Source organism: Ursus arctos, unplaced genomic scaffold, assembly GCF_023065955.2.
Source record: "Ursus arctos isolate Adak ecotype North America unplaced genomic scaffold, UrsArc2.0 scaffold_12, whole genome shotgun sequence".
In the NCBI taxonomy this organism is placed as follows: domain Eukaryota; kingdom Metazoa; phylum Chordata; class Mammalia; order Carnivora; family Ursidae; genus Ursus; species Ursus arctos.
In genome coordinates this window covers 41,451,521-41,512,468 of record NW_026622786.1, presented here as the reverse complement: position 1 = coordinate 41,512,468, position 60,948 = coordinate 41,451,521, and the positions used below count along the sequence as shown (strand labels likewise).

Genomic DNA, 60,948 nt, shown 5'->3' with positions numbered 1-60,948 from the left:
GATCTCTTCTACCACCTGCACTCTTGTTTCCTTATCATTAAGGAGCTAAGCCTTTTTTTATTTCCATTCCATCGATGATACAAGCAATTTGTCAAACATGAAGATTCCTGGCTTCCTTAGTGAACCGACAGCTGTTTGCTAAGTGATGTTAGACCCTCCTGCTTCAGTCTGAGTTCTTGAGCTGGTCTGCAAAATGAAAAAGAGTCTCCCGCTCTTTTGAGTCAGGGCACAGTGGGGCCTGACCAGGGGAGGGTATTCAGATGGTGGTGGCATGGTCCTCAACACTTGCTGATCTCCCAAGTCGTATGTATCACCTCGGTGTTCTCCGTCCGGGATCGCTGCTCCTCTGTCATAGCTTGTCAGAAATCTGTGGTTTTTGGCTGAAATCTGCCTTTCCCCCAGCAGCACAGAAAACCATGGACCCCGAGGAGAGTAAGTCGATAGTAGAGAAGAGGATGAATTTCAGGCATGTGTCCTGGAGTTGGAACTGACAGCAATTTTTGGTATTTCAACATACTGAAACGGATTGAATTTTTCTTTAAAGAAGTCACTTAAAAATCTACTGAGCTGTTAAGTTTTCTTCTCTCTGACTTCAAATCTTTGATTCTCCTAGTATTTTTTATTTGACTAGACTGAAAATTTCAGCTGGATCAGTTTCTGTTCCCTCGCAGGAGGAGGCTGGCACTCTGCCAACTGGGCGGGACCGTACTTAGTTTCAGTTTCCTTTCCTCTGAGGCCCTGAACCCCGGAGGCTGCTGAAGAATTTTCTGTGCCGTTTTCTGTGTCTGCTTAGCTGGCCAGACCCAGCAGCTACCCTCAGCTTCGGTCCTTGTACAGGTCCTACAAACAGGTAAATGACTTGCTGCTTTCCACTTTTCCTAGCACTTGCAAATCGTAGTCTTCTTTTTTAATAAAAAAAAAAATCATTTTAGAATGAAAAACTAGTTAATGATATTTCGTGCTATCTGCTCATCCTCTTTTTACTCATCTTATGTGTAATGTAGAGTAAATAAGAGGCACAAATGCAAACTTTGTGCCAGTATGTGTTACCCGTTTTTCAATATTTAATGGAAAATACATTTGATTTTCTGCTAGATTGAGAAGTATGGCAGTGGCAACTCGTTTGACTGGGATGCAAGAAAAGAAGCTGCAAAATTATTTTGGAGGAAAACAGTTTACCCTTCTCTATAAAGCTACTGTCCACGAATTCTCTGGAGATAATTTGCTTCAGAGATGCTGTGACCAAGGGCCTACTGTGACGGTGATTTACGGTGGACATTATGTTTTGGGGGTGTATATAAGAGAGAGTTACAAGAGAGATGACAGAGTTCCCATCGTCCTCTTTGCCGTTCAAGAGAATGAAATTTCAGAATGCGACGTGGGAGCAAGTTCTCCATCTTCATTTCTTTATCAATATAATAGAAGATGGGATGATTCAGGATTCCTCCTAAATCTGGAGCAAAAAAAAGTGAATATGAACTTAGACACATTTAAAAAACTTGGACTACCTCAAAATCAACCTATTTCCTTTGAGGAATGTGAAGTTTTTCGTTGTGAAGGTAGGTTATTCAGATAATCTTCTATAGAGTTCTCTCCTGAATTTTTGGAGGATTTGAGGCAACCCATGTCTTTAAGGAAGAATGTCCTTATCTCTGGGTGACCCGGACTTTGCTGAGACCCAACCATGGCCAAAAGTAGCATGTACAGAGTTTTCTGGAGTGTGTTTGTGTGGGGGATGAGGTAGGGGAGGGGGGAGGAAAGGTAGAAGGAGAAGGGGGGGAGAGAGAGAGAGGCAGCAAACTTAAAGCTTCCAGAAGTGTGAGAAATAAATTTCTGTTGTCCCAGTTCATGGTATTTTGTATGGCAGCCTGAGCAGACTAAGACAATCAGCTTACATGACAATTCCCATGAAGACATGCCTCATAAATCTGTAGAATCTGTATTTGTTTATTCTAAGTAATCCTTAGCCAGGAGCTTCCAGTTAAGGACATTCAAGAGATAAGTGCTTTCCTTGTAGGAAATATCATTAGTCTGTTTACCCGGAGATAAGATTATTAGCATATTTTCAAAGAAATTCGGCTGGGTCACTTTTCTTTTTTTCCCTGAGAGTGTTGCTTGTGAAGTGAGTGAATGTATCTCAGAACAGCTGCTTTGGCTCCCTACCTCCCTACTGATTCATCCATATTATGTGTGTTGGAGTCATTTGTTCCTTTTCATTTTCATATGGTATGCCAGTGTAGTGAGTCCATCATACTTTTTTTTTTTTAAATAGAATTACTGTCGGTGGACATTTGAGTTTTCCAGTTGGGGACTATTACAAATAATACTGCTATAAACCTTCTTGTATACGTGTTTTGGTTCACACATTCGTATTTTTTGAAGAACATAAACGTAAAATTTCTGGGTCATCGGATTTGTGTATGTTCAGTTTCAGTGGATACTGACAAAGCTTTCCAGCATAGTTGCACCAATTTCCACTGCCACAAGCAGTGTATGAGAGTTTCTGTCACTTCTAAATTTTTCCCAACACTCTTTGTTACAATATGTAGCCATTTTGGCCTGTGAACTATGGCATGACATTTTGTGAATTTGGTTTTCTTTGATTAGACTAGTCAGTAATTTATTTATTTTACAGTTTAAACCAATGACTATATTAATTTATCCTTTTTTTCAATTTATAAAATTTGTCTTGTAGTTTTGTTAATTCCTTCTTATATTTCTAAGGTTTGATTCTACAATCTTTTCTGTTCCTATTTTCTATTTTCAAAACTTTCCTTCTTCCTTGTTATTAACAAAGTGTACTTTTATCACAAGGTTGATATAAAGTGTTTATATTATTGTTATTTTCTACATATTTACAATTTTGATTTTTAATCTCCTTTTGGATGTTAAAGTTAGGAAGTGCTTTTGTAAAATTCCAAGAGGTTTCTTTTCTCTTTGTTTGCACTTACTCTTTCCTTGTTTTATTATAGTCATTGTATGTAGTCTTCACTATTTCTACTTTCAGTTTAAATTTAAAGAGGTTTTCTTTCCGTACGTGTAGCCATATTTTTAAATATTTCACACAGTATTCTTTTGTAGTGTAGAGAATTGCCAGCATCACTACCCCTCATCCTTTCAGGGTTTTTTTTAAAGATTTTATTTATCATTTATTTATTTTAGAGAGAGAGATACTGAGTGAGTGAGAGAGGAGAGGGAAAGAGAATCCACGACAGACTGTGCTGAGCACGGAGCCCAACACGGGGCACGGAGCCTGACCCAGGATCAATCCCATTACTGGGAGATCATGACCTGAGCGGAAACCCACTCAACCCACTGAGCCACCCAGGAGCCCTGCAGCTGATCCTTTCAGTTTTAAATCCACCACCAAAGAGTGTCTCTTCACAGGACATAAATAATTCTGGGCCTGAGTCTTGTTGGTTCACACAAGGTCCTCAGCCCTCCCCTGAACCACTCACTGTTCTCTGATTGGGCGAGGGATGAGTCCTTCGTTCTCTTTGGAGCCAAGAAGAAAATCAATTGGCCTGGAAGTTCCAGGAGCCCCAGTCGTAGATAGTAGGTTTCGGAGAAAACTTGGTGCCTGTGGTTTTTTTGTTTGTATGTCTCTGTGCATTATCCCTTTCAGACCTCTCGAATTATGGAGAGGAACTATTTCAAAGTATTACCAAGTCTGTCCCTGGCCAGAGAAGCAGTCAGGCTTGCTTCTCTGATTCAGAAAGGACCCCAGTTCTCATTTCCCGTGTGGGAGCAAGCCACATACTACTGCTGAGTCATTGGGTGAGAAGAGCTCTGCAGACAATCTAGTCTTACAGTGCCGACCTTGCCTCTAGCACTAGATTCTTCAAATGAGATGTTAAGGAGATTAGCCAGAATTTTCTCCACTTGCTTTTGTTATACTGTGCTATCGTCATGGAAGAGCTGTTTCTGCATTTTCCCCTAGTGAATGCATTTCATTCAGTTAGCCAGTCATTCAACAACTTGTACTTTTCATTTTTCTTTATTTCCCTAGATTTATTGGACGAAAGAATCATGAAAGGGATTACTCGGTAAGTCAATGGTTTTAATGTTCTGTTATTCTGTTTGTTATCTTAGACTTACTCTTTTATAGGTTCTGGCAAATTGGTAGCACAAATTATAACTTGTGGATCATCAAGAATAAGCTATAAATATATTTATAATCATGAAACTATTTGACAATACCAGTGTTAAAACAGAAAGAACACCGAGTAAAGGGAAAACATTCCTAATGTGTTTTTTTTTTTTTTTTATATGCTTGACAGCATGTCAACATTTTTGCTTAGACTTCTTAAAGTTACAGTTTCAGTTGCTTTAGAGAATTGCTTTGGAAGGGGTGGCTGGTAGGTAGAGAATACTTATATGAACTTCAAGAACATGTTAGAAATGATCTACTTCCATAAACTTCAAAAGTCGTATGTTATGTTATGCTTTTTGAAGTTTATTATTGATAAGTTATTTTCATACTTAACACAGTTCGTATTTATTACTAGGTTTATATGGTCTGGTTGCTTAAATCTGAAAGGTTTTATGTCTGATTGGCTTTACTTATAAGTGTTATTTTTACTTTTTTTTTCTTTTACAGTAGAATTTGAAGTAGGATAGTCGCTTGTCCTTTTAACAGGAAAGCAAGTTGCTAATCAAAAATAAATAATAATATATAAGAAAAGAAAATGAATTCTAGGAAAATTTATGGTAAGTTCTTGTGATCTACCCTCAGTCGATTGTTAAAATTGTCCTGTCTAAACAGACTCCAAGACAAATTGTTGGTTGACGTGAGAAATTACAGACCACGTAGAGACCTCGTTCACCAAATACGGATTCTGCTCCTGGGTCCAACTGGAGCTGGGAAGTCTAGCTTTTTCAACTCAGTAAAGTCTGTTTTCCGAGGCCATGTAACACACCAGGCTCTGGTGGGCTCTGATACAACTGGGGTATCTGACAAGGTATGTCCATTCAAGATCACTCAGCCTTTGCTGCTTTGTTCAAGTTCATTAGTTTTGAAAAGTCTTTTGCTGATCGACTTCATTCCTTGTAGACTTTATCTCCATTTGCAATTAAAAATATGTTCTCTTAAAATTGCTTTTTTCTCCTCTGTAGTACAGGACATATTCCATTAAGGATCCAAGGGCTGACAGTCCCCTGCCATTTATTCTGTGTGACTCAATGGGGCTGGGTGAGAGGGAAAAAGGGCTGTGCATGGATGATATAGTCTACATCTTAAAAGGCCACATTTCTGACAGATACCAGGTATGATTGGGCTAATCATTGAGAAATTATAACTGATATTTAAAATGTTTATTTTAGCTTACTATTGACAGCAGCAGATGCTAGTCTAATTTAATACATTACCGTTTATTTTCTTGAATGATACTTGTTCAAGATTGTTTGTTCCTTTTTGATATTTTATTTTACAAAGAATTAAGACATCCAAAAGATTCTTCTGTCATAGCTGTCATAACAACTCTGAATGTTGTTATATATTCTATTGCCTCTGGCTATGTGAAACAGAAATCCAATATATCAATTTATTCTCATAGGTAATTTTTCTTATGTAACAGGAAGTCTGAAGGTAGGCAGCTTTGGGTCAGTGCGGAAGCTCTCCGAGGTTATCAATTTTAAGGGTCCATCTCACTTTCTCTTATGAGACCCTCAATATGGGGTACTTTGTGTCCCCCTAAAATTCACATGCTAAAGCCCTAATCCCCAATGTGATGGTATTAGAAGGTGGGGCCTTTAAGAGGTGATTAGGTCATGAGGGTAAATCCCTCATGAATGGGGTTAGTGCCCTTACAAGAGTTAAAAGAGAGGTGATCTTTCTCTCTGCCGTCTGAGGACACAAGAAGAAGGCAGCTGTCTACAGATCAGGAAGAGAGCTCTCCTCAGACACCAAATCTGCTAGCACCTTGATCCTGGACTTTCTAGCCCTCAGAACTGTGAGAGGTAGTTTTTGTTCTTTTTGGCACCAAATATGCTAATTCGTTACACCCGAGCTGGCTAGGATGTGTGGCTTGCATCCTTACGCTCTCCAGATGTTCACACTGAGTCCTGTCCGCGTTCTAGGCAAGAGGAGGGAGCATTAAAGAGAAAGCCACTTATTCTGTCATTTTTTAAAAACTTTCTAGTCCTTTTTATAGACATTTAGATTTTGAATTAATCATTAATTTACCTCGTTCCAAATGAATAGTCAGTTGTGCCAGCATCTTTCATTGAATGTCTTTGCGTCTTTTCCCTATCAAATATAGGGATTGGTTTATTCTCTTGATGTATTTATCAATTCCTTAATGATATTCTTATTATTACCAAATCATTTAATTGTTCTAATTACCATAACAATCAACTGATACCTCCCTGGACAAGTCATATTCATTATTTATTTCTTGCATTTGTTTTTCTTGACTGTTTTCACAATAGACTTTTCCAAGTGAACCTGTTTGTGTTTTGATTGTTTGTGTTTGATTTGTTGGTGCTTTGATTAAAATTACATTAAAATTTTATATCAAAAGTTGATTTACATCTTTACATACCCAGTGTTCTTATCCAGAAACATAACATGTTTCATGTTTCTATTCACGCAAGGGTTTTTCATTCTTCAGTATAGCAGTGTCTTGTAGAGGTAAACTTTATTTTTAAGTATTCTTTTTTTTTAAAAAACAACTTTTTATTTTTATTATAGAGAATTTTAAACCAATGCAAATGTAGACAAAGCAATTTAATGAATTCCCATTTACTCAGCTTCAACAATTTTTGATTCATGGCCCGTCATCAGTGTCTGTCCACTTTTTCCTCTCCTGTATTACTTGGAATTGAATTTAATACATTATAGCATTTGATCCATAAATCATAGCAAGTACACCAAAACTCTGATGACAAATACCGAACCCACCCTTACTAGTCAACTAACACCCAAACCACATGCAATTAGTTTTGGTGTACTGAAATATAGTCAGAAGTCAACTTTACAAAATAAGGCATAGTCAAAGAATCCATTTTCTTCCTCTGCCCCTTCAAATACATTTCTTCCCTTTCCTTAAAAGCAACCATATAAAAATTTATGGTTTACTTTCCTTTTTTACTATATAAGAAAATACTTACAGATTTGTAGTTCTCTTTTTAGAGAAGTCATGAAATACTCTCTGTTATTGATATATTAGAATCTTGCCACTACACATAGTCCTGAAGTTAATAGGCCTGTACATGCATCATTTTGTATTTTTGCCAGTATACCTGTGACAGATTCCCAGCAGAGGGATTGCTAGTTCAAGAGTAAACGCATCTCATTTTGGACCACTTTTGGTCCTTGCGTTCTGTGTGATGATACTGGATTTCTTTCTGAATGCTCTCATCTCCACCTTGGTCACATTGCTTCTATCTAGAACACTTTCGGCCCTATGCTCATTCCCTTTATCAGACTAACTCCTCCTACTTTGAGACTCCCAGATTACGTGTCCCTTTCTTGCAGAAGTTTTACCTGACTGCATGAACAGGCTGCTAGCTACTTGCATAGACCGTCTTCTCTACTGGGTTGTTAGCCTTGTAATATCAGAGACTAGCACACTGCCTGAAACATAGTATGTGCTCATGAGTATCCATGGAATTAAAAGTTGGTTTATGTTTACCTTACAGTTTGATTCCACGAAAGCAATCACACCAGGTCATAGTAACTATATTGACTACCCATTGCTGAAGGACAGAATCCATTGTGCGGCATTTGTGTTCGACATCAATTCTGTTGAATACCTCTCTCGTGACATGATGGCTAAGATAAAAAAAATTCGAAGGGAGTTGATAAAGTGTGGTGAGTCTCATTCTAGTTTGCTATTAAGGGTAATCGATTAGACTATATTGTAGAATGGTTTTAGAACAGGATGAAAAATTTGAGAAATTTCATATGTGAATCTTCCCTGGCCCATCAGTGTGGTTCAAGCAAATCAAGCACTTGATAGCTGTATGACTTTGTGCCGTGACTTAAACTCTCTCTGTCTCAATTTCCTAATGTATAAAGTTAGTATAACAATAGCACCTATCTCAGAGATTTATTATAAGGATTAAACAAATCAATATATTTGAAGAGTTTAGCACAGTCCTCACTACCTTTTACCACTGTATCCTAGCATGGATTCATTTACTAAAAGTTCTAGATTTCCCCTTGGGCCTTAAATGATTAGAAATGGAAAACAGTATTTCAGTAAGAAAACACAGCATGGAAGTAAGATGTTAGGTAGGGCGGGGTAGCACAAAGATTTAGGACAAGGTAAACAGGATCAGGGAGTTAGGGTGCCCCATACGGGCTTTTTTGGCTTTATTATCCATTCTGTCCGGGAGAGAGCCAGTTTATCACAACTTTGATTAAGTTAGAAGCATGGAGTGATTCACTTGCTCCCTGAAATTGGAAACCTTGCCAGGGAGGTTAGTGTAGGGGGTGCTTGCTAGCATTGTGACAGAAGAGCAATGTATTTGTGAGGCTTTGACACATGCTATTTCCTTCTTGAGGATTCTTCTCCCCCATCTTGTTTATGAGATCTCTTTTCTCCAGTCTACATAAAAACAACTGTTTGGACAGGATAGGAGACCAATCAACAATATTGTAGCATCAATTTTAGTTATCTCTTCCAAGAAGTGGTTTCATTTGAAGCCTCATTTTTTACCATGGAAAGCAATGAAGGGAATTTCCTATGTCAGAGGAATTCCGGGTACTAATGAGTAGTTGAGCGGGGTATTTTTAGGGGTTGTGGGCCTTCCCAAATCTCTGAAATTGCTCCCTAGATAGCCTGTTGCATAATTGAAAGCTGATTAACTGAAATATCCTGATGTCTTTAATGATCAAAGTGGCATGTATCTGTGTGGCCTAGGTGTAGCCCACGTGATTTTGCTCACTCATGTGGATAGCATGGATCTGGTTACAAGAGGTGACCTTAGAGACATATACAGCTGTATGCCTGTGAAGCTCAAGGTAATGAATGATGTTCCTCTTTGTAGACACATTTCCTGGGATATGTCACTATAATCACATGATATTACTGTGAATAAAAATAAAAGTGGACACCTACTGAACTTAAGAATTAACACAGTTTCTTGGGTAATTCAGACTTGTGTCTCAAGATTAAAAAATTAAATATATATTCATCTTTACACGGACACAGATCATTCCATTTATTATAATTTAACCCAAATAGGTTCAATTCAACAAATATTTATTGATTGCCTTTCATAATTGAGTCAGTATGATACTCTCTAACCAGTTACACAGATAATGGAAATAATTTCTCTGCACTCAAAAGCTTATAATTTGTCACTGTTTCTATATTGCAGTTAGAGACAGTCCACAGAGAACTTGGATTTGCTCTTTCTGACATCTTGGTGGTTAGTAATTATACCTCAGAGTGGGAATTGGACCCTGTAAAGGACGTTCTGATCCTCTCTGCACTGAGACAGATGCTGTGGGCTGCAGATGACTTCTTAGAGGATTTGCTTCTTGAGGAAACAGGTAGATGCATTTGGTGGTGTAGACACTTGGAGGTGTCAGCTGTATGGCTGCTCCCTGCTTGGTTCTGTTGGGTACCTGGCAGTTCACTGTGTCCCTGTAGGTCGCTGTCTTGTGGGTAGTCCTACCCTTTACCTCACTGGCTGGGTGTGTTTTTTCCCCTCACATTTCCTGATTTCCCACCCTTAGGGCACAGCCTACAGAGTTTGCATGACTTCTCTTTCCCCCGGGTCTAAAGATAGAATCTTTGAAACGATACACTTCTGTCATTGCAACTGTCTGAACACCCCAAGTTGTATCCTTGCCCTCTTTTCTCAAAATGTGCTTCTTTGCTTGGGACCCAGAAATGGATTGGATCAGCATTGTTCCTGATCAGATGTGATCTTTGATAACTTGCCCTTTTCTTGGGACGTATGTTTTTGCCTTTTTTGACTTGACTTTCTTGATGTGTCTCCCACCTCAGAGTTTCTCTTAATGCTATGTGATCAGTGCTGGGAGGACGTATGTGCCTTTCATATTTACAGCCTCAGACTATAACATTATGTGTATTCTCTCTCAGATTCTCTCAAGAATACATGCTGCACTGTTTTAATTAAAGATCAGACAGAAGTTTCAATTTATACTCAAATCTTATTTTAGTTTGCGAGAAATCAAATTAGAATATCATATCCCCTTTATTCTCTCTCACTTGCAAACTACTAAGAAACTCTCATGCTACTACTGACTCCGCCGTCTTGGTTTCTCCATGTCTTCTCTTCTTCATGGAGCATGCACTCCTAAAGTCAGGGCTGGTTGGCTTAGACCCCCCCAGTAGCCCAACGTTCCTTCTCCTTCTGGTTGCTTTTCCCTAAATAATCCAGTAAGAATATTTTGTTTCTCTTTTCCCAGAGATCAAAGAAAAGGAATTATCAAGTGAGTAAAAGAAGGAAAAAAATGTGTGAACCCTTCATATAATAATAATTTTTATCTCATCATAGAAGAATGAAAATTGAGAAATAAGAAAACACAGGAAAAAGAGAAGTAGCTGAAACAGAAGGGGCATGTTTTATTTATGTCTGGGATGAAGCTACGTTTACAAAATGATAATACTGGCAAATAACTAGGAACAGTGGGCTTTAAAGCCATTAATCATGGAAAAAATGATCATAATTTCCTTTGGATTTATGTTCTGTATCTGTGAAAAATGAAAGTTTCTTCTTACAAAACCTGAATTTAACTTAAGTGTGTGTGTGTGATTTTGGAAAAGTTTATTTTAATTTGTCAGTGTCTTCTGGTCTTCACCCATGTCATCTTAATTTTGCCTTTTTTTAATTTCTAAAGTATTTGATCGTCTCTTTGGGTTTCCAGTTAATGTTGTATTCTTTAACTGAAAACCATTTGTTTGTTTGTTTAATATCTGAAACCCTCTTCTAGGATGTAAAAATACTGGTAAGAGTTTGAGAGGATAAAACAGACAAACACTATAGTTTGATTTTTCTGTCAATTATGACTATTTTAGTTACAAGTGAAAAACTCAACCTGAATTACATGATTAAAAAATAATCAAACCATATAAAAGGCTGGAATTGAACAGAACTGCCTCAGAAATGGTTGACTCTAGGGATTCAAAAGCTATTCTCTCTCTCTCTCTCTCTCTCTCTCTCTCACACACACACACACACACACACACACACACACACACACACTCTGGTTCCTTCTTTATGTCTATTGCTGTCATTCTCTCAGGCTAGCATTCTTGATAAATCTTAAACCATCTGAATCCAAGCTTCAAGTTGACATTCATTCAGTCTTGTAATCCAAAAAAGAAGAGGGCTTTTCTTTTCCAGTTTCATTGTGAAATAGTCCAAAAAAGGACTGCAGCTGATCTAGTTCAAATCATATGCCTACTCCAGGAACAATCACTTTATCTGCAGAAGAGAGAGGAATGTGATCTTCCCATCTTAAGTCATACTTGCCCAGGAAGAGTGATTTGTTATTAGAAGAAGGGAGTTAATCATGTTATTAGAAGAAGAGGCTGTTGGATTAACTGAGCTGGAGGGGCACCTCAATTTGTATCTTATAGATTTGGGAAGTTTTGTATCTAGTTTCTCACTTAGATTATAAAAAAGTCTTGTTAATAAGTCTAAAAATCATCAATTACTTTAAAAAAGCTTTTTATGAAAGTAACGTATACACATAAAAAGTGTGCAGTTCATAATTGTATGGCTCAATACATTTTATAGGCTTAACCCATGAAACTGGAACGCAGATAAGAAACAGAACATTCTAGAAGTCCCCTTAGAGCCCCAGTCTAGCTACCTAGGATATCCACTATTCTGATTTCTAATTGCATAGATTAGTCTTGTCCTTTTTTATCCCTTTCATAACATTATGCACTATTTACTCTTTACTGTTTTGGGTCCGACTTCTTTCGTGAGCTAGTGTATTTGTTTGACTCCTATTATTATACATAGGTAAAGATAATTTATTCTCATCTATCCTAGTATTGTGATGTTAATGGGTAGTTCTAATACTTTCCTTACAGATCAACAATACATTCCATGTATGTTACATTAAGCATTTTTCTGATTTATAGCTACATAGAAATAAACCATGTGATTTTGAGTCTTTCCAATTTTGTATAATAATAAAGATTCTATAATGGGAACATACTATATTTCAATTTGTAAGTATAGCTTGAAAACGAGAGTAGCATCATGAATAAGTTGACATTATCTCAAGATTTACAGAGTAGTGTAAAGGGTCAAACATGGCCAAGACATTCTTGAAGAATGAAGTGGGAAAACAGGTATAAAGAGACATATTAAGAAATGTAAGTTGACTGTGGTGCCTTAGTAAGTTTATGGAACAGAATGGAGAGTCCAGAAACAGACTCAAACATGTCTGGATATTTGTTCTATGATAGGGGTAGCATCACAGATGAGTGGAAAAACAACAGACAATTCATAAATGGTCTAGTCAGTTGGTCACCCATATGGGGAAAAACAAAACTGAATCCCTCACATCAGACGCAAAAGTCTACTTTAGGTGGACTAAGTACCTAAATGCTAAAAGGCTTTCAGAAGGTAAAATAGAAGGGTAGTTTCATAATTTGGGGGTAAGGAAATAGTTCTTAAGTCATATTTCTTAAACAAGACACAAAAATCTTAGTCTCAAAAGAGATTGAAAATTCAACTACTTTGAAATCAGTAATTTTTATGTTCAACAAGTCCCATTAACATAGTGAAAAGGCACAGCAAAATGTGGGAGAACATATAACTAGCAAAGAACTAATAAAAGGATGTACAAAGAAATCCTACAGGTCTAGAAGAAAACTAAAATATAAAAGAAAATGAACCAAAGACTTGAGAAGGAGCTCTAAAGAAAAAGGAAATTCAAATATCTAGTAGGGAGAAACATACTCTATATCATTAATAATAAAAAAAGATCCAAACTAAAATAATTTGATTCTTTTTTACATGTATTGAGATTTAATTGACTTATAAAGTATACTATATATTTAAGGTGTAAAATTAAGTGAGTTTTGATATATGAACACTCCTGTGAAATAATCTTGACAATCAAGATAATAAATGTTTCTAGCTCCCCCTGCCAAAAAAAATTACGGAGTGACTTTGTAATCCATTGTCTTTATTCCACCTCTTGTTCTGGTCTGTACTCTGTCACTAAGTTACTTTTCATTTTTTAGAATTTGTATACATGAAATTGTACAGAATATACTCTTTGTGTCTGGCTTCTTTTATTCAGTGTGTTTTGACATTCAGCCATGTTGCTGCATGTAACACTAGTTCTTTCCTTTTATTGCCGAGTAGTATTTCATTGTGTGGATATACTACATTTCTTTATCCATTCACCTATTAACAGACTTTTGGATTGTTTCCAGTAAAGTTCAAGATACGCAGACAGACCTGATGAGCCAGGAATTTGACTCTCAGTTACTTACTTTAAGGATACTTTTTATGTGTACATCAAAACACACGTGTAAGGATTTTTGTAGTAGCATTGTTCATAATAGTCCCGACTGGAAGCAACCTGCATGCCCATCAATAGTAGAAAAGATAATATATCGTGGCATATTATACAGAGTACTTCATTTTATATAGCAAAGAAAATTAAAGAGCTATAACTGTATACATCAGTGTAAATATTGCAAATATAATACTGACCAAAAGAATAAAGACATGAATGAATCTGTGCCTTATGAATAGGTTTGTAAAAATCTCTCAAAAGTTCTAGATAAAAAAGAGCAAATGACTGTAAAAATGAAGATGGTAATTACCTTTCAAGGGTTTGGGGTTGTGAAGAGTCAGGGGCTTACCTTTGTTTTGAACAGCGTGGTGGTGAAATGAATATTTGCTTTTTAATTATTTTTAAGTCGTACATTTATATTTTATGTACTTTCCTGCATGTATTATACATTTCATAACTAAAACGGAAAAAAATGAGAAGTTATATCATCTACAAACGCTAGAATTAGACAAGACTGGGTCTCTGCTACATGATATGTGATCTTTAAGAAGTCTCTCATTTCCCTATCTTAACAGATGGTGATAACACTTTATTATAGATATGTTGTAAGAACTAAATTAGATAATATATACAACTAGATTATCAGTGCAGGCACGTAGAAACAGAAACTCAGGGGCGGGTGGACATTGCTAATCTTGTATAACAACAAACTGATAAGATACTGTGTCTCCTACTGTAAATTTAACTTTATTGTAGCTGAAAACAAAGATAAGACTTGGACTTAGATAGCTCATAAGAAAATGAAAGAGACCGAAAGCCACATTATCGGAGTTTTTGCTTTTGATTGTTTGATATGCGGTTTTTTAAAAGAAATACACTTTTGGCTTCAAGAGCATACTGTATCTCAAATTCAAAATTTCTAATAGCAAATAGAAACATAATAAATGGCTTGGTCACGTCTGCCCCCTACTGGCCAATTTACAAAGTGGAAAGGATGCTGAAGGTTGAACTTGGAAGCTTGAATAAAAACTGCTAAGGTTTCTAAGTCTTGAAAAAGCTATCACAGAAAAATTTTAAATGTGTAATTTTGTTAAAGGTATGCAACCTTTAAATAGAAGATAATTTTCTCCTGCTGTTGAAGATGTGGTAGTACTTGGAAATGCTGTGGTCTGCGTTCTCTAATGTTTCTGGCATTATATTAGACTATTTATGCGTATTTGCATTTTAAGCTAACATTAATGTGTCGTGTTTTAGCTTTTTTGTTAACCTGCAGTATATAAATTTGAATATGTAATACTAAAGGCTTATGGTGATCAATGAACACACAAAATGGGTACTTTTGCCTCTTGCTTTTCATAAATGTGATCCCCAATTATATTGCTTTTGGATAATGAAGTCTTGAACCCACTGATACAGGGGTTAATTTGTATAGACAAATCACAGTTGTGGGGAACAGGAGAAACATTATACTTTGCCATGTTCTCTCGATTTTAATTTCTATTTTATTTAGGATTATTACATATGAACTATGCAAATTAGTTACTATAGCAAATTGCTACAAAAGTATGAAAATATGCCCTGTTTTCCTGCCAATGCTGCCTTCATAGAGATATACGGTGGATTCCTTTCAGCTACATAGTATTGAGTCCAACCCTTTCTAAGGGTTCCTAATCTGGACATATTTGATCTTAAACCCTAAAACAAGAGCTTCACCGAGTGACTTCCTCCTCTTCGCTGTTTAGTGCATCCTCCTCTCTCCATGGCTTTGTTCACACTTTGGGGGCAGTTATTTAATTTCTATTTGCCTTGTCTTCTCATCTGGTAAATGGGGATACTTTACTTACATTGATTATTTTGAGGATTGAATGAGAAAGCATATGTACTTTTTTGAAAAGCGTCTGAAACACAGTAGGCACTAACTAAATGCCTTTAGCCAGTATTCATTTTCCCTAACCTTCTATAGTATTCCTCCCCCATTCCCAACTACCACCTACCAATAAAGAATTGTTTTCTCGGCCATTGGCATTCTGCTGACTCTTTGTAGATACCACTCAAGCGTTATCCCACTCTGTGAATTATCTCGCTACGTGACTGCATACACGGCACAGAGCTTCTTGTGGGCAGGAGTCCAAATAGTATAGTTTCTGCGCAGAGTAGATGTCCAATAATGTTTTGGGAGACTAAATGAAGTGACTGGAAAACATGAAGGTTGATGGGATGTGAACCCAATTCATGTAATGCCAATTGGGAACAATAACAAAAAACTATTTTTAAATGTGGGAAACTAATGCAGGAAAAGGCAAAGAAAGGCGGAGCTGAAGCCATTCCTCCTTTTAATAGTCAGTCTTAATGGCAATCTGCATTCATGAGACTCTGGCAGAAAATAGAAGGAATTCCAGGTCGTTTAAGCAATGTAATTTAATGTAGAAATTTGGCTAAGCAAGTGATGGAAAGCCGAGAAGTCAAATCAAAGAGAAGCAAACCATAGATTAGCCAAGTATGGGAGACGAAGCTTTACCTCTGCCCATCTTAAGTGTTTTTAGCTGGGGCTCTATAACAAAAGTCATATCAGAAAGAGAAAAATGGCTTATTAACACACGCACAGTGCACATCCCGAGGGAGAAGCCTCAGCGAGTAACTCGAAGCTGTGGCATAGAAGAAGATATCTGCACCCCTATGTTCATTGCAGCATAATTTACAATAGCCAAGATATGGCAGCAACCTAAGTGCCCATCAATGGATAAATGGAGAAAAAAATATATACAACAGAATATTATTCAGCCATAAAAACAATGAAATTTTGCTATTTGTGACAATGTGGTTGGACCTAGAGGATATTAGGTTAACTGAAATAAGTCAGACAGAGAAAGACAAATACCATATGATTTCACATACATGTGGAATCTAAAAATAAACAGGAGCCCTTGGGTGGCTCAATTGGTTAAGCGTCCAACTCTTGATTTTGGCTCAAATCATGATCTCAGGGTCCTGGGACTGAGCCCCACGTGGTCAGGCTCCGTGCTCAGCAGGAAGTCTGCTCCAGGATTCCTTCTCTCCCTTTCCTTCTGCCCCTCCCCCACCCCTGAAATAAATAAATTAATCTTAAAAAAAAAAAAAAAAACAAATGATCAAAAAAACCCACAAAACACCAGAAACAGACTCAAATACAGAAAACAAACTGATGGTCAGAGGGGTTGGGGGTGGGGGATGGGCAAATGAGTAAAAGAGATTAAGAGGTACAAATTTACAGTTATAAATAGATTGTGGGGATGAAAAGTACAGCATAGGGAGTATAGTGAATAACACTGTAATAACAGCGTATGGTGACTACACTTGAGGTGAGCATTGTGTAATGTACAGAATTATTGAGTTGTTATGTTATATACCTGAAATGTATAAAACATTGTATGTCAACTGCAAAAACAAAACAAAACACACACACACACACACACCCAAAGTTGTGGCTTACAACTCCAGCTTATGTAGCATCTTCAGTGAAAAACAATAAATTTGTAGGGAAATGACAGGACAAGGAGAGCAGTTTTAGGCTTCCAAGGATGGCAGGCTGTGGAATGGTAAATACATGGGAGGCACTCAGGGAGTAAAGTTTGCAGATTGCTCTGGTGCTGTCTCTGGGCTCATAGGAGTCTGTCTCCAGTAGAGGGAGCATTTAATAGCCTACCTTTAGGCAGAAAGGGGGAGGCTAGGGAGAGCTTTTCTTGCTTACCTGCTTCTTGTCTTTAGCTCAAAATAACTTTTATGTCCAAGAGGTATATTTTGGGGTGATGTATTCTAATTTCCTTCAACTAAAACAGGAAGCGGCTACCCCCTTAGGACGGAAAGAATTATGTGACAAGATAGAGTTCCCTGGACCAAGAGGCCAAAGCTCTTTGGAGGAAGCTAAGCGAAGTAGGAACTTCCTTGTGACAAGTGAAACTGCTCCGGGTGGGGCTCTCCCATGGAAGCTAGAGCCGGGAAGAAGGCGCTTTTGCTGCCAGAGGTCATGCCCAAGAGTAAGCGAGGAGCCCAAGATCTCGCACGTCTGCCCTCCCATGTCTACACTGGCCACACCCCGACATTCCCCGCTGAGGCGGGAGCCTGGAGAAAGCAGCCTGCAGAAGTGCGCTTTTCTTTTATTCTTTTTCTTTTTCTTTTCTTTCTTTCTCCCTTTCTTTCTTTCTTTCTTTCTTTCTTTCTTTCTTTCTTTCTAAGTTTTTAATTTATTTGAAAGAGAGAGAGAGCACAAAGGGAGAGTGAGAGAGAGCATCAGACCCCCTGCTGAGCAGAGAGCCAGATGCTGGACTCCATCCCGGGACCCTGAGATCATGACCTGAGCCGAAGGCAGACGCCTCACAGCCTAAGTCACCCAGGCTCCCAGAAGTGGGCTTTTCTGTGACACTGGGTGGAATCCGGTGCCTGCCTGAGGAAAGATCTGGAGGCAAAGATGCAGCCGACCATCCCATAACCTCTTTTCTTCCCCACGACTTATACTGCAACCTCTAGGCTTCTCTTCATTCCTAAACACAGGATAAATGTTCAGGCCTTCACTACTCCTGCAGCCCGGCGTGCAGTCTCTATGTTTCTTCCTATTGGAATTTAACAAACGTTCAAGGCCCAGTTTGACCGCATATTACAACTTTTCTCATGCTGTCAGTTACATAGAGTATCCCACTGGTACTTCATAGTACTTTAATTATATCTCTTTTGTAGCAATAACTTTTGCTTTACAGTATGGTGACTTATGTATGTATCCTTCTCTCCTAATATTAAAAATATTTTTGGCTAATGCTTGACCAAAAAGTCCCCCTGATTCAACACTTTCTTTGATGCCAAAATGTGTGGCCTGCGAATTGTGTCCATAGGGCATTACCTGAGGTCGTTTGCCTCCATCCACAGCCAGGGACTGTGGCACCAGGGAGAACTTCTATTAGTTCAAGACGACAGAAAAATAACTTTCTTCCTGAGGTATGGGGAGGTTGAAGCTGCAATGGATGTCAAGATTTTGCTCTCTCTTTAGGAGAATCCATTGCTGGCACCTACCTAATGTCGTTAGAAAAAGAAGTATATTGGATTTTTTTAAAGACTATTTTTTTCTTCCAAATACAGAGAAGATCTCTATTTCTTTTTTCAAGACAAGGCTCCAGAGGGTGAGAAAGTTATGGCCCGTATGTTTTTTCTTTACAAATGGTATGGAGGCTGATTTATTAACACCAGGATTGTGGTTGGTTACTACCTGCAGATGTACCTTTAAACTACGTATTTTCCAATGTCTCATACTATAAATTTCTCAGTATTCTGTGAAGAGATACTTCACCTGTTCAGCAACCTTCTCTATTAAGCATCCATGTGCCACGGACCATGCAAATGTTTTAGGACGGTTAGTTCTGCACAAAGCTTGGTTATGGCGATCGCTGGGATGGTGAGGCGGTTCCTTTCAGGGATGTGGACTGGGGCTATCAAGAGCCCAGTCTGGATTAAAATGATACCGTCTAACTGAATCAGAGCAATGCCAAGGGCACGCATTTTAACATACAGGCCTTAGTTATCATTCCAAGATCTCAGTATCTAGAAACTTGCAACTGTTTTGTAATCCCCACAGACTTGAAATATTTTTCAAAGTCTCAGACTATGGACTTTTGAGACTCCCTCCTGTACTGTTCTAATTTTGCTTCTTTTCCAGGCATATTTTGTTTTTAAAACATTTAGCACTCATCTGGGCTACATTTTCTATGCATTCCATATTTCTATGCATGGAAAATATACTTATCCTGAAAATCATGTAAATCGTAAGTTACAGAGAAAACTGATTCCTTCCATCCTTCCAGATTATTATTCATAAGATTCTCTACAGTGCAGAGTATTGTTCCAGATTCTAGAGTCTGAGGCGGGAGCATTAAAATGGGACTTTGGAAGCAAGGATTGAACATTTTACTCTATCGTTAAGTAGTTCTGTGATTTGAGGTTAATTTCTTTACTTCTGTAAGATTAGTTTATTTGTAAACTTAGGAGCTTGGACTTCACAAGGTTAATTCTAAGCTCTTTTCCAGCTCCGAAATTCTATGATATTATGATTTAAATATTTGCATATATGGAGCAGGCAGCTACAACTCTATGAAGTACACACCTCTGACACATGAGGTCCTAAGTGATATAAACTGATTTTGCAAGTATCTTTGATAAGTGAGTAGTGGGAGAAATACAGAAAGACATTGGCAACCTGTAGGCTACAGACCATAATTCTGTGACTTTTACCTTACTTTCCCTAGTTTTCTATTCAAAACAAGTTTTATCACAATTTGCAGCTGAGTAGAATCAAAGTAGGACCTAAAAATCAATCCATGTTTATTCGGTTTCATAGATCATTTAAAATTACCAAATGTTGTGCCAAGGATCTGTAATTGGTCCTGGTGTGTCATTTGTAGGCTCAAATGACGAGACTGTATGTCCAGAGAAGTGAGAATATCATTTCATTACTCCAGGCTGGTGAGTCTGTGTGGACAGGAAGAGACAAGCTTATAATCCACAGTGAGGCCTGGGAAGTGGGAGGGCAGGAGAGTGACAGCCCGAGAGGATAGGAAGGGACAGGCAGATCAGGGGGAGCAAGGACCAAGAGGCTGGGAACACGTCTGCCCTGGGAGCACCAGCAGTGATCATTCATCAGGATGCTGGCTAGGGGGCTCTGTTCAGCTGCTAATTTCATGTTTTCTCTTTTTTGCCATTAGTCACAAAATGAATCAGTTGCATTAAGAGCCAGTATCAGTCGTAAAACGACAACACATTAACTGTTATTTTCCCTGCACAACATTTATTATTGTTGTTTTCCCTTAATGCCAGTTATTATAAATACATTGCAAAAATTTAGAATAATATACAGGTTTATAAGACAAAGACTCACAAGGGCTGATTGTAAACCGTGCACTCTTTTCAATTGTCATTTATTAATTTATATGACACTTCAGAGTGATCAAATCCCCTCACCAAAATCAAAGATGAAGGACAGCCAAACTACGCTTAAAATAGCTAAAGAAATATGTTGTTTACTTCATTCTCCCCAGATGCCTGCCAAAAAGTGTCTGGATATGCAAACAGGTGGAGAATCAGGTAGCACCTTGGTTGTATAAGTCACCAGTGAAAACTGCCTACATCTCAGAGCTCTTCCTAAAAATGACCCATTCCAAGGAGCTCCACCGCGGCTCAAATGGGCGACCTGCTGTTCTAACGCGGTGCTTCCTAGCAGGCGCTGCAGCAACGCACCAGAAAGCGCACTCGCGCTTAAACGTTCAGTGGATTTTCAATCAAAGTTCCAAAGTCATTCAGCAGGAAGAGATGGCCTTTTCAAAAATAGTGCTGGAACAAATAGATAAACAAATGCAGAGGGAAGAAAGAAACTCCAACCCTTACCCCACCCCACATATGAAAGTTAACCCCAAATGAGCCATAAAGTTAAATGTAAGAGCTCAAGTTATTTAAGAAAGCTTAATGAAAATCTTTATGATACCGGATTAGACAAAGATTTCCTAAACAGGACACACACCCGTCATGAAACAAAAATTGAAAAATGGACTAGATCGGGGCGCCTGGGTGGCTCAATTAAGCGTCTGCCTTGGGTTCAGTTCGTGATCCCAGGGTCCTGGGATCAAGTCCCACTTTGGGCTCCTTGCTTAGCTGGGAGCCTGCTCCTTTGTCTCCCTCTGCCACTCACCCCGCTTGTGCTCTCTCTCTCTGGCAAATAAATAAATAAAATCTTTAAAAAAAAGAATAAGAAAAATGGACTAGATCAAATTGAAAATGTTTTCTTTTTGAAATATCTATGTCAACAAAGAGCCGATAGCCAAAAAAATAAGCAAGGAGCTCATCCAGAGCATATAAAGAATGCTTACTCAAAGATAAAAAGATTTTAAATGGGCAAAGGATTTGATGAGGTACCCTACTCAGAGTAGGTAACCCTACTCTGAAGAATCTAAAAGTCCCATTACAGGGGTGCCTGGGTGGCACAGCGGTTAAAGCATCTGCCTTCAGCTCAGGGCGTGATCCCAGCGTTATGGGATCGAGCCCCACATCAGGCTCCTCTGCTCTGAGCCTGCTTCTTCCTCTCCCACTCCCCCTGCTTGTGTTCCCTCTCTCGCTGGCTGTCTCTCTCTCTCTGTCGAATAAATAAATAAAATCTTTAAAAAAAAAAAAAGTCCCATTACATCACAACCCATCACAAAGGATGACCAACACCTGCAGTCATCAGGGAAATGCAGTTGAAAACACGGCACTGCCTAGGACTTACCTTACAGCAAGGCCTGCTTTTAAGAAATTATCATGGCATCGAAGCCTTCTACTTCCATAATTTGGGAAAATAAGCATTCTGTGGTTACTGAGAAGCAGCAAGCAATGGTGAAGAGAGATAGAAGTAATTGGGTTCTGAGTACTTTGTCATAGAGCTCAGTATCTGCATGGAAATGTAATAAAAGGGACAGAAAAGGGTATCCAATGGCATTTCAGACATGCGTAGTCATCACAGCTTCATACTCTCTCAGTGGCATTTCACCTGCCAAAGATCTCCTTGGGACCAAATTCCATTCTCACGTAGGTCATAGTTTGGACTCTTCTGTGTCACATAATTGTATTATCTCTACTATCACAAAGTGAATCCCTTTGACACTCAGTGAAAATAGAATATACTTTATATCGTAAAGACATCCCTCAGGATTTCCAGTCTAAGGTCACTTTTGCTTGGAATGAAGCAGACAGCTTTATCATTTGGCAATCCTAGTAGCAAAAGTCTTGAAACTATTATTTACTTTTAAAAAGAGATTAAAAAAAAAAAAGTGCCACTTCTGGTTTTAAGGGAGTAGCTTGTATCAGAGCAAACTTCCTGCCTGGCAAACTTCCTGCCTGGAAACAAACAATAAACATTGGATACAGTAAAAAAAAAAAAACAACAATAAATAAAAACGGCTATTTAAAAGCACTGGAAAAAAAAGATAAAAGCACTGGAAGGGAACCAAGCAACCAGAAAAAAGAAAGAAAAAAAGAACACCGAGAGGTAAACTCCGCTTCCTTGCAACTTTTGCCCCTTGAGGCACCTGCAGAAGAACAGGTTTGAAGGTCAAAATCTAAATAGAAGAGGCTTGTTGTAATCTCACCTGGCTAGGAGTTCAGAGATACCTAGGGCCTCCTGACTTCACCGGCAAGGTCCTGAAGAAAAGGGAACCACAGAGAAGTGAAGCCGTTTTTCTAGTTGGCTTTTGCCCTCATAATAGCCTGTAGAATGAGTAAGGACCCTACTCTGAAGAATCTCAGCTTGTTTTCTGCGGAAATACCTGGAGCTTCCCAACTCTTTGTTCAGAATTAGCCTCCTGAGACCCTCACGAGGGGAAATTTCCAGTCCAAGCCCTTCTCTTTTACGTGTGTGTAGTTCAAAGTGAACTAACCCATCATGAAAACAACAATAAAAGAAACCCAGGAGTCTTGAGATCAGCGTCTGATGAAGAAAGGATGAAATGTATGAAGATGAAAGAACAATGAATTTTGGGAAGTGAGGGGCTGGCTGCATCGGTTCTCATGGTTTGTTTTTGTTTTTGTTTTTTTTCCTGGAAATGGTTCCTGGGTGTCTCAGGCTGTAGAGACCACCAAAGGTATCATAGCACCTCACCCTCTCACCAGAGTGACTTTAGGGCAGGAGTCAGCAAACTTCTTCTGTCGAGGCTGGTTAGTCAGTATTTTCAGTGTTTTCGGTCATCTCGTCTGTCACAGCTAGTCCGCTCTGCTGTTGTCGCAGGAGCACAGCCAGAGACAAGAAGTAAATAATGAGAATGGCTGTGTTCCAACACAATTTTATCTCCGGACACTGACATTTAAATAAATTTCATCTCATTTTCATGCATCATGAGTTACTATTTTCTTCTGATATCTTTCTTTTCACCGCTTAAAATCTAAAAAAAATGGGTGATGAGGATTAAGGAGAGCACTTGGGTGATGAGCACCGGGTGCTGTATGGACGTGTTGACTCACTAGACTGGACACCTGAAACTGATATTACACCGTATCTTAACTAACTGGAATTTAAATAAAAACTTAAAAAAATAAGCAAAATATTTTAAAAAGTCCCCTTTCTTCCATCACAGGCTGTACGAACACCGGTGGTGGGTGCATTGGACCTATGGCTATTCTGATCTCTCTCTTAGGGTCTCAAGTCCTCCCTGATTTTCAGGATCCCCTGGGGAGACTCAGTACTCTTTCTCTGGAGTGAAGGCATTATGGTCATAGGGAATTCCGGCTAAATACTCCGATGACAATCTGTTCCTGGAATCGACTTCGGCTGCTTAATAGCCACGTCATCAAGGAAGAGAAGATGGCTTGTTAGTTTCGTGGTTATTCGCAGTGTTGGCTCCAGAAATAACTTGCTTGATTTTTCTCCTTCTTCAGAGTAACAGGCATGAAACATGAATGAGGAATCATTCGATGTGATGCGCTGTACCGTGAAGAAGGTAATGTGGAGTGAGACATAATTTTTGTTTTGTCATTATTGAAAATTTACATTTGTCAACGAATGGCTTCTATTTATGCGCAGGTATGAGACCCTAGATTCCTGCACACGTGCACGGGGACCATCAGTATGGAGGCGAGTGACCCGTTGTCTGGCCGAAGCAACATTAAAAATACTGACCTGGATCTTTTCTTCATGAGTTGAGCCAGGGACCAGCCTGATAAAGGCAAAAATGAAAAAAAGAAAGACCTGCAAAATGGCGGTAAGATAATAAGGGCATACAATAGTACACATCCAGCTGTAAGACTGTCGTAGTTCAGAGATTTACACTAAAGTGAAAAAAAAAAAAAAGAAAAAGAAAACCCAACCAGAAATCTATCCCGAAGATTTAGGCAAATCTTTTTAATGCAAATGGAAAAGTGTTAGAAATGAATTTCAGGTGGACATAGGATACCCCATACCAAGGGAAGTTTCCAAACAAAAGAAAATCAAACCTGAGGTGTATGGCAAATTTGAGAAATGGTTTTCTCGCCTCTATCAAAAAAGAGCCCCCTGTTTTTTCCCGAGAGAGTACTTCTAACAAAGGCCTTAAATTGCGGGGTTTCACTGACATAGAGAATGGTTAAGGCGGAACGTACTAAGACAACAGCAAGAGGCCGTTTCAGGGAGGGTATCTTTGGCGGGAAATGTAGTATTTGAGTGAAAAGATCTCAGTATCGGCTCTCAAGGGACTACACAGTTGTCCTCGTCCAGCAGCAAGTGAGAGTTTTGCAAAGGCCATTAATTGAAAGGACCAGTAGATGGCATAAATAAGTCAGGATAGACTCAGAGGCTCAAGGAAAGGAAAAGGACATTCTGGCAGCTCCTTACTTTTTTGTCTAATGCTTCTGTCTGAGCTGGCACGATTTGCCTCTCTGATCCTAGCACTCTGAGCTATTGTTGTGACTTTAGTTCACATTCAAGAATGGTCCCCCGAACATGTCCTGAGGTGCTCAGGACCAAAAACTCAATGAAATGATGAGATCAAGAGAATTATATTTACCAGCATCATTTACCTATGCCCCCATGCTCTTTTTCCCTTCTAACCCCTTCTTTTCCTTCTTCCTCTGTCCCTCCCTCACTCCCTCCCTTCCTTTATGCCTCAGGTGCAAATATGGGAGCCCCTTACAGTCTGCTCACCATCATCACCGATTGTAAAACCCTCTCATTTTAAAACTTTTCCCCTCTCTTCCTGGACTTCTAAACCAGTGTCCCCCATAGGCATTCACGTGCATGTATTTGATATCTACTCTTGAAAGTGTATGTATACGGGTGACATCTGTCGTATTTTGTACGTGTTTATATCTTAATTTTCACAAATGGCATTATTTTGTTGATTTTTTTATTTCTCATTTTTTCACTGAACGCTAGGTTTCTGAGAAACGTTCAAGCTGCCGTTACTTCTAATGTCTGTCTGTGGTCATTCCATGGTATGAGCCTGCTACATTTTAATGGGCTTTTCCTTTAGTGATGGACAAAGCTAGGCCTCGATTGTTTAGGGGTTATCTTTTATCTGTATCTTTCCTTTACCTAGCGCATAGTCAGACTTTAGGCAAAAACTACATTTTGTCAAATGGCTTCTAAAAATGTGATAAATAGTGAATAAGAGTGCGAAAGCAAGCTGTGTGGTTTAGAAAAGCATCCTGAGTCCAGCATAGATCTGCTCTGCTCCTTCAGGGCTACTACTAGAAGGACTTTCTGATTCTCATTATTCCTAATTTTCACATTTTCCACTAAGCATAAGAAGGAAAATCAAGGAGATATTTATGCTCATGCCATTCTTAAATTTGTTTTCTCTTGTTTTAACAGTGGAATTTGAAGAGAGAAACAAAAGCGAGAATGTTATAAAATTAAAATAACTGGTTAGTGATTTAGAACCAACATCACGGCTATTTCTCACCTGACTCCTCTCTACATACATAATACTTTTTATGGAAAATGGGCATGTGCTCTGCAACATTAAACACCAGTGAAGTATTTATGTCAGAGAGATGGGCAATATAGTAGAGTGGAAAGAAGATATTTTTTGGTAGAGACCAGGAGTGTCAAACTTTTTCTATAAAGGCTGCTGTGGATGAATTGGGTGTCCTCAAAATTTGTGTTGAAACCCTAACTCCCCATGTGACTATATTAAAGATGGGGTATTTAAGAAGGTTATTAGAGTTAAATGAGGCCATAAGTATAGAGCCCTGATTCACCAGAATTGGTGGCGAAGAGAAGGAGACTCTAGAACTCTCTCTCAGCCATGTGATGACACGGCAGGAAGGCAGCCTCTGCAAGCCAGGTGTAGGCTGTCCCTGGAACCTGACCTACTACCACCTTGATCTCAGCCTTCCAGCCTCCAGAACTGTGAGAAAAGAAGTTTCTGTTGTTTAAACCACCCACTCTATGGTACTTTGTTATGGCAGCCCGAGTTGACTAATGCAAAGGCCCAGATAATAAATATGTTAGCCTTGTGCACCAGGACCAGCATTACAAAGCTTATTCTGGAATGCCTTTCTAAGAAGGTGACAGTAGGCTGAGAAATCAATCATGAGAGGGATCCAATTATGCAAAACTCAAGGTGTTCCCGGCAGAGCAAACAGTAAGTTCTCAAGGTGCTGGAGGTGATATCCAGCTGGGGTGGGGGGTAGGGTGTGCTCAGGACCACAATGGACCCAGTGTGTCTGGTTTGCAGTGCGAAATTATGAGGCATGTGGAAAAAAGAAAAAGAATGAGGAGAGTAAAATCATGGCGAGAAGATAGAAAGAAATTTGGATTTTCTCATTAGGGTTGTGGGAAGATTTTAAGCGTGTGCCTGTGTGTTCTGTGTTTAATATTGTATTTCTTTTGGACGCTTTAAAGCTTGGAAGTAACTTGATGTATTTTTTTTTAAATCACTTTGGATATTAAATGGACTAGAATGTGGGTGCCCAGTTGGGAGTCATTTGTAACCCTGTAACATCAGTGCTGGAAAGAGTGGGTAGAGATTTCAGGTCTTATTTCCACGTGGAATCGTCAGGATTTGTGGATGGGTTACAAACAGAAAACAAGAGAAAGATAGGATGAAGCACCGTGTTTTGGTTTCAACAACTCTAAGAAGGATTGTGCAAGAGTCTTTTCCTAAGGAGAGGGAGGCAAGAGTTTATTTTGGGAATGTTGCCTCTAGGATGTTGTTAGAAATGCATGGAGTCATCAAGTAGGTAGTTATATGTATCCACAGCTCAGTTGAGAAGGTGGGTTGGCGTGTGGCCTCAGATAGTGATGGAAGAAAAGCCATGGGATTAAATGAAATCACCCAGGGCAGCAGTGAGCAGGGAAAAGAAAAAAGAAAAGAGGGGGGCTCAGGACTGAGCCTTGGGATCTCTAGAGGCTGAGCAGAATAGGAGGAGCCATCAAAGGGCACCAAGAAGCAGCTTCCGGGAAAGTAGGAAGAGCATCTGCCTCATGAGAGCAGTTACTGTAGAAATGAAGATCAGAGAGGATTTCAAGAAGGAAAGAGAGGTTAGTTGTTTGGGATTCTGGTGAGACGTTACGAAGGATGGAGACTGAGCAATGACTATGGGGTCTGTCAGGGGTGGTTGTCCGTGGAACTGACAGGACAGGTTTCTCTAACAGGAGGGGAGAAAGCTTAGTGGACAGTGTTGAGAAGAGAATAAAGGTATGGGTTTGGAGGTTAAGAAGGAAAATAGCACAAGCACTGAACTTGCCTCATGAGACCTGAGACAGAAGCTGTCACTTACAAATTGAACCATCGGGGAACAATCATTTAATTTCTTTGAATCTCATTGTGTTTCTCTGTAAATTGAGTGTAAAGTAACACACACAGGTTTGTCATCAGGGTTAAATGAAACAATGCAGGAAAGTACATAATGTACTCGATAGAACCTTTACAAGTACCATTGACTTTTCCCTCGCACATTCTCTTCATTCGATCTACCCTCTTCTTCAGGAAATGAAGGTCTCCGATGTAGGTAGTCAGAGCTGGCTTTTCCAAGTGCCAGGGAACTCTGGCATTGTGGATACAAAAACTAAAAAAAGATTTTGCTGCTGTGGTTTCCTCACCTGTGCCTGATGTGCACTAAGCACACAGCCGTCCTTTGTTCCGGGACCCCCACCTGGGAGAGCAAGAGGATGCTTGCACCAGATCCTGAAAACGCTCCTTGGGACCTGCCAACTGTTTCTGATCTGAGGTCCATCCACATCTAAGGTGGACATACCTATGGACTGAGGGAAGATAGAACATTTGTAAGCCAAAGATGATGCACTTTTTCCCAGAAAAGCAAGGCTTGGTGCTGAGAGGTTCTAGGAGCCCCGTTGTGTGTTCCCATTTAATTGCATTGCACCTGCGCTTATGGCCATAATAGAAAAATGGACTGAAGGAGCCGGTGAATGGCTCCTCTCAGTCTTCAACAGTATTTCTTCCCTCAGGAGATTCAGTTTCATAGCAGACCACACCGGTACCCACAATCAAAGGAAAGCGAGCTATTCCAACTGAGAGGCTTGCCACATTCAATTTACCTTCTTTTAAGCGTGTGTCCTTATTTCTGTCTACTTCCCCACCCCTGCACCTGTCACTAGAAAAAAAATAGTCTCCTTAAGCTTCATAATTAAAAAATGCTTTACTGATTAAAATATTTGTTTATGTAATAACAATAATAATAACTAATTACATCCAGCTTGATGAGTTTTATATCACGTTTCAGCCAAGTAGGGCTCAAAACAGCTGAGCTATTAAATCCTGATAAGTGATAATGGAAAAGACTGCTCAGCCTTAACCATAGTGATGCTACCAGCAGCGCTATCATTATAATTTCCTCTTTCGTTAAGGGCCATAATTTGCCATTGATTTTTATGTAAAACCCCATCGACTTCAATGGGAATTCCTTACGTATAGCAAAGGGAAAATATGGCTTTTGTTATTTCCTTGAATGTTTCTAAAACATTTAAACTCAATTTCTTTACAGTGTGATGGGGTCATCCTATTCTTTCTATTTTATTTCCTGTAAAAAGTGTACATAAAGCTACTACAATTCTTCTTAGAATGTTTATTGCTTTTGGAAAAATTTGGCATAGAATCATACTTCAAGAGAACTATAACACAAGTTGTGTCTGTTTGAGGTTTGATATATGTTCAAGAGAACAATCTTCATAGAATTTACAGAATCCCTTTACCCATACTTCGTCCACATTTCACCCTGTTTTATTGTTGTTTTTGTTTATTTGTGTGTGTGTGTGTGTGTGTGTTGACAGTGTCTGAAGTCTATGAACTTCCTGAGATATGTTCACATGGGTTATGAGATATACTAAGGAGGTGAATTCCCTTTGCCTCCCAAATATCCACTCACCATTCCAGTCACCTCATCTCCCACACTGTCCACCTCCTTCTTCACTTATGGACACAGTCTTTTGCACCTAGATGCCTTCTATTACATGGCACAACCAGATTTATTGTCAGGCCAGCATTTCGCTTGCCATTAAAGCAGTAGAGCTGGAAAATGGTAACTTACCAGATCTCTTGTCAGTATCCTTCATGTCATCTTCCCTCCCCTTCCCTCCCTCTCTCCCTCCTTCCTCCTTCCCCTTCCTTCCTTCTTTCCTTCCTTCCCTCCTTCCTTCCTTTTTTTCCTTTTCTTTTCCTCTGCTAAGGGCTTGATGCTCCCTAATGAGAAGTTTGAACACCCGTATCTTGTTAGTTAAAGCAAAAGCATGAGTAATTTTCACTGTGGGAGGGAGCACTTTTCTCTAGCGCTTACAGGGCATCCTGTAAGAAATCCTGGGGATGATGGTTGGCTGTGGATTAGGAGTGGAGCTAATTCCAGGCCCGTGGACAGTGTTGGGGGGAGGGCATGAATCATGGTTCTCCTTTGCTTATGATTTTCTAAAACAAAGTATTGTGCATAGGGAGTTCAGCTCTGCCACCATTCCACTAGGTGAATGGGAACAAGTTACCTAACCACTCTGGGCAAAGTTGCTATTATAAGCTGAAGGTTAAGAATCAAATGACATGGGGTGCCTGGGTGGCTCAGTCATTAAGTGTCTGCCTTGGGCTCAGGTCATGATCCGAGGGTCCTGGGATTGAGCCCCGCATCGGGCTCCCAGCTCCACTGGAAGCCTGTTTCTTCCTCTCCCACTCCCCCTGCTTGTGATCCCTCTCTCGCTGGCTGTCTCTCTCTCTCTGTCAAATAAATAAATAAAATCTTTAAAAAAAAAGAATCAAATGACACTAGGTCCTGTATCATCAGTTATTGCTGCTTAACAAACCAATCCAAAATTCAGATATTAACTGATTATTTACTCCCGTCTATGTGCCCATGTGGGTCATGGGGGGGGTAAATAGATCTAGGGTGAGTGCAACTGGTGGTTCTGCTTCAAACAGCAGATCCAGCTGACATTGCTTTGAAGGCCAAGCTCAGATCTGCTCTACCTGTGTTTATTCTGGGCCCGGCCTGAGGGGGCAGCAGCTAATCTGGGGAAGCTCTTAGAGTGATATCAAAGGCAAGAAATTAGAAAGTTTTGATTCTTAGGTCCCATTAATATGACTGTATTCTATATGTATAATGTCCCAACCCACTTTGTGCTTCTAAAATTGCCCAAGAAAATAGAGTGAGGTCAGCAACTATGATTATTTATTCAGTCAGGATCTTTTAAGGTGACTTTCAGGAGAGATAGGATATACATTATAAGTGCCATTCATTATGTACAGTCATTTAAGTGTTTGGATTTTTGCGTAATTGAGATAAATGCTACTTAGTTTTAATTTGTGTAACTATAAGAATAATACAAATAATACATAAATTATGTTGTTAGATCACTAACTAAAATTCACTTACTTTTTGTTACTTAAATACTGGATGACCTTGGTAAAGTTATTTAACTTTTTGTGCTTAAATTTGATCATATAAAAATAAAGAGATTGACATAGATGGTCTCGAAGGCCCAGTTAATCCTGGAAATCGCCTATGTTTTATTTTATTGTATGTTTTGAGTTATATTTTCCACATTTTATTTATTTCATATTTATTTTCATAATAAATCATGTATGGCTTAAGTCTACTAAATATTTTTCTTAAATTCTCTTGGAAAAATGCGTTTTTTTGGAGGTCTTAACACACTTTGATAATATAGAGCTTTACATTTGTCAATGGATTAGACCATTTGGTTTCAATAGTGCTGGTAAATTTAAGGGTTGCTCTTTTAAGCCTAAAGAGCACAGTCTGCTCAGGGATAGATGAGGCAGTGTGGCTTGGAAATGACGCCTCTACACAAAGAAAACATGTCCCGCTGACCTCAGAGTCTCACAAGAACCTCAGAGGCCCCGCTGGGCCTCATCTTCTAGTCTCAGTGTAAACACCAAAGAGTGTCATGGAGAAACCACAGCTTTGGTCAGCCAAAGTTCAACTTCCTTCTGCGCTTTACCCCATCTTCTCTTCTTTAACCAGGCGTATTGTGCTTGCGTTTTTAGGCAGGTCCCTTGAAAGCACCACTTACGGCTTACAAAGTAGCATTTTTGGTCCACCATCCATCATCGTCCATGAAAGCCTGACAAACTTGGTGAAGGTTTTAGTTGAGATCCTGCTCAGATTTGCACGTGACCTGGAAGTATGTCACGTCTTCCAGGTGGACCTCTGACCGTTTGTCAGGTGCAGACGGGGCTCTCTGTAGTCTTTCCAGGTATTCGTTATGCCACAGAGTTTGTTACATGAAATTCCTGTTTACATTTCGTTTGAGCTTTCAACTGGTTCTGAAAATACAAATTGAGTAATGTTTTCCTCAGGGGGTGGTGTTTCCAAGAGTGATCCTCTGGGTTTGGAGAACTGTACTGCAGCGTTTTAGAATCTGTCATTTATAAAGAGTATAAATCCTTCCACTCATTTTGGAAAAGTGGCTTTACAAATGAGTCCGGTGTTTGAGACTGAGTGCGGCTATGAAAATGACACTTTAGCTTCGTTCTGGCTGGCTGGGATTAGTCTAAACATGCATATTTTTCTCAAACATGTCCCATATCTGACAAGAAAGGTGAACAGCTATGATTGCTATCATAACAGGATGTTTTATGGTCTGTGAAATGGAAGTAGTCGTAAGTTAGCTGATATTATAAAACCCTTGTTTGATGCAAAGAGCATGGTTAGATTCTGTCCCACAAGAAAGAATATCCATTTTACCATCCTTGTTGCTGAACATATTGTATGGTTTTTCTGTCACCGAACTTGCTGTCTAGTCATGTTAGAGCGACCTACAAACCCATTTTCCACTGCACTGGTATGCGCCCCTGTCTAGGTTTCTCAATGTTCTTCCACTTCCTCTGGATTTTCTCATCTCCATAGTTGGCTCACATCACTTCCTCCTTCTGGAATGTCTGTGTCTGCCATCACTGCTCTGACATCTTGCCCATGGTTCAGGTTCTGTTGACCTGCCACCTCCATGAAGCGTGTGCAGTGTCTAGCCGGTCCCCTACAAGTTGTGGTTACTGAACACGTGCTCATTCTTTCCATCCTTTTTCTTTTCTTTTTTTTTTTTAATTTTTATTTTGTTATATTAGTCACCATACAGTACAACCCCAGTTGTTGATGCAATGTTCCATGATTCATTATTTGCATATAACACCCAGTGCACCATGCGATATGTGCCCTCCTTAATACCCATCACGGCCTATCCCAATCCCCCACCCCCTCCCCTCTGAAGCCCTCAGTTTGTTTCCCAGAGTCCACAGTCTCTCATGGTTCATTCCCCCTTCTGTTTCCATCCTTTTTCATCTCTTTTTTTTCCAGTGTATCCTCCCAGTCCGAAGTACATTTTTCCTTTTCAAGCATCTCGTGTTTTGTGGCAGCAGAACAGCTATTCTCCCAAGTTTAATTTTGTAGGTGTTTTCCTTCTTCTCGCCTAGAACACACTTGCCGAAAGGAACCATACTTTGTTCATGGTCTCTCAGGGGGCCTGATGCTGAAGTCTTTGCTCCTCTTCCTGTACACAAACTTTCCTCCTTTGACAGCAGATTCCTCCTGTTTGTTTGGTCACCTGTTTGTATCTGGGTTATCCTGTAGGGCAAGGCTCTTCTTCTATTAGATGGTAGGTTCCTGGAGAGCATGGTTCACGTCTGAGTCATCTTTTTATCCTCGGAAGTACAAGGACAGCGCCACGTACGTGGTTGGTGCTCACCAAATCCTTACAGAGTGAGAGACACAGCCTGTTCAGCCAGTGCACAGGACCCTACCATATTCCACAATTCTATAGAAAATGACATTTACTGTCTACTTTTTAGAAGTTTTTATCTTTATTTTTTATTTTTTTAGTAATCCCTACTCCCAACATGGGGCTTGAACTCACGACCTCAAGATCAAGAGTCACATGCTCCTCTGACTGAGCCAGCCAGGTGCCTCTACTGTCCACTTTTTAGAAGAGGAATATATCCAATTAGGTTAGAAACAAGAGAGAATGAGGGGGGGGGGTCATGAAACTTAGATCACATTCTAAACCTGGCTGGGAGGAGGCTGGTGATGTTGATGAGGTAGGGGAAAAAGTGATAATCCTGTTACCGTTGGTTTAAACTCTGTTTCTGAGTTGCATGCCAGTCGTGTTTATAATATTTCTCCAGTCACTGAGGCTTTTCCTGTTTCCATTTTAGCGTGTCACAAAATTAGGGCTCCTTAAAAGATCAAGAAGTGGGAATACCATGGGATAAACAGAAAATTGGCTTCACTTATAATTTTTTTTTAAGTTTTTATTTATTTGAGAGAGAGTGAGAGAGAGAGAGCATGAGTGGGGGGAGGGGCAGAGGGAGAGGGAGAAGCAGACTGCCCGCTGAGCAGGGAGCCCCACATGGGGCTCAATCCCAGAACCCCAAGATCATGACCGGAGCAGAAGGCAGGCACTTAACCAACTGAGCCACCCGGGCGCTCCCACTTGTAATTTTTCATTTCGTGTTTTAAACTTCAAAAAATTTTTAGTCAATTTATTTAAATTAAAAAATAATTACCCATTTCTTCACCTCCCCACCTCTAGCCTCTTGCAACCACCAAGCTGTTCTCTATATTTATGAGATTAGTTTTTTTTTTTTCCTGATTCCACATTTGAGAGAGACATTTGGTATTTGTCTTTGTTTGACTTATTTCACTTAGCATAATGCCCTCGAGGCCCATCCATGTTGCCACAAATGGCAAGATTTCATTCTTTTTTATGGCTGAACAATATTCCATTATATATATACCACAGTTTATCCATTCATGCGTCAATGGACACTGAGGTTTTTTCCATATCTTGGCCTATTGTAAGTAATGCTGCAGTGGACATGGGGATGCATTTATCTTTTTGAATTAGTGTTTTTCTTTTCTTCACATAAGTATCCAGAAGTAGAACTGCTGGATTATATGGTAGTTCTATTTTTAATATTTTGAGGAAATTCCATACTGTTTTTCATAGTAGTTGCAGCAATTTACATTCCTGCCAACAGTGCACAAGGGTTTTCTTTTCTCCACAGTCTTGCTAACACTAGTTATTTCTAGTCTTTTTGATAATAACCATTCTGACAGGCGTGAGATGATAGCTCATTGTGGGTTGAGTTGCATTTCCCTGATGATTAATGATATCACGCATCTTTTCATGTACCAGTTGGCCATCGGTATGTCTTCTTTGGAAAGATGCTTATTATTCTTCTGCCCATTTTTAATTGGATTTTTTTTCTTTTTGCTTTTGAGTTGTATGAGTTTTTTATATATTTTGAATATTAATCTCTTGTCAGTTATTTGGTTTGCAAATATTTTCTTCCAGTCAGTAGGTCGCCTTTTTATTTTGTTGATGGTTCTCTGCTATGCAGAAGCTTTTGGTTTGGTGTGGTCCCATTTGTTTACTTTTGCTTTTCTTGCTTTTACTTTTGGTGTCAGATTCAAAAAATCATTGCCAAGACCTATGTCAAGGAGCTTATCACCTATCTTCCAGGAGTTTTAGAGTTTTAGGTCTTACATTCAAGTCTTTAATCCATTTAAAATTAGTTTTTGTGTATGGTATAAGATAGTGGTGCATTTCATTCCTTTGTATTTCACTGTCTATTTCCCCAACACCATTTATTGAAGAGACTGTCCTTTTCATATTGTATATTCCTGCTCCTTTGTCATAAATTAATTGACTGTATATGCATGGGTTGATTTCTGAGCTTTTTATTCAGTTTCATTGATACTTGTGTCTGCTTTTATGCCAGTACCATGCTGTTTTAATTATTATAGCTTTGTAATATTGTTTGAAATCAAGGAGTGTGAGGTCTCCACCTTCTTTCTCAAGATTGCTTTGGCTGTTTGGGGTCTTTTGGGGTTCCATATACATTTAATCTTAGGATTGTTTGTTCTATTTCTGTGAAAAACGCTGTTGGAATTTTGATAGGGATTGCATCTAATCTATAGATAGCTTTAAGCAGTATAGACATTTTAATAATATGAATTCTTCCAAACCATGACCACAGAATATCTTTCCTTTTATTTGTGTCTTCTTCAATTCCTTGCATTAATGTCTTATAGTTTTCAGTATATAGGTCTTTCACCTCCTTGGTTAACTTTATTACTAGGTATTTTATTCTTTTTGATGCAACTATAAATAGGATTGTTTTCTTAATTCCTCATTCTCATAGTTTGTTGTTAGTGTAAAGAAACACAACAGATTTTTTGTGTATTGATTTTGTATGTTGCAACTTTATTGAATGTGTTTATCAACTCAATAGTAAAGATGGAGTTGTTAGGGTGGGTGCTTATATATAATATCCTGTCATCTGCAAATATTGACAGTTATACTTCTTTCTTTCCAATTTGGATCTCTTTTGTATCTTTTTCTTGCCTAATTTCTCTACATAGGACTTCCAATTCTAAGTTGAATGAAAGTGGCAAGAGTGGACATTTTTATGTCCCTGATCTTAGATGAAAGCTTTCAGCTTTTCCCCAAAGAATATGATGTTAGCTTGGACTTATCATATATGGCCTTTATTATGTGAAGCTACATTCCTTCTATACCCACTTAGTTGAGATTTATTATCGTAAATGGTTGTTGAATTTTGCCAAATGCTTTTTCTACATGTATTGAGATGACCATATGATTTTTATTCTTCATTTTGTTAATGTGGTATATCATATTGACTGATCTGTGGATATTAAACCATCCTTGCATACCTGAAATAAGTCCCACTTGATAATGGTATACGATCTTTTAATATTGTGGAATTTAGTTTCCTAATATTTTGCTGAAGACTATGCTTGTGTTCATCAGGGATATTGGCCTGTAAGTTTCCTTTTTGTGGTATCCTTGTCTGGTTTTGGTATCAGGATAACGCTGGCCTCATAAAATGAGTTCGTAAGAGTTCTCCCCCCTTTTTGGAAGAGTTTGGGAAGAATTTGAATTAATTCTTCCTTAAATGATTTGTAGAATTCATCAGTAAAGCTGTCTGGTCCTGGACTTTTTGCTGTTGTTGCTGGGAGGTTTTTGATTGCTGATTTCAGTCTCCTTGTTAGTAATTGGTCTGTTCAGATTTTCTATTCCATCATAGTTCAGTCGTGGTACTTCTACGTTTCTAGGAATTCATCATTTCATCTAGGTTGTCCAAACTTGCTATATAATTATTTATAGTAGTCTCTTACAATCTTTTGTATTTCTGATGTATCAGTTGTCATATCTTCTCTTTCATTTCTGATGTTATTTAGTTGGGTCATTTCTTTTTTTCATGGTGAATCTAGGCAAACTCTTATCAATTTTGTTTATCTTTGCAAAGAACTAGCTCTTATATCATTGATTTTATTTACTGTCTTTTTAGTCTCTTTTTCATTTATTTCTGCTCTAATCTTTGTTATTTCCTTTCTTCTAACTTTGAGTTTTGTTCTTTTACTAGTTTCTTGAGGTATGAAGTTAGGTTGTTTATTTGAAACTTTTTTTTTGTTTCTGAGGTAGGCATATAGTGCTACAAACTTTCTTCTTAGAACTACTTTTGCTACTTCCCATGAATTTTGGTATATTATGTTTCCATTTTTGTTTGTCTCAAGGTATTTTTTTAATTTCTTTTTTGAGAAATATATTTATATAGTGATTTTTTCTTTAGAAATAGCAACGCCACGAGGCAGGTAAGGCCTGTGGCTCAGTAAGGTTGACTGATTCATGCATGTCACCTAGTGAGTAAGTTGTAGGCTCTGAGGTAAAGGAAGGTCTTAGGACCACAGGACTGGTGGCTCCCTATTCCAGGGCGACCTCCTCTGTGAATACCCTAAGAATGGGAAATATACACGTGGAGCTCATTAGAGGTGGAAAAAGGCATTTATTTAAAAAATCAAAAGGAGCTCTAGAATAGTCACTCACTCTATAGCAGCATTTTGCTTCATTTTCCACAGGATTGGAACTACTAATATTGTTTTATTGTTGATAAGATTGTTTCCATGCTTTCCTTTATTTTGAAAAAATAATTATTCATTTAACTACATTTTTGGCAGCTTGTGACCAAGATAAAGATACCATATGACTAATCTTTTTGGAATGGGAAATCGAAGACCAGATAGAATTAAATGCCTTTGACACTATCACCCAAGAGACCAGTGCTTCACTACTGATGAGATGGTAAATCTCTGAGTTTACTGCTGTGTACATTCTTAACCCACTGCTAATGCCCATCTACTGAGCATGCTTCTTGTCTGGCCTCGGTACCCTAGTTGCAAAGCAATACATGGCTAACTGCATTCTCTTTTACTTCCCCTGAAGGTCATGCAGGCAATAGTGGTGCATTCCTATGACTGGGAAGACAAAGACGTAGCTGTATTTTCACATGTCCATGGTCACGGCCATCATTTTTCACCAAAGCAAATGAAGATTTAAATTCTGAGGCTTGTGGGGTTGCACTTGTCTTTCATTATGGCTGGTGTGCTGTGCACCCGTGCAATCTGTCTTTCTTTTAAAGACGTGCAGTCCATCACAAAGCAATGGTGCTAATGAGCCTTCTAAAAAACCAGGATCACACTTTTTAATAAGGATTCGAAAATGAGAACTACCATGTCTTGCCTGTCAGAGAGAAAAAGGAATGTGAGAGATGTACAAGGTCCTGCCTCATGTAAATGGGTATTTGCCTTTCCAAATGACATGTTTGCTGGTAAAGTACACAAAGATGGCTTAGCAGGTATTGGAGAGAGCCTTGGGGTCTGCTGGTGTGCAGCAAGTCATCGAAAACAATCTGAACTTGGGGTGGGGCGAAGTGACGGTGGGAGGAAATAAAAGCTGTTGCACATTGTTTTGTCTTTCTAAAGATTCTTTTATTCTCATAATGATAAACCATAACACTGACCGCAGGAACACTACCAACATTTCAGAGATTCTATAGAATCTGCCTAACTATATACTAGAATGAACCTTAGCTGACTTAACCTGATAAATAATTGTTTACCAATAGAAAGGGGCTTTAAAAATACAGAGAGATGAGGGCACCCAACAGTTAAGGGGGCATTTGTCCGGATGAAAAATAGTAGATAAGCGGGGCTACATCGCCAGCACCCAATTTAATCCTCATTCTGAAGACCATCTTGATCTTAGCTTAAGAAATGCTTTGGGCAAATTCTGTTGGAGAAATGTGACTTGGATGCCAAACATCTCATAAAGTGGATGTGGGTTGTTCAATCTGACAAATGAAGAAGAATATTAAAAGAAACACAGAGTCAAATTCCTTTAGAAAACAGGAACTGTCATTTATGTCCATTTACTAATAATCAAAAAATGGTCTTTGTAGCACAGAAAGTCCCTGAAAGCTTCAGGGTAATACTAACCAGTCTCAATTACTGACTTGTATTATACTTTAAGATTAGTTCCTTGGTTAGGAGTAAAAAAGCTGCAATTTTTTTTCTCTTCTATGCTGGGAAACATGAAAGACAAAAAAACACATGCGGTATTTTTAGTAGGCTAAATATGAAATACTTTATACAATGAAATAGTAAAGGTACCCATTTCTTGTTTCTTTTCATCTGAGCATGATTTAAAAAGGGGATAATGTGATTATATTTTTGAATGGGAGGGAGCAGAATTTCTCGATAATCTTAATGCTCAGCTTGATTGCTTTATTGATAAGAAAGGAGGACGTGTGAATGTATATTTTATGAGTAATGCATTTATTAAGCACAGACGGTACATAATGCATTAGGCTTTATGTGAATTGCGTTGGATTTATCTTTCTTTTAGAGCATAGTTTAAAAATGTTTTACTGCATCTATTATAACCCCTTTATAGCTAGGTTGTTACTCCATGGTAATAGTGGTTTAGCATTTTAGAGCAACTTGTAAGATGCTGTTCAAGGGAAAAAAAGGTCATTCAGGCATGCATCATCAATAATCAACGTCTCTCGTCTCCCCATTTTCCCTTTTCCTTGAACCATGCTTCTTTTTGTTTTGTAATCTTCTAGTCAGTCAAGTTTACTGACAAATCTGTGAAGAAAGTGGAATGATTATAAATTAAGAGTAGGAGAAATAAGCAGATCTAAAAATAGTTTGTAGAAGTAGAGCCAAAATGTCTCCGTCCGACAGAAGTAGCATAAAGCTTGAGAGGGTGTCATATTCTCTGACAAAGTGAAGCCTGCTCCTGATTGCTCTTTGTTGAGAACAGACGACCTCCTGCAGGCAACTGGAGTTGGCTCCCACAGCCGGCCTCAGAAAGGGGACCGTTGTGGAAATTATGCACCAGCCACCTGTTTTCCCTTAATCACTGCCTGCATATTAGCTAATATATTAGCTCTAAATTTATCTTAAGTTCATTCATAAGGATAAAACCTTTGGAGATTTTTCAGAGTTTTATAAACTTCTAATTAAAATTTTCCATATATTCTCAAATCTGGCGTAGCATTTGTCAGTTTTAACATTAACCTGACCACATGGCTTTATCATCTGCAGCATGAATAAGCCATATCCTTTAATGCTGAAATAATCTAAATGGAATAATATGATTCATCCTCCCAATAAAAATTTTCAGCTGTTTGGAGGTTTATCATGGTATAGAGATGGGTATTAGAGCCTCCATTTGGATTGTTTGCATAACTAGAATGTGCAAACTTCCCTCATTTTTTTCTTGGCTTTGCTACTTATGAGCAATATATTGCATATGAAGAAAGTTTAAAACTGATTAAAACAATCCAAATTACACTGTAGATTTGAGTTGGGACTCTCAGCATCATCTGTTTGTCAAGTCAAGCAATATTAAGGTCATCTTAGAATTATACTCATCAGATGAATCTAACCCCCAAATTCAAACACATAAAGTGTCATACATGTTATCCCAATGGTGTCTGTTATACACAGTTTGATATAAAGAAAGAGATGTCTAGAGTCAGATGTCTGACTGCAAGATTCTGAGTTATCTCATTCACCTGCTCTTCTTCTCTACTGTTCTTTAGTGTAAATTCTGACCAAGGTTGGCATTATGTTTTGTGCACAGGGAAATTTGATTGGCAGGGGAGTACATTGAGAAAGGAAAGATATCAGCTATTTCCATTACTGTTTCTAGAACAACCATCTTTTTCTAGAACCTTTTAGTAATGTCCATTGTGATAGGACATCAGATTGTATATAGGCCTGCCCGTTGTCAGCACATTTCCAGTGTTTTAAATTCCATGGTGGAACACTGCCTGTTTTGCTTACTGCTATACAGCCACTTGGCTGGCATAGTGACTGGCACATATTAGGTACTTAATACATATTTATGGAAGTGAATGAATGAATGAATGAATGAATGATATAGCTGTTCTTTGCCTTATTTGCCTGACTCAGGATACTTGCAGAGTGAACATCTCTGTTCCATTTACTGTGACTGTGTAACAAACCCAAAGCTTAGTGATTTAAAACAACATTTAGGGGCGCCTGGGTAGTTCAGTCCATTAAGCATCCGACTTTTGATTTTGGCTCAAGTCATGATCTCAGGGTCACGGGATCGAGTCCCACATTGGGCTCTGTGCAGAGTTTGCTTAGGATTCTCTTTCTCCCTTTCCCTCTGCCCCTCCCTGCTCAGGTGTGCTCTCTAAACAAACAAACAAACAAACAAACAAACAAACAAATAAAATCTTAAAAAAACCACAACAACATTTATTTTGCTTACATAACACGAATCAGCAGTCTGGGCTGGGCTTGTTGAGAGCACCTCATTTTCTTTCCACTCATCATAGCGGAGGCAGTACAATGGTTGGGGGCTGGAATTATCTGAAGATTTCTGACTCCATCTGTCTGAGGGCTACACTGAAAAGACTCAAATTGATGAGGACTAGAAGAGCTGGGGCTCCTCAGGCATTTCTCTCTTTCTCCATGTCGTCTCTGCTGAATTAACGTTTCATTATAACTAGACTTTTAGAGAGTGGTTTGGAGCTTCAAAAGCATGTGTCTCAAGAAAAAAAAGCTGAATTATCTTTTGTAGCTTGGTCTGGGAAGTCACATAGCATCATTTCTGCCATACTCTATTGGTGGAGGAAGTTACAAAGGTCCACCCAAGTTATAGGAGAATACACATAGATCCCACCTCTTGATGAAGGAACATGAACACCATCTTGTAAGAACATGTGGAATGAGCTACGTCTGGGTGTGGCCATTTTTAGAGAAATACTATCTGTCACAATTCTCAAGCTTGTGCTATTATTTTATTTGGAGAACATAGGAAGATTTTAAATCAGAAATCCACCGATCTCTCTTTTATAGAAATGAAAAAGCAACAAAAGCTTAAGTGAATAAAAATCTTATTATTTTTACAAGACCACTTAGGACTCTGGGCAATGTGAATTTCCCATTTAATGTTTCTAAGAAGATGCAAGATTATTTACGTTCTACCAACACTGAAAAATTTTAAGTTTTGATTTTTGGTAAATTCCAGTTCTTAGAAGAGTGGAGAAAGTGGAATAAAAAACATTCATAATCTACTTTCTTATTATCTAAAGAATATGAAGTACAATATTATCTGAAGAACATGAGAATTTAAGGGCAAATTTCAGAAGCATATTCTGTTATATTATTATCGAAATTCCAGCCCAATCCTTGAAAATGCCATTGCCCTGTGATATGCACTATTATCATACCCTTGACCTTTACGGATTGTGTTCTACAGGTCATAGTGTCTCTGGTCAGGGAAAAAAAAAAGGGTTCTTCACCACAGTGATAGAGTCTAGAATAGCTTCTGTCAGAGCATAGTATAAATAAAGGTTTATTGAATTCGTGTGCTACTCACATAAATTAATGCACTAGCTTATAATAACAGAGTCCGCTGACACTGACTGAAGTAAAATTAGAAAAGGATTTTAAAGGCTAGTTTTTACAATTTTAGAAGATATTTTAAAATTGATTTTTAATTTTTACATTTGAAATACATAGCATAAAAAGTTCTCCAATTTGTATTCTAAGAGATCACAATGGAAAGGCAACAGTCCTCAAATGATGGCAGAGAGTTAGGTTTGAGTCTCTATCAAGCCACAGATTCTGCAGCCCGGGCACATCACTGAAGCCTTCATGGACTTGTTTTTCAGGCCGAGTAACTGAAAGAATGGCTAGATGAAGAAATGAAAGGATTATTAATGACTAGGCCAGAAAGAAAGCTCATAGGTTCTAATCCATAAGAGACTCTCAAACATGGCCAGGGTGCTAGAACCTTGGTGAAATAAAATGGAATATATTTATCAATACTACTGAGGAAGAAATGGAATGTGAATAAAAGGAATACAGCACTTTGATAAGCCCCTTTAGTGGGGCATGAAGCCCAACAAGGGCTGGAAACAGAATTGTCTGCTAAGGTGGTAGGGCTTTGGTTTTATGGAATGAAGACTGTGAACAAGGTTTAAAGCATTCAATTTGGGGGCCTTCAGAGAAGAAAATTTAGGCTCTGTCCCAAGGGAATGTCATTCTCTACTTTCCCCAATGCTGTTCAGGCTTCCCTCCCTCCCATCCTTCCCTTTCTTTATCAGCTAACATTTATCGGCCACTTACTTTGTGCCAAGTGGTGTTTTTAAGAGCTTTCTATATAGTGAACCATTTATAAATAAATGTTGGACACTTGCTTAGTGAATATTTATTAGCCTGAGTAGGCAATATGCTGGAGCAACGACATGTTACCTCGCTTACTCAGAGACTCACTTTTGTCCTGTTTGGGGTCTTGGTTTTACTGAGATCCTGTGCTAATGAACAGGACCTTCTCTTAGAACTCAGTCTGTTCACTTCTTTAGGTTTTCTTTGATCAGTCATCTCTAAAGGTCCTTGACCCGTTAAACTCCCAGAAACTAAAACACCAAAACACCAAAACACCAAAAAAAAAAAAGAAGAAGAAGAAGAAGAAGGAGGAGGAGGAAGAACAGATACCATCACATAACCACTATAAGGAAGAGGTTAGTTTCTTTGCAAACTAAGATATCATGTTGGGTGAGGTGAAATACCATGGCATTATGGCCATAACCATAAAAAAAGATAAAACTACTGAAATATCTAGATCAAAGACAAAACCAGAATGAACAATTAGCTATTGAGTGGTTCAAAAATTAGGAAGCTAAGCTCATTGAAATGGATGTTACTAGAGTCTGAATATTTGTTAAGGAAAATGTGACATGAATTTCAAAACTATGCAGACTTTGGACAAATTATTAAGTCAGATGTATCATGCAAGTATGGAGTTTAAACTAAAAATGATTATTCATGTTTTTCCAGTAAAAATCATGTGTCTGGTGAAGGAACAACCTCATCTTATTTTTCTTTATGTCCCCAGCACCTAATGTGTTGTTGGCTTGCAATGGGAGGTCAAGTAATATTTGTGAAAGAATTAATACTGAAATTTATTTGTAAAAACATTAAGAATACACAAGGAAACATTAAAAATCAGAAAGAACTAAAAATTAAATCATTTTCATTAGGATATCATTCTAGAGCTCTACTTCATATTGTAGAAGTAAAATATAGAGATTTTCTGATCGCTTTTGCATATTCATATTGCTTCCCTTATTTTTTCGTTCCATACCTGTCTGTTAGCACTTGCCACTATCTGTGCTTAACATAGTGAGTCTCAACTGTGGATTCACATTTAAATAACTATCTGAATTTCAGAGGGTCGATGCAGACCTCTGTTTTTTGAAAAAGGGTCATAGATCATTGCCATGATCTTCCCTTGTTAAGAACCACTGGGTTACATTACCTTTCCCCACCTCATACAAGTGGCTAATCGCCTTTTGTTTTTTGAGATTTAGCAGATGGTTAATAATCAATGTAATAAAATTTTTAGGTTTTCCTTTTTTTTTATATTTATGAACAAACACAGATGGACAATACCAGTCAGAATAGATATATTTGAGAAGCTTAAGGTGCATTAATTTTAAATGGATGTTATCTGGTATTATAATTCATATTGATAGGGACAGATATTGTCCTTTTATTACACATCAGCTTTAGCATATTAATACGAAGCTGATATATCCTGAGGGGGAAAAAGATCTCAGAGTTTTACAGCATTAATTATGGCATTCTACAGAGTTAACATATGAAAACACGCTGGGAAATAAACTATTACATATTAAGAGCAGACTTTCATTCTTCAAGAGAAAATTATTTGTAAGTAAAGAACTCTATAACATTCTAAGAGAAACTCACTACCTTACAAATTGTAGTAATGTATGGTTTCATTAACTAGCTTTAAAATTCCTTTTTGGTAGAAGACACAATAAAAATACATCAACCTTCATGTTCAGAACCACTTATCAATATCAGCATGATATTCCAAATTAAATAGTGATTTAATGATGCAAAATATATTTTTATTTTCTGGAATGAGATGAAGTACTAATTTTAGTTCATAGACAGTACTATTTCCAACAAATTAAATAGGTGTAATTACACTTTTAACATCTAGAAAAATTTTATACATGCCTCTGAGGTAAGGGGTGTAATTTTATAGTCAGGATTCTGAATAAAACCAATATTCTTGGTGAAAGCATTCTACAATTGTCAGGAAATGACCCAGTTTAAAGACTTAATGGTATAGAACTGAAATTAATGCTTATGATCATTAACTCCAAAAAATAATGAATATAGGGTTTTAGTTCACCAATGAATAACTGAGTCTCTAGCTTTTGACTGGTGCAATATGGTTGATTTGCATTTCTACTATTATATATGCTTGTGTTCATATCATGAATTTTGCAGCTCTGATAAATTTATGGTCATGAACAAGTATTTTTTTTTTTTAGCCATAATTAAACTACCTTAATGTTTATGATGGATCAGTAAATAAGTACATTGAGCCTTCTGTTTTAAGCCTAGTTGGTGTTCACCTACTGTTTCTTTTACTCACATATTAGTCTTTCAACAAAGCATAATATCCTAAAATTGTCAGGATCTAATGACACAGATATGGGTAAGTTGTGGACTTGTCCTTCAAGGAACTAAAGGACTAGTTGATTGATGAGAGAATTTGCAAAATAATTACAAAAGAATAAAACGACAGTGATACTTAACAACCTTGTCTTGGAGGGATGAAGATCTGACAAGGAGATATGTAAGCTGGATTCTGTAGGACGTGTTGGTATTGACAAGATTGGTTGGGAGGAGAAATGGACACTGCTTTGCATGGTCCCAGGGGCCCAGAGATGCAGGCCATCTGAGCAAGGGAAGAAGAAGTTTGCTCCAGCTCTCCTAGTGTCTCTGGCTGGGTCTAAAAATTAAACTAACAAAGATTAATAGGAGATACATATTTATACAAGTTTTATTGAATTTTTACATGTTTGTGGGATCCTTCCTAAGAGAATGAAGACCCAAAAAAGCAACCAGAGCAGACAGCTTTTATACCTTTTATATAAAGAAACAATAAATTTGTGAAGAATTGACAAGAGAGAGGGGTTTGGGCTAAAGATAGTAAATGGTGAAGTAACCAGGACAATAAAGGTTAGTTTATCAAGTTTTGTTTGCATAGATTTCTTGGCCCTAAATTTCCTGACTCTAGTAGTAAGAATGTCTTCCTTCCTCCTGGCACAGGGAGGGTGCCTTTCACATCGAAGTTTTATGACCTGCTTCAAGGAAGAAAGGCAAGGTGGGGAGGTCAGAGTGACTTTCCTGCATCTGCCATTTTCCTGAACTCCTTCAATGTAAGATACCCAATGTGCCAAGGTGCTATATTGGGTAGCATGTCCCGAACCCCCTCACTATACTAAAGGTCACTTGCCTTTCTGTCCATTGGCTCTTGTGCACATGCAAGTGGTCATTATGTTTGTAGCAGTTAGCACCTTTCAGATCTTAAAGAATCAACTCAGGCAAAAATGTCAATTTTCTACTGAGGATTAACTCAGACTTCTGTAGGGGAAATGGGGTGGTCGTGGTGGATTTAAATTCATCACAACAAAGCAAATCATTTTTAGTCATTTTTTCCCCAAACTCCTTGCTTTGCCACGTCAACTAATGGGAACAATGATGGGGTAAGGATGGCGGCAGAGGGTATCCACAGTCCCCCCCCCCCTTACCAATCACACACAGAAACTCCTGGCTTTGTTATTTTTTATTTCAATGTTTTCCTTTGGAAATTGCATAGCAATTCAGCTTTATTCAGCCCCTGAGATTAAATTTAGCTACTCAAACCTCCATATAGTAGTCAGTGAAACACACTATTTGGCCAGTTGTCTGGACCCCCACTCCTAGGAAGCCGTTTACCACTTTTTATTGCATGATCATTCTTTTGGAGGCACACCCCAAAATGGTATATTTATACATTTGCTTCAAAAATTCAGTGTTGAATAAAATTTGGTGGATAAGATTTTGCCCATCTTATTACTTATTGCTTGTATCTTAAGGACCTACTTGTGTCCCTCTCACTGTTACTCACATAGATCTAAAAGGTCCCCTAGTTAGGAACTACTACTGTGAGGAAAATTACTATGAGCACTTAGTTCTGTACTCAGTTAATTAAATTACCAGTTTAATTCAGATATTTCTGTGTGGCAAACATATCTCAAGTTGAATATCACCTTAGAGAAGTAGTCTGTATAGTCCTCAACATAATGCCTATGGTACATGGTATGATACATGTGTGTCTGTGTGTGTGGGAACAGAGCTTATTTAAATAACAGAATAGAAGTAAACCGTGAGGCCTGGGATGTGACGTGGTACGGTCTTAAACAGGGCTTAGAGAAGAACCCAGTGGGACGAGAAGGGAGGAGCAAACCAAATTCCCAATATAAACCTCTCCCACGTTCACTGATGTTCCCCGTCCCTAGGATACTCAAGGTTATAAGCTCCTTGGAGGCATTTACTCTACCTTGTTTGCCACCATGGTCTTTGTATTCCTAGTACCTCAACTTAGTGTCTAGTAGGTGGGGCCACATAATATTTATTTATGGAGTGAAGGAAATATGGTTGAGGTGGGAAAAACAGGTGGCTAAAAATGCCGGACTCGCAGAAGGGGAACAGAGATGGGGAGAGGTGAAGTCATAGGTTCCTTGGTGGAGGAGAAATGCTGAGACAGCAGGGGGTGTAGGCAGGGCCAGCAGTGGCCTCTGTGGGCAAGAGGGAGTTTTCCTTACTCATCAGTATGCTGCTGAGATGATTCCTGACACGATAATTGGTTAGAAGGGATCACTCATTTGAGACAAAACCTCAAGGGAAAGGGATTATCAAAATAGATCAGAACTTGCTGAAAGGAAATACAAGTACTGTTTTTGAAAAGAAGTATTAGTGGTTATTCTTATCTCTTGGCAAGAAGTTTTAGTTTGACCTACCTCACCTTTTTTTTAGACACCGATGACACTGTTGAATCTGATGAAAATTTTATTTCATGGACACCATAAGTCCTGTTAACTGGATGCAGAAGTCAAGGGCTAAAACTATGCCTGGCTCATACCAATAAGAAATAGATGCACAGGGCATGCTTGCTTAAGAAACTGGCTAGAAGGATGCATTACCTGGGAATAGTGATGGTGGCATCCCCTTGCTGTCATTGATGGTCCTCATCTTTAGTCATTTTGCGTACCCCACGCACACTAAGAATATGCTGAGGAGCCCGTGGACATTTGCCTGTGGATTCACAAACAGAGCACGTGTAATTTAAATCCCCATTTGTTCACACCCTGCCTCCACGAAAGATGTGGAAGCAGGTTGACGAACAGCTATCATAACATAATGGTAAACAGAATTAAGAAGAAAAACTTAGAAGCAAGAAGTTATATGTAAGAATAGACTGAGGGGACTGCAGCAAAGTTTGTGCCATCTGTTAGGACTGAAAGAGTTATTCTATCTGACCTTAGATTTAGTTGCAAACTTCCTGGGAGCCAAAGTGAAAAGGAAAATATAACCACTATTATAAGTCTTCTGATAAGAAAGGACAAAACACACCAAATACTCAAGGAAAGCAAAGCTTTTCCTAGAAGTGAATTTCAAAAGACATTTTTCATGTGGGACTTTGTTTAGATGGCATTTTGCGATGTGGTATATACCTTTAATAGTACTTCTCTGGAGTGATGGATTCCATATGGGCGTTTCCTGTAGTTACTTTCTATAAAAGCTGAGTCAATGCTAAAGTGAAATTCAGGGAAGGCATTTCTACAAGACGCCATAATAACATGATCTGAGTGGACAAGCTTCTATGGCCCAGAATGAGATAAGGATGGTCCCTAGATCAGAGATCTTTGAACCTAGAAAACTTTTGGGAAAAAACAAAACAAAACCCAAACCAAAAAACATTTACCCTCTACCTCATCTTTAGGTTAAATTTGGATTTTCCATCTTAAATTTAAATTGTTGCACAGTTTGTAATTTATGGTACACTGTGAATGCTGACATTTAAAAATATCTCTTACATTATCTTTTTATGTGTATTCACTGGAATCTAACCAGCACAATATGAAACACATCATCACCCACATATACAAACAATATAAGTTCCTTTTGACAGTTATAAATTGTACATTATTTATCCTTGAGCTTTTAATTCTATTCTATTTCTCCTGCAGGATTTAATCCTCATGCAAAATTTTTATCTGCAACTTTCTAATGACCACTCAAAACATATTTCTCTGCAACAAAAATATGTATATAGTTTTTTAAAAAATTCCTTTGACCATAAGCTTTAAACGTTGAAATTTCTACTGAATTGAGGTTATACAATAATAGTTATTAATGGATAATGGATCAAAAACATACAGATATAGGTTCAAATTTTGATGAGTGATTGTTAAGCGTAAAAAGTAAAATCTCAATGGGATTATTGTAAGATGAGGGAAGGATATCCTGTTCTTTTCTAACATGACAATCGTGAAAGCAGAGAGAGGAACAAAAAACCTGGGTCAAAGACATTCTCTTAGGAAGATCGATTTTAGGAAGTAACATTATATATAGAAATTAAAGATATTGAAATTGAGTCCCTTAAATTTTTCTATGCATATTATCCCTTGGAATATTTTTTACATATTCTAGTTTCAAAATCTGGATTTCAATTTTTTTTTTCTTGAGAGAGAGATGGAGAGAGAGAGAGTGTGTGTGCACGTGTATGTGTGCAGGAGCCAGGGTTAGGGGGGGAGAGAGTCTTAAGCAGGCTCCACGCCCAGTGTGGAGCCTAATGCGGGACTCCATCTCATCCACCCTGAGATCGTGACTTAAGCCGGAACCAACAGTCAGCCACTTAACCCACTGAGCCACCCAGGTGTCCTGTGGATTTCAAATTTTTTTTATCATGGTGCGCTTACATGGGGTAAGACTCTGTGGCCCACGTAACTTGTGTGCCCTAGGGGCCCAGGGGATTCTAAATAGGGGCACATGTGTAGGCTCTGTAAGAACTTAGATTTCTGATGAAAATCCTGAAATAATAATGCTCAGTAAGTTTTAATGATATGCTTCAATTGGTTGATAAATACCAAACTTAGAAACTGCATAGTTATTAATAAGTTCCTTTAATCATATCAAAAATAAAAGTCTTTGGAGTTTTATATCTTTCACTACGAACTTGCTTTTTTTGGATTAATCTGTGGCTCTGCAGGAAGACATCCTAGCCAAACAATGGACCTCAGGACAAAGTTTGAAAATTACCAACCTATTGTAATGGCTGGTCTGCATGGTTTCCAAACAATCTTTGTAAATGTCACCTTTTTAAAACTGAGTTCATAATAATTTGACTCAAAGGTTTGGTTTCTATGTATTTTCCTTTCTTTCTGACCCCTCCCCGGCACACTGAAGACGTACCTCCTTAGGTAATACCAAAGAAAACAATGACTCGAGAAAATCTTTTCTAAGTGCAAGCCAGAAAGATCCAGGGGCTTGCCTACAAAGCTGATTTTTCTGTTCTCAAAGACCATATAAACTTGGGTTAGCACAGACTCTGAAACCAGGAGTTTTGGATTCTGATTCCCCCTCTACCACTTACTGACTCTGTGGGATCTTGACCAAGTTATTTAACCTCTCTGTAATTCAGTTTCCTCATCTGTAAAATGGCACTTAGGTGAGTTGATATTTGTAAAAAAAAAGATGCATAGACCAGTGTTTAGTGCATATTGAGAGGTATATAAGTGCTGTTTATTTAAAAAAGTATATGCACATATAATACTCTCATAGCATTTTATACTTCACATACCATTCTCATAGTAGCTATATCATGTAATCCTTCATTATTTTATAGTATATAAATTTCAAAAAAAATATAGCTTGTTGCTCGTTCTAGATCAAAGAAGTATTAACTGACAACTTTGCAACTCAAATCCACATGTTCTAGGTCCACATGTAGAAGTTTTTATTTTTGCCAAATCTATACCTGAATTCACTTTATTCCTAGACCTGTTTGGTCACTTGATTTTCTGATATTTAAAGTTTGGGGGCACCTGGGTTCCTCAGTCTGTTAAGCGGCTGCCTTTGCTCGGGCCATGATCCCAAGGTCCTGGGATTGAGCCCCATGTCGGGCTCCCTGCTCAGCGGGGAGCCTGCTTCTCCCTCTGCCTGCTGCTCCCCCTGTTCGTACGCTTTCTCTCTCTCTCTCTCTCTCTCTCTCTGTTAAATAAATAAATAAAATCTTTAAAAAAATATTTTTTCTAAAGTTTGCACTTACAGCGCATTTTCAGGTGCTTAAAGCGCACATGCCTATGATTGACACTTTGCCAGGCTTTTCACCATCCTCATGTTCACACCCAGATCATTTAAGAAACTGCCACCCAGAAAAGGAAAGATCGCCTCAAACAGTACCGGGTGACACTTATACTTGAAGTAGAAGGCCTCTTCCACACTTATTGCATTGTCCAAACCTAAGATTTTCCCAGGTTTCTGGATAAAAATTGTAGTTAATAGAAGACATTATGAATATGCCAAAAGGTCGTATATTTTCTTTCTGCTTCAAGTTCCTCTAATACAAATCCATTATGTTCTCTCTGATTGATCGTTATTTTCTCCTATTGTTCCAACTAAACTTGAACAATAATTTCTTACTGCTTCATTTTGTTAAAATAAAATTAACTCCTAGTTGGGAAAGAGAGAAACCTATCTTTGAGAATTTTTTCTAATTTCTTTTCTTAATTTCCACTATGTTAATCTGGATATTGTAGGACTGAGTTTGGGGTGGGGGGAGTCTATCAAAGATCTCTCCACTCTCCTTGGTTGAAACTGAAATGTCTCCCAGGCCTGTGTGAACATTGGGTTTGCTCCACTTTCAGGTCCCTGAGTTTTTGCCCACTTGCGAAGTCCCAACTGAATGCAAAGCTTCATGCCTCACTTAGAATCCGGTCACAAACTCAAGATTTCTTGTGCTTTTTCTGTTCCTAGCCACTTTCTTTCCCAAACTCTGCCCCACAAAGTCAAACCACCCCAATCTCAGTGAACTCCCAGGTCTGACTCCTCAATCTTTGAGCCTGTCCTGCTGTGCTTGGGCTCCCCTCGCCTGTGCCATGCCTTTAGACAAAAAACTTTGGTGATGGTAAGGTTCATCTTGTTCATTTCCCTTCTCTTAGGGATCCAAGGCCTGTGTTGCCTGTTGCCTAATGTTTAAACAATTACCGTTTCATGTATGTTTCCGGTGGGAGGACAGGTCTGGTAATTCCTACTCCATCATGGTCTGTCTGTGGAATCAAATAACGAAACTTTGGCTTGTGCTTTGCATGCCTTTTTTCAAAAATTATTTTCCTACCAATTTGTTTTTATTATACTTTAAAAGTATATCAGACTGTGACAGAAGGAAATTAAAAAAAAAAGCTGCTTTTAACCACAACAGTTAAAACTCTAATGTGCACACAAATCACCTGGGGATCTTGTTAAAATTCAGATTCGGATTTAGCAGGTGTGGGGGCTGAGGCTCTAACAGTTCCAGGTGATGCTCGTCCTGCCAGTCCACAGATCACGTGGTTGCAAAGCTCTGTGGTGTGGGAGGACCAACTTTCGGACTCAGACACATCACGGATATTGATAAACAGTGAGTTAGATTCATCGAAGGAGCAAAACCAATGAAGAAATGTCAAGACAACCCAGGTAAGGAAAGGGACATGTTCTTTTCTTCTTCCTTTTCTCTACCCAACCCTGGAGCAGCTGGTATTAAAGGGCGGAACAGAGAAGAGATTACTCAAAGAAGGAGTCACGGTCCCAGCTCAAGGCTATACTCTGGCAATGGCTGGCAACACATGAAACCCTAATAGAGTTTGAGATTTTAAATGCTGAAAGTGATAGAATTGGCCCTAGATAACATCAAAGTACAGGCAAAATATACAGAACATAACTGAAAGCAGTGATTAGAGAAAAAAGCTATTTCGTATTTATGCTTCTCAATATTAAGACAACTTGACAAAGCGGTAATGTATATACAACACTTGCCTGCAGAAAAATTTTCAACCGCATTTCAAAGTTTATATAAAAATGAAATAAAGTCATGCATAAAATTATTTTAAAATGTTATCATAGAACTATGTTTATATAATTAAATATTTAAAACACTCTTTATCCAGAGCAAAATACACACACCCACACCAATTTTTATAACAGAGCCAAGTCACTACTTTTATGAGCGCATCTCTGGCCATCGATTCGAAATTGGTCTCTTTATTTCTAATGTGTTTACTTTTTTTGAATGCAAACCTGTTCAGCTTGAAAGTGATTGGGAGATGCAGTGGAGTCTAGGTAATAGAAGATATACAATGCAAGGCTGATTAACTCTAAAGAGAAAAGTTATTTTGTGACACTGAATAGGCAGTAGGATTGGATGATTTTGTAGATGCATAAATTGAATTACAATTATTGCCAAAGGCAAGCAGCACCATTAGAAAGCACATCAAAACAGTAACCAAACCAGACACGCTGCCAGTGTTTTTAATGCATGTATCAATTGTCCGTGGAGTCACTGTTGAGAAATAACTCGGAGACTCTTTTTCTGCTGTGCTACAGACAAGGAAACTATTAAGATGAACATTCCATTGGCCTAGAAAACAATGCATGTTTTTGGAGTTGCAGTGACCCAACTCCTGAAAACTTGTGAACGAGCATGTGTGTACACACACACACAAGAAACAACGCGGTGGCTATCTTTTTGATATTCAAGATAAAATATTTGTCCATCAGCCTTCATCCAGAAAGCTGTATTCCCTAACAACTCCCCATAGAGAATATGACTTCGCTTTCACAAGTCTGAAATTGAAAGTTCTTTGTCAACTTTCCTCTAGGAAAAGGAAAAAACGAGAACTAAAATTTTGTTAAGATGAATGAATCTACTTCTCTTGAGCTTGACTTCAATTCTCCTTTTTCGCAGTGAGGCTTTTTCTGGCTGCCTCAACAGAAAATGATCTGTTTCACCATCATTTTAACTCATTAGCTTCTTATCTGTATCACTTATTTGTCATTTAAACACCGCTTTGCATCAATAATTATTTCTTCTTGGGTTATTTTCTCAAAAAGCTCTTCCAGGGTAAGGAATTTTGGGGTATCTCACAGTACTTTCTATGGTGCCCAACACCCAGTCAATATTTAATAACAATCGCTACCATTCGTTGAGTTTTAAGTACCTGCTAGATACTGCTATATTGTTCACATTTTCCAATTAATTTTTATGCTACCTCTGCGAGGTGGCTATTTTTTCCATTTTTCTAAACGATGAAACTGAGACTCAGAGAGATCCCATGCATTGAGTTAGAGCTTAGGTCTGACTCTGAAGTGTTCATTCCCGTGAGAGCTGCCTTCCTGGTACCCACTATATGTGTTAACTGACAGGTCAGATCAGATTCGAGGACCATCTCTGCCTCTAAATAGCTCACTGATTTTTTGTTAGCCATGTTATTTCACCAGCCTCAGTTTCTCTTGCTGTAAAACAAAACTAAATCCATAGAACCTACATATGTGTTTACAGGAGAACTAACATTTATTGAGCACCTATTATATGCCACAAAGTATACTAATCACCTTCTTACATACATTCATCTCACTAAATCCTCCCATGTCCCTAAAAAAGATATATTAATATATCTATTTTATAGCTGATGAAAGTGAGAATCAAGGAAGTTTAGTTAATTACCTAAAAATATTCACCCTGAAAATGAGACAGTAGTATCATTGTCTTTCAACTCCACCATGCCAACGACTTGAGGAATGCTGCTGTTGAGTTAATTTTGATGTAGACACTCAATTTTCTGTTTGGGGAGGAAAGATGAACATCGTTCATCCCCTTTATTCTTCTCTTGGTCTCAGATTAGTCTCACTTTAAAAAATACCCTCCCTATCAGAAATGTATAGTTTAAGGCAGAAGTTAATCATGCCAAAGTAGTGGTAATAAAAAAGATGCAAAGTTATCAATGTAACCATTTCTAGATACAATGGTAATTTGTATCACCTTTGAGATTCAGAAAGTAGAGGCAATATTTCAAATATCTACTTATGGCAAATATTATATAGAATGTCTTTGGAAACCATTAAAATTTTCCAGTTTTCCAGTTTACAACTAACATTTGTAGTTATCTCTAACGTGTTAGAGTGATTAGTATGCCCTCCTAAGGGCGTGTAGTAAAGCATTCACTTGTTCTCTAGATCCAACTTTTTTTTAACCATAGATTTCTAAAAAAATAGCAACTATTTAGGGACGGATTTAGGTATTATTATTGTTTGTTTATTTTACTCAGCCCGATCTGGTGTCTGACCTGCTTCCCCCCCCCCCCAATTTCATTATGAGGTATTACATCTGAATTTAGAGTGGTGAGCTGCATTTATGCTGCTGTTAAAATAGTGCACACTCAGAAAAGCAATTTCCTGTTTAGGCGGAAAGAATGAACAAAACCATAACTACTTCTCCCAGGATGTGTCCCAGTACAATTTTCACCTTGAATGAGACCTTTAAGTCAAAATCTGCAAATAGTGCCAGAAACTTTTTGGCTTAATATTATACAGCAGTTAAGACTACTATTGTATTTTCTCTTTCACCAAGCGAGTTTACGAATTAGGTAATTACCAGGAAGTTTTATTGTTTGCCTTTAGGTGGAAAAGTTTTACTGGGCATTCAGGTGGTTCTACAAAAGAGCCCTCAAAAAATACATTCGAAGGAGTTCTCTCTGTCCCACGAAGGTCATCCCAACTGCTAATCTCACTTCACTGGAAAGGCCTTCCGTACGACTGAGAACTAGAGAATGTGCTCACGTTAATTTCTTCCCAAGTCCTCACAGCAGATTTCGCCTCCAGGTGATAGTACACGTGCAAAGTGAAGAACTGAGGAGAAGCTGCCCTTTACACTGTGCCACCGAAATGACTTCTTTATTTTGTCCATGAATATAGAGCCCAAGAGTTAATTCAGATCCACACGGTAGTGTAGTTGGGATTATCTGAAGCATAGGCAATTCTTAAGCATTGCTGAGAACCCTTACCGAACAGCTTGAGATCCTCTGAAAAAATCTTGAGACAATGTCTAGGAAACCGGGAAGTGAGAGCCCTCCTGCCCCGAGTTAAATCTGGAAAAATGCAAGTTTTTTATAGGCTAAGCATCCAGTGCCTGTTTGATTCCAGCCTGGCCTTGAACACTATTTTGGCCATAATTTATCTGTTGTGAAATCAGTTCACAGTGAATTTTATGAAAGGTTGAGCACAGCTCGGTTCTATTCTACTGTTTCCAGGGAGATGTCTTAGACCTACGGGGACAGGTCCATACTAATTGGCCTCCTCCGGGTCTGTAACACCCAGGCTGTACATTAAAGTAAGATTTGAGGATATGAAGTTGTGGATACCACTCAGTAGATTGAATTGGTAATCTTCCAGCGCTCTAGTCACTATCTTTTGCAGAACCAACACATCTCTCCCGCCTATTGTTAAAACGATCCATTTCTTTTTTTTTTTTTTTTTTTTTTTTTTTTTTAAAGATTTTATTTATTTATGTGACAGAGACAGCCAGCGAGAGAGGGAACACAGCAGGGGGAGTGGGAGAGGAAGAAGCAGGCTCATAGCGGAGGAGCCCGATGTGGGACTCGATCCCGTTACGCCGGGATCACGCCCTGAGCCGAAGGCAGACGCTTTAACGACTGCGCTACCCAGGCGCCCCAAAACGATCCATTTCTTATTCATTCTGGAAGGCATGGGATTCAGTCTCCACCAAAGGTTAAACTTCATAAACAATGTTCACATTAAAGTTACCTGAGGGAGGGAGACATATCTTGAATTAATATAGCTGATCCTATAAAGAGGGCTCTTGGCAACGGCATTGATTCCGTTCTGCTGAGAGTGATTTTGAGACATTAAAAAGTAATTGAATATTTTACTCCCTTTACACCATCTGAAACACTAAAAATGACAAGGATATTTAGGAGCCATGTTATGGAAAATAATATATACTCTATAGTCACAGTTAAATACTTTTGTGCATTTTCAGTCTGCTGGCTTTGCAGATTATACATCAACAATAAAAATATGTCTTTCTTGTTTTCTGGGGCTTTCCCCCCCTCTCTTTAGTTTTACAAAGAGATACTAGCACCACTAAGTAAACTCTGTGTATTGCATTCTGAGAGAATAATTTCTAACTGTGGTCAATATGTTTCCTGCTGTGTTAGGTTAATAGCTCCTTTCCATTGTTTACTCCAGAAAATGCATTTCTCCAAGGTCATTCCTGTTTCATTAAGTTATTAAAAAAGTAAAAAAGTAATAACCTCATGTGTAAAAAAGTTACCACAGGTATGGATGTCGCCACCTCTGTAGCTCATACTGCTGCTGTCACCGCATGCTTGCTGGTGACCACTTTCTTCTCCTGAATCCTATAAAGCCACGATGAACAGGATTAGGTCTGTAAATTATGTAAAAAATGCAATCTTATGTTAGATGCAAATACACACATTTCTTTTCTTTCAAATAGCCAATTTAGCCTCTCAACCATAGAACAAAGTTGAATCAAGGGCCCTAAGTTCTTTATCCAAGTGAGGAAGAGGAGAATCAGTCTGGCGGAGTCTCCCTGCCTGTGGCTGCCATTATCCCAGCACACGGACAGAAAAGAGCTGCCAGTGTCATTGAGTGGAAATGAAATGTTTTTGGCTTGAAGCTGTGGCTGGGTGGAAGAAAACCACCCCCCTATTTAAAATAAACAAATATTGTAAGAAATCTTATTAAATGTTATCTTCAATTTTACGCTTTCATTCTACCCGGAAGCAGTAATTTAAGATTGCTCCCATGGTGTTATTTAACACAGTTCCTTGGATATAGCAAGCTGGTGTAGGACTTACGAACATGTGATGGAATCGAATTTGATATAAAAGATAAGTTTAATCACTTAATTGCTATGTTAATCTCTTTCCAAGTCCATAGCATCACTGGTGGTCTTGCATTTAGACGTATATTCCAATTCCTATCCCCAGGGCAGTAAGCCTGAGCAACCACTGCTGGTCCAGTAGTTCTGGAGACTTAGCTGTTGGAGAGACAAGTCTCTCTTCTCTGTATTAGAATTAGTCATGGTCATATCTTGGCAATTCTTGGTCTGAACTCCCAGTGCCAGAGCTTCTTAGAGACAAAGGTATCTAAGCACACACACACACACGCACACACACACACACACACACACACACACACACAATTTCCGAAGGCAAACAAGTAGCACCAGAACAGGTGGGTGAGGGGCAACTTCCACTGTAGCCACGTGAAGTGCCTAAAATCTTAGCAAAGAAGACCAACATTCATTCCTTTAACAAATATTATTGCTGGTCTTCTATGTGCCCTACACTGTTCTGATACTGCAGATAGAGTGATGAAAGACAAAGTACCTGTATTCTAGCCAGAGACACAAATCATAAACAAGATAACTTCAGGTAGAGGCAAATCCTACCTGAAAAGCAGAGTAAGGGGAGAAGGGGTGATGACTGGTTTGGAAGCCTGGTCAAAGACAACCCTTGGGAAGAGGTGACATTTGGAAAGCTATGGATAAGATAAAGGAGTGAGTCATGGGAAGATCTGTGATAAGAGCATTCCAGGCACTGGGGACAGAAGTGCAGAGGTGTGCGGAAGGAGCTAGCTTAGTGTGCTTGAGGAACAGCAGAAGCAAGCATGGCTAGAGTGTCCTGAGGCACAGGGGAGCAAGGAGAACGTGAGGATGATCTTTTAATACTCTAGGAGAAATTATGTGGCTCCGACAATGGTGGTATTCATGAATGCAATAAGACATAGTTTAGATTGAGGACATGTTTTAAAGTAGAGTCAGAAAGTGTCATAAGGTGTGAGGAGAGAAAGAGAAATGGTCGTTCCATTAACTGAGATAAGAAAGAGTATGGGTGAGTCTCTTTTTTCCCTTCCTGGAGACATCAAGTGTTCTTTCGAACATGCTAAATTTGAGTAGCTTTTTTGACATGCAAATGGAAATTACAAACAAATATTGACTATTTGTGTCTGGAGTCCTGGGGGGAAAGTTGGAGCTTGTGACATAAATGTAAGAGTCATCTGCCTGTTGACGGTGTGTAACTCCTTGTGACCGGATGTGATCATCATAGAGATAGAGGAGATAGAGGGGAGAAGTCTGGGGCATGGTACCATTGGAGGTCTAGAAGAAAGGAAGAAACAATTGAGATGTCACATTGTTAGGACTGATCATGCCAATGAATGTGTCTAATCGTTCTGATGAATGTTCAGATCACAGAGTGCATCAGAAAACTATTTTACCTAAAGTCTAAACTTGAGCTCTCATGGACAGAGGAAAAGAATTCTCTATAGCTTCTAATCAAAGCAATTGTAGAAGTAAGGAAGCAAAGCAATTGTAGAAGAAAGCAAACTTTCCAAAGCAGATGGGGTGAATGCCAGACAAAGATCCAATGCATAATTAAAGCAACCTTCAGTCCTCATCTCCCCAAAATTAAAGACTTAGACCTGACTTTTCACCATATTCCATGACTGAAAATTAATTCCCGAAGAATCTTATGTGGTACTTACTGAATACACAAAAATATTTAAGTTAAATCTTAAGAGAGAGTTGTATATACTTTTTAATTCTTATTTCGAATTCATTTTTAGTGAATCTTTTTGTTGTTCTTTTTTAGTACCAAAGTAAGAAACTTCCTTTGAGCCACTCTGATAGATTGAATTCTAAATCCTATTTCTGATGTTCACCATAGGCAAAAAGCAGTCAACTTGCTCCTTTTTCAGGATCATGTCTTAAGAAGGCTTTTTCTCGTATGGGTACACTAAATATTATAAATGCTCCAAGCTGATTGTCTAAAGAGACATCTCCCTTTTTCAGCGTCTTTTGCTAAAGTAACTTCAAGAACAGGAAAGGAGGCATTTGAAACAATGTGAAAGAAAGTCTGTGGGTACGCCAGACAATTTTCTTACGTCTGAACTTGCCGTTCACTTACCGAAGAGTTGTCTACAAGGGCTGAGAAGGCTGTCTTGGCTTATGAGCTGGGGTACCGAAGAGTCGTCTACAGGGGCTGAGAAGGCTGTCTTGGTTTATGAGCTGGGGTACCCAAGCAGGAATGTACATAGCATGGGAGAGAGTGGCAGATAACCATTGCTTTGTTATCATAGTTTATAAAATTACAGAATTTCTCAAGAGATTTGTATCATTGTTGGGTACAAAGCATTTTCCCATTAATTAAGAAACAGATTCACTTTCAGAGATTCAGTAAACCATCTTAATTATTTCCTCAATAGTGTCTAAAACCAAATGAATGAGAAGGTAATAGAAATTCCTTTTACCTTGAATTCATTTGAAAAAAATTTATGTCCAAATATCTTTTGGGCTATATCGTGTATACTAGTCTAGTTGTAATTGTGCACTGTGGCCGGTACGTTCTTAGTAACTAAAGCTGATGCTACCTTGTGCACTGTTCTGTAGAGATGATAGATTTTTAAGCACAGCTGCCTTTGGAGGCACAAAAGCAGAGGTCCAATGAAAACATGGCTTACCCTCATTCTTGAGGATGGTTGATGTGTTTGAAACTTTCTCAGGATCCCCTGAAAGCACCATTTATTTTGGGATTTGATTCCACGGAGTCCTTGTAAACTAGGAGAATACAAACTAACTGTGAATTCCCTCAAAACTTATGGTGCTAGATTTGATATCTTGGAGATACTTTTCAGATTGCCGCATCTTTGATTCCTAGGAAAATTCCATTCATGTGTTTTCTCTGTAACATTTCCTGTTATATTAATGTTCAAAAACCAGAATAAGCATTACTGATGATACAAAGGACAACACAAAAATATTTCATACGCAGACCCCATCTTATATCCCATTTGGTTCCCTAATGCCGTAGATTGAATGATTGTGTCTCCCCAAAATTCATATGTCAAAATCCTAACCCCATTGTGATGGCATTAGGAGATAGCTGATTAGCTTATGAGGGCAGAGCCTTCATGAATGGGATTAGTGCCCTTAAAAAAAAAAGTGACCCCAGAGAGTTCCCCTCCCTTTCTGTCATGTGAAGATACAGCAAAAAGATGGCTGTCTATGAACCAGGACGTGGGCCCTTACCCAGCCTCCAAAACTAAGAGAAATGCATTTGTGCTATTTGTAAGCCACCCAGCCTGTGGTATGCTGTTATAGTAACCCAAACAGACTTGACACATAGATAATGAATAACTATCTTTCTCAACTTTGTTTTACA

General features: G+C 38.6%; 1 protein-coding gene across 2 annotated transcripts; it reads left to right on the top strand.

The window, feature by feature from the left end:
- The first annotated feature begins 712 nt into the window (after positions 1 to 712).
- IFI44 (interferon induced protein 44) lies at positions 713 to 15,485 on the top strand. Of its 2 annotated transcripts, XM_026497737.4 has the most exons (9): positions 713 to 850; positions 1,096 to 1,559; positions 4,010 to 4,046; positions 4,766 to 4,961; positions 5,116 to 5,265; positions 7,642 to 7,813; positions 8,868 to 8,968; positions 9,328 to 9,502; positions 10,388 to 15,485. In XM_026497737.4, the coding sequence occupies exons 2-9, from the start codon at positions 1,106 to 1,108 to the stop codon at positions 10,417 to 10,419; spliced, it is 1,317 nt and encodes a 438-aa protein (XP_026353522.1). In that variant the 5' UTR covers positions 713 to 850; positions 1,096 to 1,105; the 3' UTR covers positions 10,420 to 15,485. The 2 variants fall into 2 exon arrangements, with proteins under 2 accessions (XP_026353522.1, XP_026353523.1); XM_026497738.4 differs by lacking the exon at positions 5,116 to 5,265 and having other exon boundaries at positions 717 to 850.
- The last annotated feature ends 45,463 nt before the right edge of the window (positions 15,486 to 60,948 follow it).

Bases quoted from the DNA above. Each gene is read 5' to 3' on its own strand.
- IFI44 (XM_026497737.4), top strand. From the start codon at position 1,106: ATGGCAGTGGCAACTCGTTTGACTGGGATGCAAGAAAAGAAGCTGCAA. The intron at 7,814-8,867 runs GTGAGTCTCATT...TGTGTGGCCTAG, and splicing joins AAGGGAGTTGATAAAGTGTG to GTGTAGCCCACGTGATTTTG. The intron at 9,503-10,387 runs GTAGATGCATTT...CTCTTTTCCCAG, and splicing joins TTTGCTTCTTGAGGAAACAG to AGATCAAAGAAAAGGAATTA.